The sequence below is a fragment of the Crocodylus siamensis genome, chromosome 1 (genome assembly GCF_052110815.1).
Source record: "Crocodylus siamensis isolate JL-2025a chromosome 1, ASM5211081v1, whole genome shotgun sequence".
Taxonomy (NCBI): Eukaryota; Metazoa; Chordata; order Crocodylia; family Crocodylidae; genus Crocodylus; species Crocodylus siamensis.
In genome coordinates, this window is record NC_143395.1 from 382,921,882 (window position 1) to 382,993,970 (window position 72,089).

The window sequence follows — 72,089 nt, forward strand, 5'->3', positions numbered from 1 at the left end:
TACATGTTTTCCAGAACGGTTAATATTGTACCAAAGAAAACAAAGGGGAAATGTGTATTTTAACACTCAGAAGGAAAACAAAGTCTGCTGTGACACAGACTCCCCAGGCGTGACTTCAAAGTTCTGCATTTCTCTTTTGCTTAGTTGTTTAGTGATGTCATCCGTTAGTGTAGTGGGAGCTGCGTTTTCTTATGCCTCTTTTAAGGGTTGCTGCAGCATCCCTGCCTATGGTAAGAGAAGCACAGAAGCTTGAGATCAGATCTTGGCAGGTGAGTGAAGAAATTATTTATTCAGTGTGTTTTTTAATTTTTTGTTACTACTTTTTTCCCAGAACGTTGGTGCCATGATCTGAAAGGAGGATTATTTGTAACTGGGAAAAGCTTCTCGGCTCATCTTTGAACTTACTCAAGTTACATAGCACTTAGCTGGGGTAGGTTATGTTATTGCCTGAACAGCAATAAGGCTGTTACTGAATAAACAACAAGGAGCTTGCCATGTCAGGCACTGTGTGCCCAGGATATTCTGCACAGCAGTGTGGGGAAACTGTATGCACTCATTCTGTTTACACAATGCTTTATACATTTTTTATCTGAAGCACTTTGCCCTTCCAGTCTGCTCTTTTTTAATTACCCTTTCATTTCCCCCCCTCCCTTTTTTTTACTGCAAGATAAATTTGGGGGTAAAAAAACCCTGTTTTAAAGACAGAGGCATAGGCTCTGTGTTCATTTGGGAGAACTCTAAAAGTTCCCCATTGTTTATTACCACCAGTTCAGCCCCATTTGTGCTAATAATGATGGATCTCTGGTACAGACAGGCTGCTGGCTCTCTCTGAACACTGTATCATGTATCCCAGCTGAGGGCAGATTTACATGACCCTTGTGCTGAGCTGGGAGCAGACTGGGCACAGGTGAAATCAGGTGTTTGTCAGCTGGGACATTTACTGTTCCCCTGCCAAGCATAGGGGTGGCTGGTTCTGTTCACATCTCCTAAACTCTTACCTGATCCCACATGTCCCTGGGCCCACACACAGGCTGCTGACATGCAAATTTATGTTTTGGCATTGAGCCAGAGAACTGGACATAGAAAATAAATTCCACCTAAGCTTTGATCATGCTGCTGTCTTTGGGAGCTGAAAATTATAATGAAAAGAGGTGTAGTGACAAAGGCAATCAATTATAATGTCAATTATAATCAATTATAATGTCATCACTGTCCTACATCATGAAATTTAACTCTCCAGCTACACTCATTAATAAATGCTTAATGCCATTGTCACTTAAAGCCCTTGGAAATCCTCCCATGGCTGATCGCTGCTGATTTTATTTAATGTAAATTGGAGGGAATAGATTGCCTTTTTGCAAAGGCACAAGGAAAATTAATGCAGTAATCCTCTGTGGTTGTTAGGCTGCTGTCCCTGAGAGTGTTCCCTAAAGAACATGTATTAAAGGGCAAATTCTTTTTCCTCTAAGGCAGTAGTGGACCCAGATATCAATGAAAAAAATGAAAGTCCATTCACCAGGTGAAGATGGAAACCTCTGCAGAGATCCACAGCAACTCCCTATGCATTCTGACCTTGTGGAGTCAGTGTGGAAAGTGGTGAGAACAAGTCTGTGACTAGATTTCCCAGCTACTTCTCAATAGAGTGGGTAGAAGTTCTGTCAATGTGGTGTTTCCACAAACCACTTGAGGGATGGACTGATTTTTCTCCAGCCCCTAGCTTTGAACCAAACTTGGCTATTTGGGTCTAACTTTAAGTGTTGGTGCTGAAGAACACAATTTTCAGTGTTGAAATTGTTTACCATCCACAGAGTTACTCACCATTTCCTGATATGAGAGGATCTTTGCAAATGTTTTCAGGCTCTGTTGAAGTTTAAGACTCCATCAGAAATAACTGGCATTTCAAAAACTTGAATAAGATGCATTTTGATCTGAGCTGTGTAGCTGTGAGTTCATTACATCACTTTTTCCAGTACTTTTCAAGACTGCAACATAACTTGATATAAATTTGGGACAGTATTTTTACTGGCTTTTTCCAAGGAACAAAGAGGGAAAACTCAACCCCAAACTGCCCAGTTTAACTGGTCTAATTAGAAGATAAAATCAGACAGCAGTGAAAGTCGTGTTCCTGTTCCTTTGGCCTTTAATGGGAGCAGGATCAGTCCCTATGGAGGTAAAATAATAGAATGCTCAGAGTCATAGGCTGCCAGTGGAGGGGACACAACTCCGTGCCACTGTCATGGTGGGGAAGCACAATTTTGCATGACTGCTGCTGCTGTGTGCTGACTTCAACCAGGCTGCAGCCCTGTGCCTGTGCCCTGCTATTGGCTCAGAAATTGGAGGTGGGAGGCATGCCCATCTGATGTGTCACTAATGCTCAGGACTTACAGAGCTTGACCCAAAGCCAACTGAAGTCCAATGAGAATCTTTCCATTGACTTGAGGCTTTGTGAAGGCCTTTTAAATCTAATATAATGCCACACCAGCCTTGGTTTCTTTCTTAAACAGCAGAACAGGTTCTGGTATGATAAAAAGAAGCCAGTATATTTTACCTAGACAAACAGAAAGGGAGAGGTCTTTGAGAGGCCAGAGGATAAAGTCTAGTCTCAAAAATCAAAGTTGCTGGGAGACTTTTTTGTTGTTGTTAAAAAACTTTAAAAGCATACCTCATTTACTAAGTGTAATTGGCTAATGGTATGGGGTAGGCATCGAAGCATGCAGAAAACTGGAAACAAAAAAGTGATATGGGAGCATAGTAAGAGAAGAGGTAATTGGGTAATAAGAGATCCTACCTAGTCCACTGGTGCTCAATATATCTAGCCCTCTTTGCTTCCTGAGTGACATGGGGCCAGCCTGTGATCCATATCCTGCATATGGCCCTATCCCACATGCCAGATCTGGTTGTGGAGTGACCCCATGTGACAGCCGAGATGAATGTGCTTCAAAGTGCAGTGCCTTTGGGAACTTGTGTTCCTTAGGGTCAATCTGTCAGCGTGATTGGGGCTTGGCTGATGCATCCCAGCCCTGTCCCCAGTGATGTCTGTAGGAAGGAAGGGGGGAGGGAGGACACAGAGAAGGAGCTTCAGGCTGGGGTTTTCCTGGCCTTAGATGGGAGGTGGGGGGTGGATTGGAGCCCTCCCCACCTTGCAGCCTTCCTCAGTCACCTCTCCTTCAGTTCAGGCCAGCAGAGGCAGATTAAGATTTATTGGGGCCTTAGGCAAGCGCACAAAATTCAAAGCCCTCTCCCTACCCCATGGGAGGTATACTCCAGCTGGAGAAGGGGCTCCTTCCCCTCCTGGTACTGCCACTGCCAAGGGCAGGGTGGTCCTCTGTACCCCAGAGGGAGGCTGGGTAGACCCGGATGGATTGGGGGTGGGGTGGTACATGCCTGCCTCTTTTCCCTGCCCCCCCCCCACCACAGCTGGAGCAGAGCTCAGTGGGGCTAGGGCAGATGTGGGCTGCCTCCTGCAGGCTTGTGGTTTTCCCTCCCCACCACCCTACACCCCGTGGAAGAGCTACCTGTAACAACATTCCACTCCCTGCCCCAGCCCTGGGTCCCATAGATTGTTCTGGCTGGGCAGTGCCTCCAGCCCCATCCTCCTTCTCCCCCATTAGACTTATTTGCAGGAACCTGGCTGCCCAGCTGAGTTCCTGGCCATGTTCGGCTGTGCACAGAGGCGATGTTAGGGGGGGCTTGGGCAAGGCTACAGCCACCCCAAAATTTGCCTTGGCCCTCCTGTAACCACCCCTTCCAGTGCTGCCACTGCCCACCTGTCCTGCTCCCACCCACAGCATGTAGAGGTGCAGCACTCCTGGCCTGGTCGAGCCCACCCCTGGCCCATGCCCCTCACTGGGCTGCCACTGCCTCTGCACAAGAGGCTGGGAGAGGCTGGCACTGCCCCTGGCACATGGGCTCTCCCCAAACCTTCTAGTTGAGACCATCTTCCAAGTTGGCCCCTCTGTACCAATGCCTACCTCTCCTTCTCCTGCTTTCTCTTGCAGGACCAAGCAGGCTTCTGCCACAGGCAAGCTCTTCCAAAAGCCAGGTCCAGACCAGCACAGCTCTGTCCCCACTGGGCTCTTCCCCTTGTCTCAGTGAGTTCAGAAACCTGCCCATGCCCCCACACTCCCTGCAGCCATGGCCCTGGCTCTGGTACTAGCAGCTGCCAGCTGAGGCCAAGTACCCAGCTCCCAATGTAAAGACTGGCCTGTGCCCTTGGACTGCAGCCACAGGGACCAAACAGGCCAGGCTGCAACCTCTATGCGAAGACCTGGGGGCGGCATTGTGGGCAGGGGTGGGAGGAGTGAGCAGAGCAGAGCATGGGCCCGGGGAGAGTCAGGGGTGGCATGGGCCCAGGGAGAGCTCATGGGGCTGCTTCCAGCCCTTAGCACTGAGGCAGGGGGAGTGGGGGGCAAGGCCAGGGCCAGCCTTGCTTTGCAGCACTGGGAGTGCTTATCCCTCACTTGGCCTGGTTCCTCCCATGGCAGCTGGGGCCTAGGACCTGGCAGTGGCTCAGTTGGACTCATGAGCTGCCAGCACAGTGAAAGGCTGTGGTGAGCAGAGATGTAGTGGCTTCGCGCTGTCCCTGCTGCCCCACCTTAGCTCAGGCTGGGAGGCTTTGGCCCACCTGCAAGTCATCCAGGGCCCTCTGATAAGCAGGGGCCCCAGGGCCCAGACCTCACTAGCCCATGTGTTAATCCACTTGTGTAGGTTGGGCAAACCCCAGCCCACAGCTCCCCCTTCCCCTCCGCCCTCCCTTCCTGCAGATAGCACCAGAGCAACGGGGGGAGTGGAGCAGGGCTGCATCAGCCCAGCCCCGATCACAGAACAGGCAGGCAGACCTGATTCCACTCCCCTCTCTGACCTGACATGCAAATACCTGTTGGATCAGGGGGGGTTGCTGTAACTCATAGCACTATATGCAAAGTGCCATGAGTAGAATGGGAACCTGCATGTTTTTCAGTGCCCATAATGTTGAATGTCTGGCAGATTGAGCCCTGGAGCTGACAATCAACAGATTGTTAACTCCAGCGCCAGAACTACAGGTACCCAGATTTCAACTTGCTGGTGTAGGGGTATCCCAGTATCATGATGCCTTTGGCACTGGCAAATAGAAAGGCACAATTGGGATATGATCCCCAATGCAAAATCACACCTTCTGCTATGAACTGTGGCATGGCAGGAGTGCTTGTGCTAGGGACTGTGGTATACAGAGACTAGGCAATTTCAGTAAGTGATTATGTCAACATCATTCTTATCACACCTTCACATGGTGTTTTATCTTGTGTGCCTACACCATTTAGATTTTGAAAGTAGGAGAAGAAAGCAAATGGGAACTATCCTGGGTCCCTCCCAGCATTACTCAGTTTGCAATCTAAACAAGATAAAGGCTTCTGTTGCAAATGAAATATAGCTTCAGAGTTGGCTTGAAGGTGAGTGAATGTGTGTCTGGAGGGTGGGGTGTGCTACTTCCTTTCCAGAGCAGCAGACCGGAAAATGTTTCATTAGCTGAAGAATTCTGACCAGCTGTGGCAGCATCAGTTATAGCAGAAGAAATGGACATTTGAAACACATAGACCATTTGAAATGGGCAGATCATGAGGGGCCTGTGCTGCCCTTCCCCATTTTTTTTTTTTGGGTGGAAGCAACAGTTACTTTTCTAATAATTAATTACAAGCGTAACATTTATATGCATTATACTGACAAAGTACATCTTAATTGCTGTAATAAGTATGTATTATTTGTACAAAAATGGCTTTCTTCATCCTTAATCAAAATGAATTTCACTGCAATACTGTACAGATGCATACAAAGAAAAAGATGCCTATAAATATGTTCAGAAGTGGGGTGGGGGTATTTTAATTAGAGTGGTTCCCAGGTAGCCTCTCTAATTAAAATGGCTCACCATCACATGTATTAAGCCCTGCAGCATTTCAAACTGTCTGCAGGACGCTTTACTTAAAGCTCATTTGATGAGGTTTGGATAAATTGCCCCCACGGTCAGTTTGAAACATGTGGGGGCTTAATACATGTGACAATGAGGCAACACTGGAGCATTCTAATTAGAATGCAAATGAGCACATCCCGAGGGATGAGCAAATCGGGGCGACTGCCCCAGGCCCTGTGCTTTGTGGGGCCCCATGGAGCAGGGCAGAGCAGTCGCAGCAACTCTACATTACTGCCAGCTTCACAATTGGCCGCTTGGCACCCCCTGCTCTGCTGCTGAATCCACAGCTGATTTGCCTTGGGCCCCACAACCTGCACCCTGCTCGGGTTGTCTCTGTCTATAGGCATCCAAAAATTTACCACCAAAGAATTTATAATCTGAGGTCATTTCATGCGTCTAGTAAGGAATGCAGTCAGAAGTACCCATGTTTTTCTCTCCCACGCTTATACTACAACGCTGTATATTATGCTTCTAGATAAATTACTCCATGCCAGGAAAAGTGACTAAGCCAAATAAGGCTTGATACCAACCAATTACCTACCTGATTCTTTGAAAGCTGCTCTGTATTCTTTTTTTAGTCAGCATCTTCAATATTTACTTCAGTTGGAGCCAATGGTGTTCAGTGCCATGGTGAATTGGCTGCTGTGTTGCTATTCTCATGCCTCTATTTCATTACAAAGAAAACCTTGGGGAAAATCCAACTGAGTAGTCAAGGTTCACCGTAGCTATCTTTTCCAGGGTCAAACTGAATTCACAGAAGCTGGAGACAAGAAAGATCTTATCCAGAGTGTGTCAGTGGAGGGCTGTTCCTTATCCAGTTTTAAATGATTCTAGAGTCAGGACTTCCCTTGAGAAACTTTTTCACAGGCTAAGGTCATTTTTACATGTGCTCTGGGATGCGTGGGTAGAAGGTGCTTTAATTAGTGAGCCGTGCTAATTAAAAGCACCCAAGAATCACCTGTATCAGCATCCTCTGTACTGAAAAATGGTGCTGGGGTGCTTAGAACTAAAGTTCATCAACTGAGCTTTAGTTCAAAGCACCCCACTGCCATTTTTTAGTGCGGGGACGCTGATACATGTGACACTAGTCTGCTGGAGTGCATTTATTTCCGTGCTCCAGCAGACTCAATTAATCAAGTCTGCTCCAACATGTTGGATTTCCAGCCATATTGGAACCACTCCTTGCACATCTATAGGAGCCCTAATAAACCTCACTTCTAGGACATTTCCCACGACAGTCAATCTAATTTTTCCCTGTGCCTAGTTTTATCATGATCCCTGTAGCTACTGGTGCAAACCATCCTTTCCTCCCTCTGCGGTATGCCAGATTATTAAAAAATGTACAAATAACTTAAGGTTATTCAGTGTTAAATATAAAAAAAAATTCCTGAGCGTGTAGCATGTTATCTTGAACCTACATGCAACACAACCTGCAGATTCTGTGTTTGCATTAAGACCTCATTGAAATCAACAGCAAAGGCCAGGATTGCAACCCACTTGCCTCATGGGTAAGAAGTTTGTTAAATATTTTCTCCTGATAAAATTTCCAACAGACTTGGCATCTATATAATAGGACCTATAAGATTTAAAATTGCAGTACAAATTGTACTTTTGGAAGAGATGGTGTTTTGATACCTGCTGCCCCATACTTTGTAAATGTGCACTGCGAGCCCAGTCAATGTCAGCTGCTTTAGAATACTTGATATTAAAAACTAAAGGAAGCATCAAACATAGATTGCTCTTAATGAAACCTCTGGGATCTGACTGGGTTGCCTCTGCTAGTAAGCCAAATCTACTGGTGAGGAGCATGCTTAGTAAAAGCATGTTCCTTTCACTGTAAGGAATGAAAATAAAAAGGAGGTGGACCTTGGCTATTAAAAGAGAGCTTTCGGTGGTTTATCAGGCACCTAACTGATTTCTTTTTAGAAGCCAGTCTGGAAATCATAGGGAAATAGGTGTTATCCACTACTAATAGTTTTCAGCTCAAGTGTAAATAAAGCACTTTTCTTTTCTTTATTTTGCAGTATTTTGATAGTTCTTTTCTTGTGAAGCCAAGTTGTGTAAAGGCAAGTGAGAATGAAAACAAACAAGTTATAATTTTTTATTTCTAGTCTTGAAAAAGGCTGTGAAATTTTAGATGGATATTTAATCTAAGAGTGTTCTCTTTGCCCTATTAAATGGTTATCTGATTCAGACTGAGGATGGATTCAGTGAAATGTCTGAGAAATTCCTCACCTTGTCCACATGAAGATAATAAGACAACTTGCACACACAAAAGTTGAGCAAGAATGCAGCTCTTTGCAGTACAATAACCCATATTCACAGGTGACTGTTGTGCCTTTCCTGTGAACTGAGGATTTGAAATTGCAGTTATCATAGACATCACTAGAAGTCCCAAGAAGACCTAACAGAATTATGACTGCAGAATATGTCAGGGTACTACACAGTAGCCACTAGTGTTATCTTGAACCAGCAAAAAATGTTCTCTTGAACTGATCATTGTTAAGCCTATCACCCTTTGGACCAGCAGTGATATTCCGAATATGTGGTAGTGCTGGATGTGATACTTCAGTTTGTTTCAGAACCAGGGGAAATAATCTCTCAGTTATTAGTAAAATATCCATTTTTTTTTTAGTGTTTAAATTTCAAAGAAGAGTTGATGAGTCACAGGTTTCTGCAGAATTTAGTTCCCTGTATTATGCAGTCTCAACAATTAGCGTTTACACACCAAAATAATAAACATGTTTTCCATTATGCTTTTGCAAGTTTCTCTCTAACACCAAATGAGATCCATGGACCTTGTTATTTTGGATAAGACTTCTTCGCAGAAATACTACCAACCACAGGTTTAATTTTCTCCAGCAGCACATTAGGAGAACACATGGCTGAAGTTAACTTGAAGCAATAATGAAAAGGAAGGAGGGAGGATATTTAGCATTCATTTGTATGGATACTGTCAACACTGTAGTCAAACTCATTGACCCTTTGTTTCTTTTGCTATGTAGCTGCCAACTAGCTCAATACTATTCAGTTAAATAAAATAGATAATTGTGAGTAATTTGCATTTGTACTTTCCCATAACAAATGTCTTTTTAATTAGATAATTAAAAAGAATTTGTTCCTGTATATTTTAATAAATCTCTAGATTTTTCCCTTCCTTTTTGTTTTAAAAAACAAAGCAAAACTGTAAACTTTAACTTTACAGCTGTGCATCTTTGGAATCTTAAAATCTAAACAGTTGAACAGGCTCAGGTTTATCATCTCTTGCATTTCTCCCAAAATACTGAATTCTAGACAAGTCCCATTAAAAGTAAAATTCTGTCTAGATGCATCTACTTCCTCCCTCTAAAACCAGCTATTACACAACTGGTTTCAATATAACAGTTAACAGAGGACCAGAACAAGAATGATGCTCCCCTTCCAGCTCTGCCATGCCGATGAACACAGTGAATTAATCTGCAGAATCTTTGCATCCACTGGTTCCTCTATTGCCCTAGTCCAGGGGTGTCAAACACAGAACCTGCAGGCTGGATGTAGCCCATGGATCCTGTCTTTCTGGCCCACCAGGCTACCAGAGGACACCAGAAGCTAGGAAATGTGGCCTGCCATAGAATCTGGGGCCCACTGGGCATTGTCATTGGCAATGAGCATGGCTTGCTGCTGCTGACCCTGGACTTGCTTCCCCAGACCTCTTGCTTCTGCTGTCATTGCTGTGTTGGTCACTGTGACAGCGGTCATGCTCTAGGCTGAACACAAGGAGCCCTGTGTTCTGGATCCAGCCCAGGACCTCAGATGAGTTTGACACCTCTGCCCTAGTCTATAAAGAAAATGGGCTGATGCAAAAAGTGCTCCTTATAATTACTTTTCCCTTGTTCTATGAATATACAATTTCCAGTAAATCCTATTGAAAAGAAAATTCTGGCTAGGTGGATCTATATCCTTCTTTACAGCCATTGCTTACCATATCTTAATGTTTACTCAAAGATTGAATTGAATTGGGTCTAAATTGAAGTTTTGAAAGTATTGCGTGAACACAGCTGCTTGCATTCCTCATGGATATGTTCTTCTACCTCCTTGAGGGAGGCTTCTGTGTTCTTTGAGCATTGTCCAATGGTTACTGTGGTTTTTGAACAAGTATGTCCAAGCCAACCTTGAAATGCATAGGTCTTTTTGTAACACCAAAATCAACAAGAAATGCAAAATTTGAGAGCTTTTGTCTGTTCAGTTTTCCAAAACAGACTGCCACCAGAGACGGTGCAAACACTTTCTCTGTACTCCTTTAAGAGACATCTGGATGTTTATCTTGCTGGGATCCTTTGACCCCAGCTGACTTCCTGCCCCTGGGGTAGGGGGCTGGACTCGATCTCCCAAGGTCCCTTCCAGCCCTGATGTCTATGAAAACTGCCTTGCAGACAGAAATTTCCTCATCAGATCTCTCCAGCCTTCAGTTTCACTGTAATAATCTAACAGATTTCTCTTAGTCCATGTTTAGATAAACTCTTAGTACCTACTAACGTAATTCACTTGTGTCATTACAATTCTTTTCCACCAGCTTCTTTTGTACAGTGATCTGGAAAAAACTTGTGTTATGGTACTCATGGTATGGATTGTGGGGATTTTTTGCCTTCCTCTGTAGCAGGGACATGGCCCTCTACCTGGGATCTCTTGAGCATATTTTAATGACCTTTATTAAAAGCAGGACACTAGCTGCTGTGGTTCCCCCTGCTTTACCCGTGGCAGGTTTGGGTGTTATGTCTTGTGTTGGGTCAGGATTGATGGCGGTTTTACAAAGTTTAGATTATGGGTTGAATAGGATGGTTTGGGTGGGAATGATTCTGTCTCAGGCAGAGGGCTGGACTAAATGACCTCTGGAGGTCCCTTCCAAACCTACTTCTCTATGATTTCCATGAAATATTCATTACTGAGAATGTCATCCATTATTTTTAGACTGAGTCTTATGTTCACATAATTCACCAAAGCAAGGTTGAGAAATTGGTCTTGGGGAATCCACAGCTCTTTTCTGACAGGCCTTGTAGAAGTGTCTAAACATGAAATAGTGCTGAGGCTTCAGTTTCTCAAGACATCTCTGTGGCTCAAATATTTTTTTGGTGAAACATTTATGAATCTTCTTAATGCCCCACATCTGTCCCACAATGGAAACTTAAGAGTGACTCAGAAATAAACAGTGGTGTAAAATTTTCCAACATCATCCTCTTAGATGTTTGCTAATCATTGCCAGCAATTTCCTACAACAAATTTCACTATCATCTGCTGTGGCTGTGACTTTTTGCCCAACGTAATAACCCTTATGCCTATGTATCTATGCTTTTGTCAACTCTTCCATTTCATGCCAACATTCTTATAAGAATAATTTGCTAAAAATGTTAAATTACATCTAAGCCAAATCTTTTTTAATTTTGAAAAATGTATTAAAATAACTCAAAGGGTTTGGCGTTTCTGGAGCATTTGGTTCACTGGAATTCTTCATGTCACTAGGTCTCTTTGTAGCTAGTGGGGGATGTCTTGATGAATTTAATACATAGCTAAGGTAGAGGAACAATAACTCTAATTATGTTTTCTTCAAGATGTTTTCAAAACTTTTTCCTAGTTCTTTAGGGTCTAGTTCCTACTCTGTCTTTTTGCAGTCTCCCACAAGCCTGTATGTTTTCCCTTTCAGTGTTTTCAAGTACTCAGCTTGGGTTTTGTTTATCTTGTTCCAGCCCTTTTTAATGTGAAAGATTTTCTCATGTTTGGTGATTGAATGACTCTTGAATTAATTTGAGCTACTTTCATGCTCTATTAAAGTGTTCTCTATATTTAACCATGTACAAACTGTCAACTCCATTTCTGAGACGGTTCTGTAGATGCTGCAATGCCTTGTCTTGCCCATGATACAGTTTCTGGTGGGTAATGATGGGATTCGGGCTCTTGAAGATAGATGCTAAATTGAAGTTTGTGCTCTGTATACCCAGAGATTAACCTCCTTGCATTTTAAACTTTAGGACTAGGGACAGCAATTACATATAAACCATTATAGGTGATCAGAAACTGGTCAGATCGGTAACACAGAAGTTCAGTGCACATAAACTGCTTTCAAAATGGCCAAAACCAGTTCAAGATAAACCTAGATGGATGTAGCATCAGACTTAACTGATTTAGGTTAAATTAGTTTATTGAACTTCTGTCTCAGATCCCCTCCAGATTCAAATTGTCTGCTGTAGCCAACCAGGGAGGCATATTCTAGTACCCCCCAGTGTCTGGCCTGGGCCACTGTAGGGCATGTGGCTGCATGTCTGGAATCAAAAGTGAATGACTGTTCACTTGCTTATTGGTTCAATTGACACAGTTTAGACTAACCTGAGAAAATTGAATTGATTCAGCCTCAGGCTTTTTGTACTTAGCCTAGTGCTCCAGACAGTGGTTGTAGGTATTGACAACAAAGCTACTTCTAAGGCTGATTCCCATGCACTGGAGTCAGTGCACTAGAGCGGATGGTTCCAACATCAGAGCTCCAAAATCCAAAATGAGCTCAAAACCAACAAGATTCCTTAATCATAAGATTTCAACAGAAATTGGCAGCTGTTTTTTGCCCTGGCTGCAGTTCCCAGCTAGTTTTATGGCATTGCCCTCTGCAGAATACACCAGGGTATTCTAATATACTGTGCTTAAAGCTCCCTGAATGTGCATCCAGCATATTTGAAAACAGATTCCTTCCATGTGCCCTGTGGGTTTGCTTGTTAAATTAAATTTGTTAGGAATGCCAAAGCTGATTAGTGCAGATCTGCCCTGCTTAAAGAGACATTGCAACTTGGGCCCCAAAACACATGACCATATTAGTTAAGATCCCTTGATTGTGATTTAACTGAAGATGAAGTTTAGACTCCCTTGAGAAAAAACAACTGTAGCTAAAGCTATAGTTTGACTGCGTGGATCTATATTTCTCAGTGTTGTGCCTCTGGCAAAGTAGAATATTGTGCTTTATTGAATATAAATGTATTTGTAACAATACAATAATAAAGCATACTACAATCAGTTCTGCTCACCCTTCCCTCCATCTGACAACTATTATAGTCTAGTAACTGAGCATAGCCAAACACAGTACCTCTTGATGAAAGATTTGGGATCATCAAAAGTGAAACCCATTTTTTGCTTTGAATTAAACTGTAGTTTTAAACTGACCACTAACATTTTTAAATAGTGCTCCATCCCAGAAACTCACTGTTCAGATGTCTCATCAGGAAAACACTGGGCAACACTTTAGAAGGAAGGAAAGAGTGAAGCTATGTTGTGTAAAAAGAACAATTCTTCCCAGAAACTGTCATTTAAAGAAGTGCATGTAATGGAAGTCCATAAGGAAAATGCTAATCTCCACAGGAAAATATTCTTACAATACCAACCCCGCCAATTGGCAGATGATCCCCTATGTTTTTATAAAAAATAAAAGGCCATTCCATGAATGAAAAGGAAGAGGCATGCAGCATGTGGCTGAATGCTAACAACTTTAGTAAACTTCTAAAATTCCAGTTGCAATTCAGGAAAGCACTTGCTTAGCTGCTTCCCTAATTTAGAGATACAGGCAGCAGTAGCCACAATTCCTAAGCATCTGGCTCATGGTTCTCTAGAAATCTGTGTGAAGTGAGTTGATGGTTTGAAGAGGAGTCTAGTTTAAGAGTTTCAGGATTAAGATAGTGGGGAAATTCATACCATTGCTGTTTAGGCTGTATCTGTGTAGTAGATAACTTTCTTCTGAGTGGTCAGTTATGCATCTTTCACTAACACTCATTTAAAAAAAAAAGGGGGGGAAAAGTATAGTTTAAGTATAAAATAAGGACAATCCAGTGTATTTATAGAGTCTCCCAGGACAAACCGTGTAGGGAAAAAACATAATTTCCTCCTGTTAGAGTATGTACTAACTAATCTGCCATGCTGCCCAGTGTTGTATATGATGAAAGGCTCTATTATAATGCACATCTGCAAGGGGACAGAGCTTAAGGCCACTGAACTTTAACTCTGAATTTTTTCACTTTTATGGGAACACAATTTCAGCCACAATGCATCTTGCACTGAATAGCCATGATTATTTTAATGAATAAATGCATGCAGAGAGACATTTTAGAGAAGATAATGGTGAATGTTACGAATATTACATTTTGCAAGGAAAGTAAAATGAGTCAGGTTTTCTACACATAATGGTCTTTCCATGTGAAAGTTCATGTGTATGTAGTTTTTATGCCATCTGAATTTTTTATTCAATTTTTGCTAGGAACTGTTTTTAATAGGAAGTGTTTTGAAATTACTCTCTAGCTGAAATTGATCAGGGTTTTTCATTTTTTTTCCTTCCACTAGGTATATTTAAAATAACTTGGCCAAAAGGTAAACATCTCTAGAAGAATGTACTGAAAAGAAAAAATTAGGATTAAATGTATTATTTTTGCCATTACTTATCGTAACTCAGTTGTTTTCTCCCACCAAAGATTGATGCAGAAAATATTTTTCTTAAGAAAAATCCAGGAAGAATTGCCTTTCTTAAAATGATTACATCATTCACAATGACATTGAGGCCATAGACCTTCATTTAAGATGGCCACAATTTACCTGTGCTTTAGGAGGAAGTTCAGGTTCCTCTTAACAAACAGAGCCACTGTATCCTATTGTCTCAATAGGAGGAAAGGAAGCCTGCTCTTAAGGGAGATGGTAGCAACTTCTACACTGCTAGGCAGAGAGAAGCACTTTAAGGAGCAGGCAGGGGTGGATCTAGGGGAGTGCATTGGCCCCCTTCTTAATTCCTGCTCCAGCCAAAGCTTAAAACCAGCTGCCTGGGAAGGGCAGCAGCATTCTAGACAGCTGGCAGTGAGGGAGTCTGTTTACTTCTGGCCTCAGTCATTATGTACTATCTCAGGGGTTTTCAATCTTTTTGCATTGTTGTATTCCCCAGTGGCCGGATGTGGAGCAGTGTACACCTGGCCGCTGAGCTGGGGGGTGGAAGGGGCATGCGGGGGGGAGTGGCACATGGCCAGATGCCAAGTGCTGGGGGTGGGTGGGGGTGGCAAGCAGCCGGATGCTGAGCAGCTGGAGCTGCCATGTGCGAGCTTCCCTTGCCTCCCGTGTCCAGCTGGGCGGGCGGTGCCTGTGCAGCAGCATGGGATGCTGCATGGTGGCGCTCCATCCCTGTAACCCCTAGGGCTGTCTCAAGTATCCCGAGGAGTAAGCGTACCCCCAGTTGACAAACCCTATACTACCTGATTGCTGCTAATCTCTCCTCACTCCACAGGTGTTAGTGACCCTCTCTTCTTTTTCGTGGTCTTGATGTTCTGTTACTCAGGCTATCCTGTCTTCTGCAGTTTTGCTGTCTGTTAGCTATTCCTGGTAATATCTTTCTTTCTTTTATTTCACAGTCCTTCAGACTGTTTTCAGTTCTTGCTAAAAGCAAACTCGGTGTGGTAATATTAACTCTGGTGAACATTAACTCAAATGTGGCAGTGACTGACAGTAAAGTATTGGATGAGCTGTCAAGATGCTCAAGAAGGCTACATTTTGTTTTATGAATCTTAATAAGAGGTGTACATTTAACTATAATGACTACAGACTAATAAAGCAGCATCTTTTGACTATTTTTGCCTAGTTTATTGTTTTTTAAACTTAGTATATAATCTAGCAAATCAGCACACATTCTAATAAAGCTGCATCTGTTTGCATTTTGATCTCAAACTGAATCATAGAATCAAAGAAATTGGTAACTTGTTCTAGTACTTCACCATCCTCCTAATGAGTAAGTTTTTTCTAATATCCAACTTAAACCTCCCTTGAATCATATAGCACTGGGCCCTTAGCATATTAGTAAATAATTTAACTTCTCTTTAACTGGAGAAAACTTTGTTATATAACATGTGATGGTGCACCATACCTTCTGCACCCCTCCCCCCTTCAAAGTCCTAGCTCTGCCCTTGGGAGCAGATAAGGGGGCTGGACCTGATGATCTCACAAGGTCTCTACCAGCCCTGAACTTCTGTGAATCTGTGACTGAGTGGAACAGTGAAATCCAAATGGTAGAGAACATAGGTGGTGGTAAACCCAGCATATGGGCTAGAAAAGAGGGGCAGAAGAAGCTGCAGAGATAGTGTGAGAGGGTCAGAAAACTGAGGCAAAGCATGGATGGATGGATAAAGTAATAGGAAAGTAGGACAGTCACAATAGAGGGGTCTAGAATGGCATTCTCCACCTAAAAAATTAGAAGAAGGTCTTTGGGATCCTTCCCCAACCAGCCTGCAAGGAGGCTCTCAGTTGTATTTGCCTATTTTAAGTTAAACCTGAACCTTCAAACTTAGATGCCAGCCAAAAAAGGGGCTTTGTCATTCATTTTTCAATCAATCATTTTTGATTCAGGCTTACATATTTGGTGTGAAGCAGGAGGAATCCCATTCTTATTTCCCTCAACTTTTGACAATGCTGCTTCTGTCACCTTCCTTCATTCTCCTTTAGGTTTCCTGCACATTCTCCAGACTCAGAAGCATACCTGGAAGCATACCTGGTGACAGTCTGGATCTAAAAAACTCCCTATGGTTTCTTCCAGAGGAATGTCATAAACCTTATATGCAAGCACACAGTTGTTTTGCATCAGCATACAGCAGCACACAAAATACAACTGCCTACTTTCTATGATCCTCTCTACCAAGCTATCTCTCCATACATATTAACCTATACTGACTGTTCAGATATGACCAGAGTGCAGAAGGGGCATTGTAGGTAATGGCTGGGTAGAGAGGAGGCTTGAGGGGTAATTTGGCAGGCTTTGGAAAATGATGCTAGAAGTCTGGCATTTCTAGGGGTAAGTACAGACAGTCAAAAAGCCCAAGGGTGAATCAATTCAGTCTTTGCAGATTAATTTAAACTGCATAGACTGAACCAAAAACCCAATGAACAGATATTCACTTTTGATTCTGGAAATGCAGCCATGTGCCTGCAGTGGCCCAGGCTAAAAACCAGGGGGTGCTAGAGCATGCCTCCATGCACAGCTGGAGCAGACAGCTTGGGCCAAGACTAGCCCACCCACTGTGTGAGTGGGGGAGGTTTGTGGGATGCTTGGGGGCTGTGAGTTAACTTGAATCTGGAGAAGCTCTGTGACAAGTTCAATAAACCAATTTAAACTAAATCAGTCAAGTCTGATACTACATCAATCCAGGTTTATCTTAAGCTGGTTTTGACCATTTTGGTTAAGTGCGGACAGTCATAAACCCTGAGGCTGAATTGATTCAGTCTTTGCAAGTTAGTCTAAACTGTACAGATTAAATTGGAACAGCAGTGAACAGACATTTACCTTTGATTCAGGAAATACAACCACTTGCCTGCAGTGGATCAGGCCAGAAGCCAGGGGGCACTAGTCTGGCACACCCAGTATGAGCTGTGTATTTGCTTCCTCTTCCTGTTGCTCCCAAGATCTCTGGGATTTGTAGTCCACAATCACGGCAGCAAGATTCTGCAGGTTTGCTTATCACTTCCTTTTCCTGCTTCTGGATACCTCTGGGATTTATAGTTCACCTTGCAGCCAGCTGTAAGTTTGAGTGGGGGAAAGGGTATTTAACCTCCATCCTTGGCTCCTGGGGTTTGCCTGGGGGCAGCCCCCCTGCAGACTGGGCTGCATCCCCAAGTGGGCTTACCCCCACAATCTCCTTATGAGTTATCCCTTAGTGTTTCTTATCAGCCAGCCCTGCTGTCTGGAGCAGACAGCATAGCCCAGGGCTAGAAAGCATGCTGGGATGTTGGGTGACTCTGTTTTAACTTGAACCAGGAAGGGGTCTGGGACAGAAGTTTTATAAACTGGTTTGACCCCAATCAGTTAAGTCTGATACTACATTCAACCAGGTTCATCTTAAACGAGTTTCAGTGATTTTGAAACTGGTTTATGTGCACTGAGCTTCTGTTCTGTTACAGGTTTAAACCAGTTTCTGATCACTTTGTCCCTAGCCCTGGAAAGTGGATTATGTACAATGAACTTCTGTTGTGGTACAGATTTGAACCAATCTTTTATTACTTATACCAGTTTATGCATATTTTCTGTCCCTAGCCTACATAACAGACATAAAGGTATGGGATTTGGTTTATGTTGCACAGTGGTGTAAATGTGTACTTGGGGGTGAAAGAGCATAGGACAGTCACTATTTTTTCTGGTTTAACTTCTCATTTCCTTGCTTTAATAATTTTGTCAGGAGTGTGTGTGCCTGTATACCTCTTAACAATGTATTTTTTGTGAACAGATAGAATATCAGTAGCTCTTTCCAATCTGTCTGTATTGTAAAACACTCCTTTGAGCTGTTTGAGTAATACTCTGACCCACAGGTCACCTATTTTTGGCATTTCCTAAACAGTAAACAAAGATTTTCCATCACTGACAGAAACTCACTAGGTAGTTGGCACTTTATGCTTCTCTTTTCTCCTTCAGTCACAGACCCTGGAGAAGAGTGAGGAGAAGGCCCCTACCCCTCTGCCTTTGACTGATATAGGCAGAGATACAGTGAAACTGAGGCTGGGTCCAGCATAGAGGCCATCTGCAGGTTTTTGCGCAGCTAGTAGTGCCACCAATCCATTGAGCACAGTATGAGCATGTGAACCTGAGTGACGGAGCGTTCCAGGTACTTTATGGTGAATGAGTAATAATACTGTCCACACAGCAGTGCTGCAAGACAGCTCAATAAGAGAGAAAAAATGAAAGACTTTTTCAAAGTAACAAATGCCGTGGTGGTATTTGGGTTTACAACCCTACTTTTTAGCAGATGCTGTACTTTGTGTAAGTGGCATACTGGACGTGCCAGACTTAGCTGTTAGCAAATGTGTCTGTGTGCCCCTTGGCATTGTTAAGTCAGCAATCAGACCTGCAAACAAGCCAGGCTTTTTAACATTCTGGGCCAAGGCTGCTTTTTAAATGTTCCCCTGTATTTAAAAGGAGAACATGACTCACTGAGTGAAGTTAAGTTATAAACACTAGCTTGAAGGACAGCCTATAATAGCTCTTTCATTGCTTGCTGTCTACTCGCATGGCCTTGGAGGAGTAAATCCTGCCATTCAAATCCCTTGTCCTTTTTGTCTTTTTAAAACAAGGCTTTGATGCTGGCACAAAGACAGCTGCAAACTTAGTGTGGCTAAAAGCCAGTTTTAACTGATCAAATTCTTTGTATAGGTCTTGGAGAGGCCATTGGGTATCAGCTGTCAAATACCCATATGAATAGATCTTTTAGACTTACAGGAAAAACAGTATCCCTAGAACAGTGCTTGGCCATTGTCTGCTTAGAGCATAGTAGAATGCTTGTCAGGGAAGGAAAGAAATAACATGGCCTTTTTCCTCAGTAGCCAAACAACCATAACCTCAGCTATCAAAAATCTACAGGGTCTCATTAAAGCTCTTAAATAATATCCCGGAGGTGACCTGTCTTTGATGCATAGTAATTTTTGCCTGCACAATTGTATGCTGCAATCTGCAGTCCCCTTTTACTTCTATAAGGTGATGTGATATATAAAGGTGTGCCATATGCTCCAGTGTGCCTGAAACCATTGAAACCTGTGAGCTACACTTCCATATTGATGATTAGAGACCCTGAAAATTTGTAAAAGTTAGATACTGCCTTTGGATTTCTTACAAGTTAATATGACCATTGATTGTAAAGGAAATGTGCCATGATCATTGAGTAAAACCCATGTGATAAATGGCTAAAATGTACTCACGTTTTATGGGTTGGCGACCACCCACAGGCACCACCAGTTGTGAGTGCAGCAGCCAGGGGCGATCAGGGACTTCCCACACCCCCTGTGCTTTTTTACAGGGGGTGCACTGCCACATGCAGGGGGTGCACGTTCACCCACATGCACCCCCCTACACATTGCTCCTGGCAGCCAGTATCAAGTAGAGTGCTCCCAGGGTTGGTCCTGGTGCTGGTTTTGTTCAAAGTCTTCATCAGTGACCTGGAAGATGTCATAGAGTGCACCCCCAGCAAGGTTGCAGATGACACCAAGGTGAGGGGAGTAGTAGATACACTGGAGGGTAGGGCTAGGATTCAGAGGGACCTAGAGAAATTGGAGGATTGGACCAAAAGGAATCTCATGAAGTTCAATAAGGACAAGTGCAAAGTCCTGCACTTATGACAGAACAATCCCATGCACCAGTACAGGCCGGGGGCTGACTGGCTGGGCAGCAGTCCTGCAGAAATGGACCTGGGGGTTACAGTGGACAATAAGCTGAATATGAGCCAGCCATGTGCCCTTGTTGCCAAGAAGGGGAGCAGCATACTTGGCTGCATTGGTAGATATGTTGTTAGTAAATCCAGGGAAGTGATCCTTCCACTCTATTCAGCACTGGTGGGGCCACTTCTGGAGTACTGTGTTTAGTTTTGGGTCCCCCACTACAGAAAGGTTGTGAACAAATTGGAGAGAGTCCAGTGGAGGGCAACAAAAATGGCGAGGGGGTTGGGGGGACATGACTTGTGAGGAAAGACTGAGAGAACTAGGCTTATTTAGTGTAGTGACGAGGAGGCTGAAAGGGGACTTAATAGTGGTTTTCAACTACCTGGAAGGGTGTTCAAAGGAGGATGGAGCTAGATTGTTCTCAGTGGTGGCAGATGACTGAACAAGGAGCAGTGGTCTCAAGTTGCAGCAAGGGAAGTTTAGGTTAGATATTAGGAAGAATTTTCTCACTAGGAGGGTAGTCAAACACTGGAACAGGTTACCCAGGGAAGTGGTAGAAGTTCTATCTTTAGAGGTTTTCAAATCCTGGCTAGACAGAGCTTTGGCTGGGATGATCTAGTTGTAGCTGGTCTTGCTTTGACCAAGGGATTAGACTAAATTGCCTCCTGAGGTCCCTTCCAACCCTAATTTTCTATGATTCTATAATTTCATCTATGCAAATTTGTTCTTTCAAACTATCTTTTAAATTTACCTTGCAAGGAACTTCAGTGAGTTCATCTTACTAGGAAACTGGTTCTAAAGCTGACCCTCAGTAATAAAAACTAAGGATTTAGTGGATCGTGATAACCTTGACAACCACAAAAGAGGATCAATAGTACTATGCATTTAAAATGTAGATTGGAAAGGTTTGGAAGTAAAACATGTAACATTTACATTAAATCAATAACTATACCAGATATAGCATTAAGCACTGATTTAAGACAGCTGGCCATATTCAAGGTAAGTTCAATGCAATTACTAAAGTTAAGTTATTTCAGTTAATTGGTCAAAACCAAGTACATGCAACAGATTAAGTAAATACATATGAATAAAAGTAAAAAGCATTTGCAAAATGTAATGAAATAAAATAATCAAGCACATAAAATAACCTGTTATTAATACAATGCTGGACTGAACTGATTTTAAATAGTGTGGACTTAGTCTTTATGAGCAAAATTTCTCCCTATGCTTTTGCACACCTAAAATTCATTATACTTTAAAATGGATGTGTTGTTATTCATGATAATGTAAAAAAATAGCAAGTCTACTTGGGGAAATAAAAGAGAGAATACAGATAGGGGAAAAAGAAAGAGAGGGTGCAGACAAATGTCAAATGGTGGGCCACTCTGCTTTCAGGTTCAGTTAGCACTTTTGGAGAAGGTTCAGGTTTCACTCATTTCTCCTGAAGGTCTGCATAAAAGTGAAATATGTGTCACAACTAGTCCTTTATTTCAGCTTTCTCAATCCATGGGTCGCGACCCGAAAGTGGGTCACGAGATTATTTCAAAGGGTTGCAAACTGTGGCAGGGCAGAGGGGCAGCAGGAAGGCGCCTACCTCTTCCAGCTGGGGAAGAGGGTGGGGGGAGAGCTGTGTGGCTTGGCTGGTGTCACTGGGCCCAGTGCCCGTGCTCACGGGGGTGGGTGGGGCAGCCAGGAGACATTGCCCAGGGGACTGGAGGAGCCTTTACCAAACTGCCTGGCATGGCGCAGCAGCCCCAGGCCAGGGTACAGGGGGTGCCACAGTACTCTCCTCCTCCCTCCAGCCCATGTTGGGGCTGGACTTACTCTGCTGCCACCCACATGAGCTATAGCCACTGCAGACACTGCGCTCTGGCCTGAGCAGGACAGGGGCAGCTGGGGGCCCTTCTGACAAGGGCTGGGGGCAGAGGGCTGTGGGTCATCAGTGACACCAGCATAACCTGGGGGGTGGGGGGGCAGGGACTCAGGGTTGGGCACCAGCAAGGCCAGGGGTTGTGGGTCAGGACAGGCTGTGGATCTTTGCAAATGGATCCTGGTAGGAAAATGTTTGTGAACCACTTCTTTATTTGATGTACTAATTTGTCACTTAGGATGGTGTACTCTTAAGAGAGTGAAAATTGGAAGTTATTTTTTAAAAAAAACAACTTTATGTGAAATTATTAATATAGTAGCAAGAAAGTCTGATCCCTTTTATTGTTTCACTGACGGAAGGTATTACAGAAATGGAGGCCCATCCTGGTTTAGTTTTTGTATTTGTCTATAGAGAAGTTTAAGAGCTCACCTGAAAAACAACTGCCATGTGATCAGTTCAGTTAGTTCAGGGGTGGACAACCTGTGGCATAGGCAGCCTTTGTATGGCATGTGGCAGCTTGGGGAAGGGATAGGGCAGCAGATAGGAGAGGAAGCAGAAAGCAAAGTAGCAAATCAGGAAGGGAGTATAAGGAAGGAAACAGAAATCAGAGCAGCAGATCAAGCAGAGGAAGAATATTGGTATTGGAGAGTGTGGCTAATTTGTTGTGTGCCTGGCAAAAAGGTTAGCTCACACTGAAGTAGTTAATCTAGAACTTCATTTTGATAGAGAGGGACACTACAGCATTCCCCAAATGGGGTCCTCAACATTGGAATCCAAGCTCCCTGCACTCCTTTTGGACCCAAATTGTCCAGTTCTGTTGCTCTTCAGAGCACTCTACAAAGTACATCTGTTCACCAAGGCTGTTGCTGAAAGAGTATTTTGATGGGGGTTGGATCTCTGTTGAGGCAAGGTACTTTGTGGGAGTACTGTAGAGGGCTGAGTTGGGTTCTTGTGAGATTGTATAGCTGAATAGATAATCACATGTACCCAAAGAACCCTGTCTGAATAGATAATTCTGCTAAATACTGTCACAAGGACACGAAAAAGGAAAGGCAGGACCTGACCTCCAGGAGGTCTCAAAAAGGAAGACAATAGCTCTGAAGTTAGATCAGTCAATTCTTTTAGTACCAGCCCTGCTCTCTTGAAAAGATGGAGCTTACCTAAGTAATCTTAAGATGTTCTTTCACTACTTTAAGGCTGTTTGTCTCTATCCCTATTTTTGCTGCCAGCTGCACTTGCTATCTGATAGTTGCCCTCTTTTTAAAAGACTGATGTAGAAAAGGCGTTAAATACTTCAGCTTTCTCTGCATCATCCATAACTAGATTGCCTAGATAATTAATTTCACTTTGAAGTGACTGTCTTTGAGATACAACACCTTAATAGATACAGTAAACTCTGTATATCCTAAGAGGGTCTTTACTACACAGAGGATGTAGATAAAGATGAAAAAAGTAGATGTGTTAAAAATATCTAACTTCAGCCACTTTCCTGAAGGTAATCGATAATGTCCCTTACATTCTCCAGCTCAGTTGTCCCAAAACTGAGAGCAAGGAAAAGATGATTGAACTGGAAGTTAGACCAGCTAAACCATGAATTTTCATATTTATGATTTGGTTTTCTGTACTATATTATTCATTTTGCCCTTTGCAAATTAGTTACAGTTGAATATTTTGCTTTCTCCCAACAGGACAGTTTAAAAATTTATAAAACTTTTTTCCTAAATATCATGAGAAATTTTTATCTATGACTACTGGTTCTGTCACTAATAAATAGGAAGAGAATCTTACTTGGCAAATAATTTTAAATTTATACAGAAAATGAGTCCTGGGTTTTACTCCAAGGCATTCATTGGGAAAACAGACCTCTTTGATAGCATTAATAATTTCAAATATTCCACTCTGATCTGAAAACATTTAATTGTCAGCTAAAAACATGAACCTAAAAGGCCTAAAAGACACTGACTGTGCAGTAGCCCATGACTACTGAATAGTAGCTTTACGTGGCAGGAAGAGTGACACAAAGCTGCTGCACAGTAATCTAGGGCTACTGCAGTCACCATCGTGAAAAAGCCATTCAGTGTTAACCACTGCACAATAACTCTGGTTACTGTGCAGTTATTTAGTACTTGTTTATACAAGTACTAAATGACTGTGCAGTAATGACTGCCCAGTCAGTGTCTCTTGTAGATACAGCCAGTAAACATGAAATGAATGAGTTCAACATAGAAAGGAAGGAAGGACTTTTGACTTTTTAACTACTTTATTCAGGGGCTTGGGGTACAAAAAGTTGGCCTCTCTGGGGTCCATGTCCAATATACAAAGCAAAGACAAACAAATTCCCATCAAACCAGAGAAATTGCATGTTACCTGGTATCTGTGAAGGGGAATATGGTAGAAATCTGTAAAATCATGAATGTTGTGGAGAAAGTAAATAGACATTTACTCTTTCTCACAATACTAGCACTAGGAGACACACCATGAAATGATTAGATATCAGGTTTAAAGCAAACAAAAGGAAGTATTTTTTTTTTCACCCAGTATATAATTAACCTATGGAACTCATTGCCATAACACGCGGTAAAAGCTGATAATTTAACCTAGTTCAAAATGGGATTGGGCAAATTCAGGTAGGATAAATCCATCACTGGATATTAAATATAATAGGAATAAAAGTTCTAAATTAGGCTTTCCAAGGACTCTGAAAGCTATAGAGAAAGAAGGATGGTCTGAATAGGCCCTGCTTTTTCCCCACTCTGTGTCACTCTGAGCTGCTGGATGAATCTGTGGCACTTCTTGTGTCCTGTACACTAAACAGAGCAGATGTAGAATGTGCTTCTGGAAGGCAAAAGTCTCAGGGGAAATCATTTCTCAGAAGAAATAACTTGCTGGCCTTCAATAAGGTCCTTAAGTTTCCTCTTTTTTATATTTCAGGTTCCCCTCTGCCTAGATGGTTGATTTGGTGGGTTAGTTGGTTTATTTTGGTATGCTGAACAAAGGCAAAGATCTCTTCTTCAGGAGCTATAGGAAACAAACAAACAAAAAAGCGAACACTAGTCCTTCAGGTCTCCTCAGGGGCACGTGCCATTTAGTCATCAGTGTGCCAAACCAGTCAGGGGAGAAACTGAGGGCACTGGCAGAAGTCAAACGTGTCACACGGTTGCCCTGAAAGTGTTGCATATCTGTGCTGTGACAGAAGTGCACAGTTGCAGGATGCTTTAAAAGTGGCTGATTGCATGGCAAATTAATCCTCCTTTAATGAGGGATCAGATGGAGGTGCTTCAGGTGCTCCAGGTCCCTGGTGCTGCCTGCAGGAAGGGATGGGGGAGAAGGGGGTGGAGGGAGCTATGGGCTGGGATTCACCAGGCCTGAGCTGGATGTGGGTGGATGGATTGGAGCCCCCCTGCCTCATGCTCCACCCCTCTGCTCCCCCATTCCCTTCCCCTCCAGCTCAGGCTGGGCAAACCCTATGCTGCAGCTCCCTCCCCCTCCCATCCTGCAAAGAGCACCAGAGCCTGGAGGCGGTGATGTAGGGCTAGGGGAGATTGATTGCAGGCAGGCTCCTTTGCTGGATCAGCTCCAAAGAGGAGCTCGATTTTACGCCCCCAACCCAACAGGTGGCTATCTGTTGGTTGGAGGAGAGGGGCTGCTCTAACTCATGGTGGTTTCTGTGAAGTGCCAAGAGTTAGAGCAGGGATCTACACATCTGTCAGCTCCTTGAAGCTGTAGGCATATCTTTATGCTATCCCAGATGAGTCACTGTTAACAGTGGTTTCAAAGCTAATGGTAGTTTAGACAAAACCAAATTCTTTGTGGAGTTAACAATACCTTGTGATCAGACTAGATGACCTTGAGGTACCTGCCAGCCTTATGATTCCATGGAAGAAGATGCATCAGAGGTTTGGGAAGCATGTGTTAGTGAACTTTGTACCATACACTCCTACATACAAGTTTTCTGCTCCCATGTTGCTTCATTAAAAGAGGAATCCGTCTTATGTTATGAAGTGTTCAAGGAGAGAGACAATGTTTTACTACATCTTGCTGTCATTATAAGAATAAAAGCATCTACCTCAGTTAAGTAACCGGCAAGTTATTAGTAAAGTGTTGGCATCTGAACATACAAGTTCTACTGTTTCCAGCTCTATTTCTTAAAGTGGCTGAGGCTTTGGTTTGCATCCCAAATCAGTCTTAGCTTTGACGATCTCAGATATAATGGTGAAATAAGATAATGACTTCTGAGCACTGTTGTACAAGCCAGTACTGCTACTTTAGATTTTCTAGCACTCTTTTAGAAAGCTCTTCACTGTTGACAATAAAGGTGAATCTCTCTGAGGAACCACAGTATGCCTCTCCTGCTCATTGCTCACCCCGTTATTTGTACAATGACCCATGATTGAGAATCTTCTGCCCCAGGCTTGAGTCTTGTGTTCAGATCAGAGCAGACCAAGTTCTGCTGCAGGATAAAATTCTTATAACTTAATAGAAGGCAGTGCTTGATTGAATAGTTAGTCTGGTTTATTGGTATGGGTTCCTGAAAAGTCAATAGGTTGAAACCCTGTCTATGGTAGAAAAACAAAATTGTCTTACCTGTTGAACCATTTTTAAATTCTATTTGTATTGTAGCTACTGCTGATAACTTCTCTTTGTTCCACATGTTACAGACTTCTTCCATTTCTTAAAGAGACTATTTTTGTTTATGTAATGGAATTAAGCAAAAGTAATTGCTTTAGCTGGTATTTAGCTTAGGCTGTCTCTACTTCTTTCCCAGAGGTGAGGAAGGACAATTTGTTTGAAAGCTTATCTAACATCTCTCCCATTTATTCAGCTGGTCCAATAAAGGATATATCCCTAAAGCCCCTTACTTCTTGAACATTTCCTGGACCATCCCTTTCATAATAACACTCCTACATCTTAAAATTTATATTTAGCCTAATATTGTTTTAAAACATTTTGGTTGCTGGGCATGGACCAACAGCATTCTGTTACAAAACTAGACATGACTTAGGAATTTAACAGTCTCTTTCTGGTCAATTTTATGTATCTAAAAGGGGCCTTTAAAGCTCCTGAATCCAGTCCCTTAACAGGCAACCATTTATCCAAAGCATTCTAAGCATTATCCTCTCCAGACCTCCTCGTGCATGACAGCATTTTATGAAAGCAAAGCAAAAATATCGTGTAGCATGCCACATATAAAAAACAAGGGAGATGAGTGCTGCCCTTGCAGTATGTCAAACCAGCGTAGGCTGGCTTTGTTTTTCACAGTGAGTTTTTTTTAACACAGACATTTTGTGTTGTATATAGGACCTGCAAGATTATAAGAATTTACCATCTGGGACAGTAATTGTCTCAAGCTGATGTGAGAGAAATCCTGTGGGGATAATAACATGAGGACAGCATAATGATGTCCTTCTAAGTTCAGTACTCCCATGTAAGTTGCCATTAGTTTTGGAAGTGTGTGACATTCATTTTCACCTCGAGTCTTCTCCAGCTGTTGTTCAGACTGATAAGTTAAGGGTCATTCTGATGTATTAGCATTTCAAAGTAAGTGCAATTATGGCACTAATTGCTTTACTTACTCTTCTGATAAATTGACTCAAATATGAGACCTCTAACCAAACTTTTAAATAAACACATCAAAGCCATGGTGTTTCCCTCTTTGTACAGTGTCTGTTTTATTTTCTGATAGCACTGCTCAGTCTACATTATAGGTGAGATTTTACTGTCTCTGGTTGGTGAGATGCTGGAAAGAAAGAACCTGTCACCTGAATACAAGGATAACAGGTTACTGTAAACTCTGAAAAAAGTGTATTTTGTCCCACAAATAAATGAATAGCTCTTCTGAAAAAAATGTTGGCTACATGGTAATACAAGTACAAGCTTTACAGCTGAGAATGCAATACTGGGGGTAACTGGGAAGTAAAGCCCAAGGAGTCCGTGGAAGAACTCTCCTGGAGTGGAAGAACACCCCTGAAGAATTTAACTGACTTTGTCAGACTCTTTGTGTATAATAATGTGTTGACATCTTGTCTGAATGAGATCAGCATTATCTTTCTATAATTTAGGATATGTGTGCTCTTACACAAGTATACCTTCCGTGAGGATAAGAGGAGAGCTTGTGCGGAATAAATGAATGGTGAGTTCAAAGGCTGTTCTTTTTTTTTTTTTAAAGCTTTACTTGCATTAACTCCATTAACCCTGTTGAAAACATCTGAACCAGATAAAACTTCAGGAACAACAGGGTATGAAAACCTGAACAAACAGACTGACTCACCCAGCCCATCTGCTATGTTGGGGGGTGTCTCCTGTGCACCAAATGGAGTCTCAAAATTGAACATGTGATACGTATCTCCCTTCTACCTCTCCTGGTGGATTTGTTCCTCCCAAATGACACACAGACACCCACATGTCAGAAACTGTTTTCTAGCATGTCAGTCCTACCCATGTGTGGATTCTCTACCTACTACCCCATTTTCTCTTTCCTTCTTACCCTGACCACTTCCTTTCTAGTCATTTTGCTGTTCTGTATGTTTAGTTATCACAGGTCTCAAGTTATCCCAGCCCAGAAGCACATCCTTAATTTTTGCTATAACCTTTATAATATGTACAGAGGGCTACACTGGTGTTTTGGGTTAGGTGTGGATTTGGCCAGCAGTCCTTCTTGTTGAGATCCAAGTCATGGGGATGGTTCATCCAGAGAAAATACCAGTAACCACAGAACTAGCTCCTGGTGCCACCCCTGAAAACATTTCAGTGTTCCTGTGTGGTCTTATGTTAAGTAAGATATTTTTAACAGGACACCCGTGTAACTTAAAAGCTCAGTTATAAGCAATCTGTGGTGTTTGGTGCAGTCTAAGCACATATTGGGCAAAAGAAACAACAACACCCACATGGGGACATAAACAAAATATAAATGGGGAACTGGAAGTCCTAAGGCATTAATGATAAACTATGAAAACCAAGAAAGTAAACACTGGAGAGCAAACTTAGAGAAGGAATTAATTATGAGTAGCTGAGAATGATGTGGGTGGCCAATATATTATCTTTACTGATCATCCTGACTCACTAGCATGCTTATTCTTTCTAAAATGCTTCAGATACATTCAGTGTTTATTGCCCAGAATGAGCCTTTCCCAAAGTGTTCTCATACAGTGTGAGAAACCAGTGACCTGACTAAGACAAAACACTGCTCTTCCAAGGAAGTTTGAGAAGAGCTGTAGAAATCCATCCTAAGCTGGGACTATTTATGTTGTCTTGTACAAGAGGAGGCAGCCAGCAGGACCTGGAACAGAGAGAGAAGAATTAATTCAAGAAAACAAGTTAGAGTTTCACTTCACCTGCTGAGGAAGATAGTTAATGTTTTATTGTAATGGACTGGTGTGGTGATTGCTACACTTGGGTGAAAGTCCATCCCCTTCAGTCATTCGCCTACAGAGCAAAATGACAGGTGTCAGGAAAATCCACTGTAGCATTAATCAGAATGGGTTATAGTGGAGCTGCTTCTGAGCTGCCCTGCTCAAATAGCTGACAGACACCAGAGAATTACCAATTCACAAAAGACTGCATCTTCATCAAAGTGCTTTGAAATATTGTAGTCAGCCAAATATTTATTATAGTGAGTGACATGTTAGGTTAAGAGCATGCAGTCATTTAACTGCTTGTGCCAAATCTCCTTCTTTGTATCATCATTGGTTAAGTAATCATCTGGTGAATTCAGGTGCTTTTGTAGGAGGAGTTCAGAGGTCCAGTTAAAGTCCCAACTAGCTTTATCATTTTAAGTGTTCTGTAATGATGTACAAAGCCCGTTCATTCCATTATGACCAAACCTGCAGTATAGAGGTGACATCTGTATAATATTATCTGAAAAGAGAATGTTTTTTCTAAGGAACGAAAAACAGATTGTGACTAGACTTGTGATATTTCACAACAGACAGATTTCCCCTTGCCCCAAGATTCTGTTTTAAATATTTTATGTTAACTTGTTACTTAGCAACACATTTGAGAAGAGAGAGCCTTCCATATAAAATCAGAAATCTGGAGTAAGTGTGAAACTTAGAGGAGGCACTTGAGTTAGCCTGTCAAAATGCTACATGCAAATGCTGTGTGAAAAATATGCAAAGACACAAATGCATGGCATTAGACGCATAATATTATTTTCAACTGCAGGGTGAATGAAATGATATCCATACAGACAGCTTGCCTCCATTAAAATACATTAAGATATACATAGGCAATAGTCCCACACATGCACACATTATAGCTATCAAAGGAATATATAGTATAGGCACCCAAAACCACAATTGGTTCAGGGACATGTTGGATCTGTCTTTACAGCCTCTGTACCAAGCCCAAGGCTGCTACCAAGAAGCATGTCCCACTCTGGTTAAGTGCATGCCAGGTTCAGCAGTGCTTAGGACTCTAAGCTGGTGACCCTATCTGACACTGGGCATGTCTACATGTACATTTATGCTGGTTTAAATTTACTGAGCAGTAATTAACTGCACAGTAAACAGGAATAGGTCAGTGTCTACACATGTAGGCATTAAAGCACATTAATGCTGTGGATAGCATGACTTGGGACTAAACACACAGTGTTACTGGGCAGTAAGGTGTCTACACGTACATTACTGCACAGTAACTAATCGGGCGTAAATCTGATACCTACATAATACAGGTATCAAATGTATGCTCAAGTTAGCGTAAATCGCCATATTTACCCTGCAGTACAGGTATGCATATGTAGATGCACGCCCATACTGTGCAATAATTTTGGTTACTGCACAGTAAATGCACATGTGCAGACATGCCCACTGAGTAGAAGCCCATACTGACTAGAAGCAAGTGGGTGGAACTTGCTTTTCAGTGGCAGTCCTGAGCTCAGCATAGAGATAATATAGAAATCACTGCTGTAGTAGGTGCGGTATAAACCTACAGTAAGACAGTTTCTTGCCCGAGGATACTTAAAATGTTTATTTGGAAAGTAGTTTTCTTTCCACTAAGGTTCAGAGTAGTTTACTTTAGCTTATGGGTCCTCCTGCCTTCATTCTCCCATTAGGATAGCTGCAGTTGCCAATAACTGAAATTTTCTCTTTAAAAAAAGTTAAATATTAAGTAGTTTGGGCTTGGCTGGATTATGCACATGGGTAAAGTTATTTAAGTTCTTGCAGAATCAGGATGTTATTTTTTTATGTTGCAATTAAAAGAGATGTGATAACATGAGGTAGCATTTAACTCAAAATTTATTATTTCCAAATAAATGCATTTATGTCAGCCCAGACATTTTGTTTTTCACCAGTCTGACCCTGTTTGTTTCTGCTTCCTAAGTCTAGAGCAGAGGTATCAAACTCATCCAGCCCCATGGACTGGATGAGGAGCATCAGACCCAAAGACCAGCCCTGCATCCTGATTAGGGATGCAGGGTTGGTCTGGCATGGGAACCACATGCAGCACTTGTCTTGGACCTGCCCTGCTGCCACGTTCAGTACACACTCTGGCCCAGTCCCGCACAGCGCATAAATCACAGACCCCAGATTGGCTCCACATGTCACATGCAATGTTCAGGGCCAAGGTGGATATATGGTATGCAAGGCTGATCCGATATCCACCAGCACCACTACAGGCTGGATGACAGGGCTTCATAGGCCAAATCTGGTGCATGGGCCCTGTCTTTGATGCCCCTGGTGTAAAACAAGAGGTATGCAGAAAAACTGCGATACAGTTCTGTATAGTTTGGAAGGCATGTGCTAGGCATAGCAGATATTTATAAATTGGGCCTTCATAAATTTGCTTGGATTCATACTGTCTATGCCAGCTGTGCTTTGAATGAAGAAGGAATGAATGAACCATGTGGGAGGTAAGGAGAACGAGGCTTATACAGCACGACATATAGTGATTAAAGAGCCGTCTCCCTTTGAACCTGGCTTCAACTTCCATCCTTTGTAGAAGCCTTGGAAACAAATTCAAGCTCTGATTTTAGGAGTTTCAAACTTAGTGCATCTCTACTGCTGATAATTGCATGTTGGGGACAGCCTCCAAATAGTCACAACAGAATCCTGGAAGCCTTTTGTTTACACTAGAACATTTTAATACATCACAGGTTAGCTTTTGGCACACACCTGCCACCCGAATTTACACTGACTAATACCTTACTCCACAAGTAGACACTGGGAGCCAAGTGGATACAAGAATTTGACCCTTAGTTTTGACCCCAACCAAATTAAATGTAGGGTTAGATTATGGTTTGCCATCACATGAGTTAGTAACACAGCTGAAAATACAACGTGGGTTTCATAATTTCCAAGTTCTGTTTCCAAGCTACTGGACCATCCTGTATCTCTAGATATACAAATGCCTCCATTGTGTCAAACAGGATTAGAGTAAGGATAAATGATGCAGAACCTATGTGGAGCTGTTCCTTTGGTGCAATACATTTTATAGGTTCATTAATCTGGGATCCCTTTGGAATAAAGTGTGTAAATAAAGGAATGCATATTTTACATACCTTAAGCTAAGTGCTTAAAAGCCATTTTTGTTGAATAAGTGCCCCCTGTAGCTACATCTTTTCAAGCTTCAGTCTTACTGTGCAGTATTGTATCTTACAGAACAGCTACAATTCAAATCTATATTCATGTTATTAGCAATTGCTTGAAAAACAAAGCCCTGAATCTGAAGCAGGACTGCCCCAGTGTTGACCACAAGGTAATACTATATGATGATAAACCAAGCACAATAAGTTGATGCTACAGCCAAGTTAATAGTAGACAGGTGAGTTACTTCAGTTCCCTAGCACTTCCACTGAGCTTTAAAAAGTATCTTAAAAAAAAAATACAAATTCTTACAAAGGCTTTAGTGAGGTTGGACTGCAGTTCAGTGTATTGTTTCACTGTATGATTCTCCACACAGGACAAACAAAATGAACACTAGTCTTCACACCAGTATAGTTCTTATCTCATATGCGTCAGGACCACATATGATTAGTGAAGCCTAAATGAACACTGATCAGCCTCCGGTCATCTTAAAAGTGGTAGCTTGTTAACTTGACCTTGTGCATATATCTTTTTCTCAGCATTTGAATACAGAATGACAGGACCATGGCAGTATCCTGTTCTGCCATCACTCCTTTGACCATAGATATACCTGAGGTACCTTTAAATTATATAACTTGTGTACTGCTACCAGTGTATCTGCAGTATCATGAAGCTCATCATGTCTGGTCCCTTGCCACAGGCAGGAAGTTATTGGGCTCAGATGAGCTCAACAAGGTGCTTGTGCCATCTCATCTTGAACACCTCCAAGGATGGTAACTGCACCACCTTTGCTGGGAGTGTGTTCCAGATTCTGATGACCCTTTCAGATAAAAAGTTTTTTTCTTATGTCCAATATGAGTTTACGTTCTATTAGCTTATGCCCATTGGTCCTTGTCCTCCCTTGAGGTGCCTTCCTGAAGAATTGCTCCCCTAGATCTTGATGCTCATCCCTGAAGTACTTGTAGGCAGCTATCAAATCACCTCTCAGCCTTCTCTTACTTGGACTGAACAGGCCCAGTTTCCAGACTCTTTCCTCAAAGGGCCTATCCTCCATGCATCTAATCATACAGGTGGCCCTTCTTTGTGCCCTCTCAAGCTTATCCACATCCTTCTTGAAGTGTGGTGCCCCGAACTGGACGCAGTACTCCAGCTGTGGCATCACCAATGCCAAATACAGGGGGAGAAGCACCTCCCTGGATCTATTGGCCACACATCAGCTGATGCACGCCAGAGTTGTATTTGCCCCTATGGCAACCTCATTGCACCATTGGCTTATATTTATCTTCCAGCCTATCGTGACCCCCAGGTCCCATTCAAATGCTGTGCCAGCCAGTGGACCATCACCCACTGTGTAGATATGGTGAAGGTTCTTCTTACCCAGATGAAGAACCCTGCACTTCTTGTTAAACCTCATCTGATTCTGTTTAGCCCATAAATCCAGTTGGTCAAGGTTGTCTTGGACCTTTGTCCTATCCTCTGATGTGCCTGTGTTTCCCCACAGCTTGGTATCATCCATGAACTTGATGACTGAGCTTTCTACCCCCTCATTCAAGTCATGCATAACCAAAGAGGCTCTGCCTAACTTTATGTGAAAGAAATGAAGCATTTTACTTGTAACTGTAAATTTATAGAAAAAGAGGGCCTTTCTGGGGCTTCATTTTGTCCCAATGTCTCCCACATGGTTTTCGTTGTAGAGGGTACGTGATGACCCACCCTCACACAAATAGGGAGGACTCATGCTCCCCTGCAATAGGCTTACTTATCCCCACATGTCTCTTGCCTGATTGGCTATCTTATCCTTCATTCCCATTGATTCACACTACATAGGATCTAGGAAGTCTCTGGGCCATTTAGGGCACTAGTGAGTGGCAGCAGTTTGCACACCACCACCTATCCTTGGGCTAGTGACTGTGACGTCTGATCTGTGGTCTAATATTTGGTCTAAGCATTATGAGCTAGTGACTACGGCTCTGGACCTGTCTCTTATTTGATACTTAGCCTTGACAGGATGGTGATTAAAAAGGACAGGAGTGTAAAAAAAAGGTGCTATTGCCAGGTTGAAGAAAGGATGGATGCTCAAATGGTGCAGCACTTTCCAGCCTCACAGGAGTGCTGTGAGGATTTTTGTTATAAAAAGCCTGGCAAATATTGGGCAAATGTGCCTGGATCCTACCTTTGCAGGGAGAAGGGAATTGTGGGAAATTCCTCAGTGAGGGATCTAACTGTGCTGTTGCACATTCAAGAGATTCATAACTGTGGCCTTTATGAACTTAGGTGGCCAACCTGTGGCATGCATACCACAAGTGTCATGGACAGCTGCAAGGTGCAGCATGCAAGACCCAGACACTCAAGAAAGGAAGGTGCTGGAATGGAGGCAGAGAGCAGAACACTCTGAGTGTGAGATGGAGTGGAGGTGGAATGGGGGCCAGGACAGCTGCTGATAGGCGATGTCAGGTGTCACTACCAAAACCCAGGTTAACCCTTCCTTGGCCCTGCAGTTACCACCAAATTCAGGGTGTTGGTTCCTCAACCATCATATAAAACTGCAGCAATTCTAGACTCAGGGAAAGATTAACCTGCCTCTTAGCAGTGACACCTCTTATGGTAACCATGTCTTGCTCCTGCTCCAGTCCATTTGCTGCAACAAGATGCTTCAGCCCCCTTACCTCCAATCTAGTGCCTCAGAGAGCACCTCCTATTAGGTATGCTCCTGGGGGCTCAGAGTGGCACTCAGGAAGTGGCATGTCTGCCCCAAATGGTTGTCCTACACTGCCTTAGAGCAGGAGGTAGCAACCTTTTACTTTTTTAGGCCACGACCAGCAACCCAGCTGGTGCTGCAGGCCACCATTCCCATCCAGTCACTCTAGTGACTGTGAGCAGAGGCTGCAATGGGGAAGGTAGCCCTCTGTGGGCTGTAGTATCCAGCTGGAGCAGCTGAAGGCAATCAGAGCACCATTAGAAAATGCAGACCAGATCAAACAGCTGAGGATTAGTGTGCTCTTAGCAAAATGTAGACCAGATCATACCTTCATGGGCCAAATCCATTCCTTTTTTGGGTTGTAGGTTGCCAACCGCTGCCTTAGAGCAATAACAATATTGTACGTATTATGCATTACATGCAGTGATCCTAAAAGCACAAGGGAAGTCCATTCTGGCCCATAGGAAAGGTAGCAAAAGGACTGGGAGACCTGCTTGGCTCAGTAGGGAACTCATGGACCTCCTGAACCTGAAAAGAGAAGCTTATAAGGAATGGAAGTTGGGAACTACCATTGAGGAGGATTATGCAGCACTGACACACACCTGTAGGGATGGACCAGAAAAGCCAAGGCTGAAACCAAATCCAAACTGGCAACAGGAATCAAGGACAATAAAAAGTCCTTCTTCAAATACATGGGAAGTCACTTAAAAAACAAGGGCAACATCAGATCCTTGCTGAACAAGATGGGGCAGCTGACAACCATCACCCAGGAAAAAAAGCTAATCTCCTCAATGATTACTTTGCATCAGTTTTCCACCAACCCAAGGGGACCACTGTGCCTGGCAGGATGCAGGATTACTAGGGTAAAGGCAGTCATACGCTTCATAATTGATGAATATCTTGTGAGGGAACAGGTGGCCCAGATGGAATGCATCCAAGAGTGCTAAAAGAGTTGGCTGTCATCATAGCACAACTAATGGCGAGGATATATGAGAACTCATAGCACTGAAGAGAGGATCCTGAAGATTAGAAGAGGGCCAATGTGGTGCCTATCTTCAAGAAAAGAAGGAAGGAAGATCCAGGGAACTACAGGCCAATAAGTTTGACCTCAATCCTTGAAAAGATCTTGGAAAAAAAAAAAAAAAAAGAATCAAAGAAACCATCAACAACAAGCTAATGGAAGGCAACATTCTGAGAGATAGCCAACACGGCGTTGTTGTGGGTAGGTCTTGCCTTACCAACCTCATTTCCTTCTATGACCAGGTGACACATCACCTGCACAAAGAAGAGGGGGTTGATGTCTTATATTTAGATTTAAAAAAGGCCTTTGACTTGGGCTCCAATGATGTTCTCATGGTAAAATTGGGGACCTGCATCTTCAACAACCTTATGTCTAATATAAGGTTCCGATGGCTGGGGAACTGGCTCTGTGGTCAGACCTAGAGAGTGATAGTTGATGGAACCAAGTCAACATAGTGCGTGGTGACCAGTGGCATCCCCCAGAGTTCATTACTCAGACAGGTACTCTTTAATATATTCATAAATGATCTGGATTCAGGTGTCAGAAGCAGACTGGCTAAGTTCGCAGATGACACCAAATTATGGGGAAGTGCGGTCATGCTAGAGGATAGTGGTGTGGTGTGGTGTCAACACCTACACAGTCAAATGGATCACTAACTGGCTGGAGATCTACACACAGAGAGTGGTAATGGATGGGTCATTCTCAACCTGGAGGGATGTAGGCAGTGGGGCTCCGCAGGGCTTGGTCCTTGGCCCCGCACTGTTCAACATCTTCATCAGTGACTTGGACGAGGGGATAAAAAGCACCCTGTTCAAATTTGCTGATGACATTAAGATGTGGGGGGATGTGGGCACACTAGAAGGAAGGAATAAGCTACAATCAGACCTAGAGAGGTTACAGGGGTGGGCGGATGAGAATAGGATGGAATTCAACACTGACAAATGCAAGGTGATGCACCTGGGGAGGAAGAACCAGCACCATACCTACAGGCAAGGGAACTCCCTTCTTATCAGTGCAGAGACAGAAAAGGATCTTGGAGTCATCACTGATGCCAAAATGAACATGGGCCGGCAGTGCGGGGACAGTGTCAGAAAGGCCAACCGCACCTTGTCATGCATCCACAGATGCATCTCAAGCAGGTCCAAGGAGGTGATACTCCCCCTCTATGTGACACTGGTCAGGCTGCAGCTGGAGTACTGCATCCAGTTCTGGGCGCCGCACTTTAGGAGGGATGTGGACAACATGGAGAGGGTCCAGAGGAGGGCCACTCGCATGATCGGGGGCAGTAGGGCAGGCCCTACCAGAAGAGGCTACAGGACCTAAACCTGTTCAGCCTCCACAAGAGAAGGCTGAGGGGGATCTAGTGGCCTGTTACAAACTAGTCAGAGGGGACCAGCAGGCACTGGGGGAGTCCCTGTTCCCCCGAGCACTACCAGGAGTGACTAGAAATAACAGTCACAAGCTGGCAGAGGGTAGATTCAGACTAGACATCAGGAGGTGCTACTTCACTGTCAGGGCAGCGAGGATCTGACTTCCTAGCCGCCCTGACCAACTTCCAAGCGAAGTAGTGCTGGGTCCTACCCTGGGGGACTTTAAGAGGAGGCTAGACAATCACCTTGCTGGGGTCATTTGACCCCAGTACTCTTTCCTGCCATGGCAGGGGGTCGGGCTTAATGATCTGCTCAGGTCCCTTCCGATCCTACTACTATGAAACTATAGCTTGGCAACTTAGGCCAACCTGGACAGCTTGCAAGGTGGGCAGATCAAAACCTGATGACATTAAACATGGAGAAATGCAAGGTGCTCCACCTCAGGAGAAAAAACCCCACATCATACTTATAGCCTCGGCAGTGCTGCATTCACTATCACCATGACCGAAAGAGACTTGGAGGTAATTATTGACCACAAGATGAACATGAGCCACCATTGTGATGCTACAGCTGGCAAAGCAAATAAAACTCTGGCTGGCATCTACCCATGTATCTTGAGCCAGACCCAAGAAGTCATCTTCCCACTTTACTCGGCCTTGGTGAGGCTGCACCCGCAGCTGCAGTATTGCACCCAATTCTGGGCTCCACACATTAGAAAGGACGTGGAGAAGCTTGAGAGAGTCCAGAGGAGAGCCATGCACAAGATTAGAAGTCAAGAGAACAGGCCTAATGAGGAGAGGCTGAGAAGCATGGGACTCTTCAGCCTAGAGAAGCAAAGGCTCAGGGGTGGCAACCTATTCTAATATTATAAAAGCTTAAATCTGTCTGTCCATCTGTTTGTCTGTCCGTTATGCTTTATTTGCGCTTTGATTGGCCGACAAACAGTGAATCGGAGTGTGATGAAGCATTCTGACAGAAGGCAGCCTTCTGCCATGATGATGGAGACACGGGACGGGGCAGGGGGGGCAATGCCTGCTCCCTGGAGGTGGTGGGAACAGAGCGGACTGGCCTTGCCCCCCCCGCTCTGCTCCCTGGAGGCAGTGGCAACAGAGCAGACTAGCCTTGCTCCCCCTGCCCTGCTGCTCCCTGGAGGCAGTGGCAACAGAGCGGATTGGCTTCAACTGCCCCCGCCCTGCTCACTGCAGCTAATGCGGGGCGGGGGGGAAAGGAGTGGGCCTGGGCTCAACATGGGAGGGAGGTGGCAGGTCCAGGCCCAATGTGGGGTGGGGAGTGGGTCCAGATCCAATGTGGGTGGGGAAGCAGGCCTGAGCAGGGGAAGAGCTGGCTCGCTGTGGTTGGGGTGGGGGGGGGGGGAAGGAGCGGGAACAGCGGGTCTGGATTGACATGGCAACAGTTAGGGGAGGGAGGGAGTGGGCCTCCTCCCCACCTTGGGCCTGGGCCCACTCCTCCCGTCCCTGAGCAGGCCCGACACAGGGGGTAGGGTGGGGGGAGTGGGCACGCCATGGTTTGGCAAGATGGTGTGGCCTGGGGAGGCCTGGGCCTGACATGGGGATGGGGGAACGAGCCTGAGCCAGGGGAAAAGCCCTGTGGCTGTTGCAGGGGGAACAGTGGGCCCAGCCTGGCTTAGCCCAACATGGCAGCTGTGGGAGAGGAGTGAGCCTCCTCCCCCTGTTGGGTCTGAGCTTATTCCTCCCCCATCCCTGCTCCCCCATGTTGGCTGCAAGCCCACTCCTCTCATCCCCTAGCACTGCCTGGTTGTCCTGGGCCTGCTGCTCTCACTCCACCCAATGCAGCTTCTCTCCACCCTTGGGCCCAGTCCTCCCATGCATTGGGCCCAGGCCCACTCCTGCCTTCCCTCCACCGCTGCAGCAGGGAGGTGGGGAAGGGGGAGCAGGCCCAGATGGGGGGTGGGCGGGGATACATCCCTACCTGCCCCCCCACATCATTCTTGACAGAAAATTGGCTAGTAAGTATTTAAGGGGTGTGTACCAGGAACTGGGAGAACATCTGTTCACCAGGGCATCCCATGGGAAGACAAGGTATAATGGTTACAGACTGCTGGAAGATAATTTTAGACTGGACATAAGGAAAACCTTCTTTACCATACGAGTCTCCAGAGTCTGGAATGGACTCCCTCCAGAAGTGGTGCAACCACCTACTCTGGATACTTTAATAAACACTTGGATGCTTATGTTGCTGGGGTGATCTGACCCCAGCTGACTTCCTGCCTTTTGGACAGGGGGCTGGGGACCCAATGATCTTGCAAGGTCCCTTCCAGCCTTAATGTCTATGAAATATATTATTTGCCCACTGGAAGCTCACAAAATAAGTTTTCTGAATCATGTCAGTCTACTTTTGTGAAATTGTCCTAAACTGCAGGAGCTTATTATGGCTTTGTCCTGCAATGGTATCCCACAAAATGTCTAAAGAAGGTGAAAACTTAATTGGTCTGATTCAGACTGAAAGGATGCAGTGAGAAGCCAACCTGTGTGTTCTTATCTGTACTTAAAAACAACTGTTGAATAAGAAACACTGTTAAGTAAGCTATTTCAGTAAATGAGTGACCAGTTTGCTTCTGTAACATTTAATAAATAAACCATTAGAATAACAACTAAATGAAAAAAATACCTCAAAGACATGTTTAGAAATGTGACCCGTTTCTCTAGGAAACCATTCAGCTCTCACCTGATACTGATTTGTTACTGGAGACAGAGGAACACATATCTTTTTTATATGAAAAGAGGGACATTTGTCTTTCCCTGATAGCCCAGGTCTCTTCACTGTATAAATCCTGCTGGTTGCAGCTATCTGATAAGCCAAAGAGAACGGTTTTTATTCACCACTTTGGGAAACAAATGTAATATTTAGCAAAAGATCCTATGTGATTCTGGCTGTGTGGTTTAGAGAATATGATTTAGGAGTTAAGTGAAATATGCATGTGCCAAAATACAGTCGTCAGAGATCACATGTATAATCAGGGCCAGTAATGGTCAGGCTTTGGTTTAAGAAACAGACAAGTCAATGTCCTGGGGCTCATGGGTCAATGGGGGTTGGGCTGGACTAGCCAGGGAACAGCCATTTTATATCATAAACTTTCAAGGTTTAGACATTTTGTTTTCATTCTGATGCAGAAAGAAAACAAAGGCCAAGGGTCCTTCTGAGCCCAGCAGGCCATAAGGCTAGTACAATTAAAACACTACTTTCTGTAGCCTACCCCACACATGGGAATGATGAAGTGGTGAGTATCACAGCTGACTGCCTTTAATTGCCCAGCCCAAATGGTTAGGCATCTACTTACAGCTACGTCAACAAAAGGTGGCCTCTGGCATGAGTCCAGAGCAAGGCTCAAAATTAGACCCTCAGAGCCAAAGCAAGATGCTTTAGGTGCTGTGCCAGGGAAAACAGCCCTTTTACAAATTTTGAGAACGGACATTCACCCCCAATTAGGACTTGATGGTCTCCTGCTCTCTTCCCATAGTGCACTGAAAGTTTTTGTTTTTTTTTTTGTTCTAAAACTCCTAAGTCCATTATGGGCTGCTTTGTGGCTGTCATGTGCAGGAGGAACTGGAGTAGAAGTGCTTAAAGACCTTTTTGGACAAACACTTACTACCTGTGTCACCCTCCAGGGTCTTACCCAAAAAGGGGCACATACTCCCTCTTTATGCTCCTGCCACAACTTGAATATCTAATTAAGTATTGAAAAAAGAAAGGAGGCTCCAAAAATATATGGTTTCCCACCCTTTTCAAAAGAGGGTTCCCTCTTGGTGTGTTTCTTGGGGCTCCACCTCCCCTACAACCAGTGGTGGCTTCCCATTGTGAGATCACACTAGTCAGTTTTTTGTGATGTATGTAATTTCCTTAAGTTGTTACTTTAAGGCCAATAGGTCTAGAGTGATTACCGGATAGATAAAAATCCACCAGGCCTGTATCACTCATGACTTAGATTTCATAGACATTAGGGCTAGAAGGGACCTCGGGAGATCATCGAGTCCAGCCCCCTGCCCAAAGGGCAGGAAGTCAGCTGGGGTCATAGGATCCCAGCAAGATAAGCATCCAATTTACTCTTGAAGGTGTTCAATGTAGGTGCTTGAACCACTTCCGCTGGCAGACTGTTCCAGACCTTGGGGGCTCGGACAGTAAAGAAATTCTTCCTTATGTCCAGCCTGAAACGGTCTTGCAGGAGTTTGTGACCGTTCGACCTCGTCATCCCTTGGGGTGCTCTGGTGAACAGACGTTCCCCAAGATTCTGGTGGTCACCCCTGATAAACTTATAGGTGCCCATCAGATCACCCCTGAGCCTATGCTTTTCCAGGCTAAAGACTCCCATGTCTCTCAGCCTATCATCATAAGATCTGTTTTCCTGACCTCTGATCATGCGCGTGGCTCTCCTCTGGACTCTCTCAAGCTTCTCCACATCCTTTTTGAATTGTGGAGCCCAAAACTGGACATAGTACTCCAGCTGCGGCCTCACCAAGGCCGAGTACAAGGGGAGAATGATGTCCCAGGATTTGCTCGAGAAGCATCTATGGATGCAAGCCAGCGTTTTGGTTGCTTTACTAGCCGCAGCATCGCATTGCATTAGGATAATGTCCAAATAATAAATAACATATGCTGAAACAATCCTGACTTGTCTGCTTCCTAATTATGGAAATAAACATATAAAATAAGAAGGAAAGAAAATATATTCACTGCCTTGCAGCACACTATGTCTAGTGCTATACAGGGATCAGACTCACATGACCAACTCACTGACTGCTTCTCGTCTGGTCATTCATCCGTTGGTGCACAGCTCTCCTAGCTTGCTCCTCTGAGACTGAAGATTCCTCCGAGTCTTCTTACGGGGTCTCCTGCAAGTGAACTCCAGAGCCTCTAATTCTTCAGCTTACTAGAGCTCGGGGTTCTCTCCGCACTTTCATCCCAGCTCAGCTGCTCAGGCTGAGATCTGGGTCAGAGCATGGGAGCTCTCCCGGCTGCCTCCATCCCACTCTGGTTCTTGGCAGCTGTTTGCTGCCTCTGGCACCCAGCTTTTCTCCGTCTCTGGGCACTTCCTGGTGACATCCCTTCCTGCACATCCTCCAATGTGCAGGGAGCATGTAGTTTTAAAACAACATGGGGTGCATGCTACTCTTCTGTCTCCACTCTAGACCCTGCAGGTAGGTTTAACTAATTTATAGCCCTTCCTGGGCTATTCTTTTTCAAGGGTTGTGGCTAGCTTAGATGAAACACATCCCACCAATAGTTGCCCTAACAAGCAACAACCTGGTTAATTGGACTGAATGACTTGTGGGTCATTTCCTTTCTGTATGCCTATTAGTCAGTAGCCCAGTAGTTAGATCAGCCACCTGGAAAGCAGGAGACCAGAACTCAAATTGTCCCTTGATTCAGGCAAAGAAAGATTTTGAACTTGGATGCCAAAGTCTTCCTAGTTCTGGAATGAGTGTCATTCCCTCTTTGATCTAAAGTGCAATCCCAGATGGAATGTTCTTTCAAGCATTTCTGATTAAAAGATATATTTCAAGGGAAAGATTTTTGGCAATATTTTTCTAGTTCTTGTGTTTTGCTATGGACTTCAGTGAGGCGTGGATTTCACCTGAATAACACTGCAGAAAGAAGCATTAGTTATTCAGGAAGCAGCAGCACTCTCTCTCTAGAGTTGATATCAAGTCAATTAATTCCCCAGCAGTGTGTAAGAGAGTGTTGTGCTACGGTAGATTTCATATTTGGGATCAAGATATAATTTTACCCCATATCACAATGGTACAGACTATGGGAGTTTGTAATAGCTGTGGGGAGAGGTATGACCTTTTCCTTAGATCTTTCAAGTAGGTTTTAATAATCTTTACAGTGACAGGACATTGACAGCCCTCATCCCTTTTTACCTATGCTAAGTTAGGGTGCTTTTGGGGTCTTTGGGCAAAATGTCTTGTATTTGTGTGACAGAGTGTTGTTTTAGGAATCAATAGATAAGGACTCATGTGGGATGATCCTGACTCAAACAGGGGGTTGGATTAGATGACCTCTGAGTTCCCTTCTAACCCTACTTCTCTGTGATTCTGTGTTTATGGGAAGACTTGCACAGTGACCACAAGTTATTGTCCTTTCAGTGTGATTTCATGTACTTACCTTTGCAGCAGTATTAGCTTGAAGTACAGCTCCAGTTTTGCCTCTCACCCAACTCTGTTATGTCCAATGGCGCTACAGGTCTTTTTACTAGGTTTGGAGACTAAGTCACAGTTGTTCTTAACTGTCGGGTTTATCACCAATGCCCGCAGACCATGCAGGCGCCTCCTGCTGGTTGCTGAGTGTATCCTCACCTTTGATTGGGTGCGTTGCACGCGCCTGCTTCGCCTGCCATGACTTTGATGTTAATGGAGTTGGTTCAGCTGTCCGACGCATGCAGTCCAATTGTGAGTCTCACCGGCGTCCTGTGGGTCCCGAGTTTCTGAGGGCTCTGCCACCCCTACACCCTCGCCTGTTCCACCGGGTGGTAGCCAACTGTCTGGTCTGGCCACGTATCCGCATGTCACTCAGATAGTCCATGAAAGAAAAATGAAAATCAAAACAAGCACTACGACCAAGAGGATTCCCTTGTTTGGAGCGGCTGCTCCAGCCATCTGCAGTCGTCCTCCAATACAAGCTTGCTTTCTGTAGGGTCGAACCCCCTTTTTGGCTCTTGAAGAGTCCCTTTGGAGGGCTTGATCGACTTCCCCTTTTACAGTTGAAGCTCACTATTGAGCTGCGCCGGTATTACAGGGGCTACGGTACCCAGAATGAAATCGTGCCCTTCTATTAGGGTCTTTACGGTACCCAGCTCCAGCCGGGCTCCATCCGCTCCCGGCCGGTAAGCAAACAGTCCTATGCCCGGCAGGGGCCCGCAGACTGGCCTCAAAACCCCCGCTGGGGCTTAGCCCTTCCCAGAGGCTCCTACCGGCACTCGGCGCTGCTCGCAGCCTTTGCAGCGTACGCCGGCGTACTCCATCACCTCCACGTCCTCCTTCCGGTCCTGCGTTGCCTCCGCTTGTCAGCCCGGCCTCTCTTTTATGCCGGCGAAGGAAGTACCGGCCCTCCCTTCTCCACACACCTGGGTAAGGGGGATTTCTGCCTGTCTCCTTGGGGCTGCGGGCCTGGGGCCACTGGCCCTTCGCTCAGGCTGGGAGCCAAGGAGCCTGCTGGCTCTTTCTCTCCTTCACATTAACTATAAGCAAGTTTATTAAATCCTAACAGTTACAGTTATAGTTACAGTTCCAAGTCAAACAAAAACAACCTTAGCAGTTACAATTCTGTTACTGTACTTAGTTAAGAGCAATACAACATGCTCACCACCCGCAGATCTAATGAATGCCATGTGACTTGGTGGTTAAGCCAGCAGTCATGTCTGGGGCTCCTAGTTCCTGTATCTGGGTTCAGCACAGGGTAGGGAATGGATGACCAGATCTCTTCTAATCTTCAGGATTATTCCAATGGGCTGGTGCTTTTCTATCTCTTTTCTTGGAGTCTCAGAACAGCAGAGACTCCCCATGCCTGAAGAAGGGTGACTGCACCCGAAAGCTTGCCAAGAAATTTTTTCTAACTACTCAGTTGGTCTAATAAAAGATATCACATCTACTCAAAGAACTTGCCTGCCTTTCTGCCTCTTATGTACTCTTTAGGTCAACAGTTTATCTTAACACACATACACTATTTCTAAATTTAGCTAAATATCTGGCAAACTATTTTACCATATTTGTATCTTACTAATCTACTTATAACTCTGTGCAGAAGTACTTGATATCCTTTATCTGTGGAGCTGTTCTGCCTTAGAGGTACCCTATCTAAGGACCCATTTTGTTTTTCCTGTGTTGACAAACAATTTCCTGATACGTTCCTACTCAGCAAGAGCGAAATACTTCCGCAACAGTTCTGCTGCTGACCAGAATACTTTTATTAAGGCTGATACACAAGCTGTTTGGGTCAAGTCTTATTATAAGGCCTGTACTGAGGCCTACAACTCATACCCATACACAAAAATCTAACTAATTTAAGTGTTGCTTTAAAAAACCAGCGGGATGGCCCATCAGCAGTACAGGTTTAAGCTCAGATGTTGCTGCTGGACAAACACTGGCAATGCAGCAGCTGGAGTTGTAGTGTAGCAACTCCTAATCCAGTCAATTTAGGCAGCACAAGAGTTTCCCAATATGATTTCTCACACCAAATATAGGGTAACTCCAATGGATTATTTTAACCACACTAATTCAAGCCAACTCTTGCAGTGAAAACAAGCACTGAGCACTGTCCTCAAGAGTAAGGGTATAACCTCAGGAGTGTGGGAGTGTATACATGTAACAGAGAACCCTATCCTGCCACAAGAGAGTCAATGTAGGAATAAGAAAATGGGGGCTGTGCTTCGAGGACTGCATGGAGGCCAGAAGGGGTGGATCATGGGGAGATATAAGCCCATCTCCAAGGCGGAGTAGGCAGTCAGGCTTAGCTTTGCAACAAGCTTTCTGTTGCAAAGCTGAGGCTGCAGTGTTGAGATGGGGAACTGTGAGTAGGCCTAGGAGGGCCTGAATCGGGAAAAGGCTCAGCAGAGCTGAAGAAGAGCCTGGGGAAAGGACTGGAGGCAAAGGCACTGCAAAGAAATTAAGTTGACTGTGGAGTTTGCTTTGATTTTAGGCAAAGGAAACCTTGGGCTGCAGAAGTTTAAGCCATGAAGTCACTAAGGGCACTTTGAGGAAGAATGAAAAGAGCGTTTTGGTTTATGGTTCATTTTGGACTAGGAAGCCTGGTAAAACTACAGATGGGGCTGAAGGCCATGGGGAACTGAGTATGGGACACCAAGACTAATGGAACCTTGGCCTGGGGGCAGAACACCTGCTGGACACTGATTGGGGCCCAGAGAGTCTGTTGTGCATAGGATAATAATCCTATGATGTAAATAAAGCAAAGCCTAGCGGGGCCCTCTAGGTGAAAGCGGTGCATGGGCCAGGAGAGGCCTGATGATGTGAAAACGGAGAGAAGCACCTAAGGTTGCCCCTCCTCTACAGAACTGAGAGCCTACTCCCTAATTTTTAGTAGCAAGTAGTGGTAAGTGAGAGGTGATGCAGTTTGGGATGTGGGAAGGATTAGCAGGATAGGACTGATGCCAGGAGCGCAGCAAGCCATCTTGGGGCACCCCAGGCCTGCTACAGGACATGCATGCATGCACACAGGTATTGACTGACCTATTTATGCTGAAAAATAATAGCTGTTTCACATCATCCTGTGCTACTACAAAACAGTTTATCACTGATGGAGAAAAAAAGTCAGCGTACCTGTACAGGACTGCTGAGAGGAATTTAGACAAAATATAAACCACCAAAATTGAAATCTAGCCTGGGCCCTCAAGATAACAGCACAGCAACAAAGAATATATATTAAAGGTCTTACAGTTCTCTGGCACTGTTGGCCAATATTCTTGTCCTGAAGAACAACATTAAGGATCATAAAAATACAATTGAAAAAGGATCTTAGTTTCCCAGTAACCAAAATGTTTCTGGTTTAAAAAGTGGTTTAAAATGGAGAAATTAATTTTACTGATTTCTATTTACAAAAACAAAGTGTAGAAAATAGCAGAATTTGTGCATGAATTGAACTTATTATTAATACAAGACTCTGTTTTTTTGTAGAATGTTTATTATCACTTGCTGCTACCAAACATCCTGAATCCATGGTCTCAAGCATTCGCTGCTTAAGGATTAAAGTTATTCAGAGGGTTATGCTCAGGAAAAGGGACAAAGGTTCTCAATACATTGATCTTACTTTTAATGTTGACAATCAGAAAACAGTCCCATAAACTCTAGTCAGGGAATGCATCTAAACATGTGCATTTACTGTGCAGTAACTGAAATTATTGTGCAGTACGGGCATGCATCTACATGTGTACCCCCATACTGTGCAGTAAATATGACAATTTCTGCCAACTTGAGCAGGTATCAAATTTATGCCCAATTAGTTACTACACAGTAGTGCACATATAGATGCCTTACTGCACAGTAACACTGTCTGTGGACTGATTTGGGACTAACTATGGTCCCAAGTCAGTCCACTCACAGCGTTAGTGTGCTTTAATGCCTGTACGTGTAGATGTCAACCTATTCCCACTTATTGCATAGTAAGTTACTGCGCAATAAATTTAAGCTGGTGGAAATGCACCCAGGGTGGACTGACTTTAAATCAACAAGATTTAAATCATGATTGAAATCACTGGGTAGAAAACCTTGATTTAAATAATTAATTTTAATCAGCTGTCCAATTTTATTTCAGTGTTTTTCTAGAAAAAATGTTTTTCTGGAGTATTCTCACTGGTTGATGTAACCAAACATTAAAACTATTAAAACACTTAAATTAAAAAGAACTTTTACATTGGTTTTGGTGCTCTTTTTTTTTTTTTACCTAGAAGGATATGCGATAACTAGATGCATGTAATTAAGCAATTATATGGCATATTTTCAGTTTATTGGCTCATGACTTTTGTCTAGTAAACTCTATTAGGGTGGCAAATGGAATTTAATGTTTTGTGTGTTTTAATCTTGCATGTTTTAGAAACATTAATGTGCATATAACTTGAGATCCAGGCCAATCAGAGCTCCAGTAAAGAGAAGCTAACTCATGAGTATGAGATCACTCAAGTGACCACAGTGGATGATCTTGATGAGAGAAATTACGGTCTCTCTTAGAGTTAGAAGCTAGGTCACTGTTCATGGTGACTTTGCTAGTTTCTTCTACCAAGTAACATAACCCCTGAATCCGTCACTGGATCAGTGCATCCTACAGTACATTCAAAAGTTAGATGTTTTTCTCTATTCTTTCTATACATAGAAAAGCAAGCAGCCTGGATCTCAAGAGTTTTTGATAGAGGATCATGGATTCAGGATGTTTGGTTTTTATTAAATGTTTTAAAGAAATTCTAATAAAAGATTTAGTCTTACTACATTCTTTATCAAAGTCAGATTTCATTTAAACTGTTCTTTTAAAGGAAAATGTTATAAATTGAATGACAGACTAAAAAAAATCCAATTTACATTAAAAACATTCTTATTTATTTGAAAATATAGACTTTCATCAACCCTGTACCTAGTGTAAAGAAATCTAGGCATGGATTCATGGATTCATGTTGTCCCTATCTAGTTATGAATTGTCCATAAGAAGAGGTGGATGTGGAGGGAGTGTGGTGGCACAGTCACATCCCCTTTGCCTTTGTTGCACGTGAGCTCTTAGCGCAGGGTGATCACTGCTTGTCCCCTACTTTCCCCTATTGCTGAATTCAGTAGAGAGGGAAGGGAAGGGCAAACAGAAGCTGCACTCAACCCCTGGGCTCCAGAACTGCATAAATGCAGCCAAATCAAATCAGGGACAGCAGTCCGAATCGGCAAATTGAATCATTGTCCCTGATTTGGGCCGAATCCGAATCATATAGGGCCCACTTTGTGCACCCCTATCAGCCAACAGAGGGCACCCCATCTTGCTCTGTCCCTGGATGTGCTGCTGTCCATGAGCTTACTACAGTTTTTTAAATATGTTCTTAACTCAGACTTATTTGCTTGATTACTTTTCACTACAAGTATGTAACCATTGAAAAGTAGGAAGTTTTGACCAGACATGCACAAGGTATGTTTCTTTTTCATGAGTTCTGGAGGATGACTCCTCAAATTGGATTTTCAGTATGATCCCAAATTTGAAATTACTTCCTGTAAATGTTCCCTAATATTCACTTCAATTTCAGTATTCTGATAAATTTTCTGCAGAGAATTTATTGCTTTGTGGTGAAGGCATATGATTGAAAAACAGTCCAATTCTCTTCTTTTCTACATATTTTCTGTGTTACTTGAAAGAAATCACTAATCTGTCTTGTGCTTTGGTTCCCTATCTGTCAAATGGGGCGAGTGCTTCCTTTGACTGCCATGTCTTTGGCCTGTAAACTTATATGGACAGTCTACATGCATGTTCAGTGCCATATGCTGCTGAGCTCAGTCTCGGGTGAAGCCTCTCAGTGCTATCATAATACGAATTTAATAAGGACAAGTGAGCCAACTGGGTAGAATTGGTTCACTTGTCCTTATTAAATAGAAAGAAAGCACAGAAGGAAGTGGTAAGTTAACTTGTTTCTGTGTCAATGAATATTGGCAGGAAAATGTTTTGTAGTGTTTGTGCAACTTGAGCACCAAGTATTAAGTTTCAACCCCAAACTGTGGAGTGGGTCAAATTTATATTTGGTGAGGGCACTGATAGTGTACTAATAAATTGCATTGCTAGATGATGATTTATTGCCCTCATGGATTTTATATAGTGTGAATTGTTGTCTGGCATTTTAATATGAACTTAAATCTCTGCATAGTGAGCCTTCCAGATGGTACTCTTCTCTTCTTACATGTGTATTTAGATTTCCTTTATCTCTTTCTTTTTATTAGTTTCCCCCCCATTTATTTTTTCAGCAATGATGTCCTTCACATTGCTTCTGATTTTGTTCCCACATTTATAGGGCAAATAAAATTTGAACTTGAAAATCTAAACAGGTTACATAAGGGTGAACAGAGAAAGCAAAGGGCATAAACTCTGTCATATGGTGTAAGGCAGTGAAAACCCAACTTGGTGTAGACTAGGTCTCATGGGGAATTTGCCAGGAATCACTGGGCCACACGTAGGCCTGGCTCCTATAAACATGCAGACGTGTAGTATTTAATGACAGGCATAATTCTAATCATGGGAGTAGTTATTTTCTTTAGTGGTACTATAGTAGTACTGTAATCCTCTTTGCATCACTTCACTTCTATTAATATTTCCATTAAAGAAAACTGAGCTACTTGTATGAGTACCATTGTACACATAAATGAGCTTTTACAGCATCAGGGCTTTAATTTAGAAATTGTTGCCCTTCTGATTTGGTGATGTAGCCCGCAGAAGCTGTTAGGGTGAGCCCTGTCATTGGAGGTCGGGGGGAGGATATCAAACTGGATAAAAATGTTGCGATGCTTTTTCTAGCTCTGCTTACATTAAGTGGCTAAAATGAAGCCCTTTTCAGTAGTATAGGAAGGATGTGAATGGCAGAGGAGCACACCAGCACTTTCTGCCTAGCTAATTAACCTGACCTCTGCTCCTGCACCTACTACCCAGGGTACAGACCCTGGCTGTTATGCCTCTTGCTCTGCTTACAGTTAACTGTACAGATGTTCAAAATGGCTAGGGACAGATATTATTCATAAACTGGTTTAAGTGATTAGAAGCTGGTTTAAACCTGTAAGAAAACAGACATTTAGTGCACATAAACCAGTTTGAAAATGGCCATAACCAGTTTGAGATAAACCTGGTTGAATGTAGTATCAGACTTAACTGATTTGGCTCAAACTGTTTTATGCAATGTCTGCCCCAGACCCCTTGCTGGTTTAAATTAAATGCGACTCCCCAGCATCCCAGCATGCTTTCTGAGCTGGGTGAAGCTCTGCTTTCTGCTCCAGTTAGCTGGGCTGTCTCCTTCCATCTGCTCTCTAGCTGGAGCAGTAGCAGGGTGTGGCCAGACACTAGCCTGGCATGGCTTCTGAGGCAAATTCCTCCCTCCATCCCCTCTCTGCTCTCCCCCCCACTGGCAAACTCTGGGGACCACAGCTGGGGTTTGCCAGTCCCAGCCACACCTCCATGGCTTGCCTGCAGCCAGGTAGTGATGGAGTTAATTCCTTCCTCTGTCCCCTCTCTCCCCTGGAACCCCCAAGGGTTTGACTGCAGTCTCTGCAGCTTGCCTGCAGCCAGGCAGGGAGGGGATTAATTCCACAATGCGGGGGGAAGCAAACTAGTCCCCTGTGTGCAGATCCAAGCCCTGGACCTGTGAGCCTAGAGCTAAGACCTCCAAGACCAGACTGAGACCTCCAAGACCAGACTGAGAGTTGGGAAACATTGGCAAAGACCTGACAATCATCACACATGCTGGAGATGTAGTTAAGGGAAGTTGCAGACAGCTTCACCAAAGAATGCAGACAGTTACGTTTACATTATAAAGCAAAATGTATAAAAGGTGGGAATACCTAAACAAAGGTTTTCTGAATGCCTGGCTGTAAGGAAACACTCTGCTCTCAGAATTAGTAAGATGAATTCTGTCTTCCAGGTTTACATTTTAAGTTAGACTAAGTTGTGGATGCTGTGTTTTACTGGGCTATATCTTAGCTTAGGCAAAGTTTTTTGGTAGTTTCCTGTTGTATGCTTTACAGATTGTTGTGTTCAGTACCTGCTTGCTTCAGAGAAAGGTATCCAGGTTGTAGACATATTGGTTTAGGGGAAAAAGCAATCAGGGCTCATGGACAGAGGTGATATCTTTTAGTAGATCAGCAAGATTTTTGCACAAAAAATTTCTTTAATTAAGTTTAAATTTAAATAAGTTTTCCTATGAAATGTGAACTTTCATTTCTACCCAGGAGAACTTTTACAATCGTTTCTCTGATGCCTGATGAAGGGTTTGTGCCCCAAAGCTTGCAATTAAAGAATTTTTTTTTTTGCAAAAATCTTGTTGGTCTAATAAAAGATATCACCTCTATCAGAGAAAGGACTTTTTCTCCATTCCCACTCCTCGGTCTGGCAGCAGCTGCCTCCTCCCCCCCCCACCTCCCCAAGCTGGTGGCTGGCATCCCGTCTGTTGTGCTAGCCCTGGCTGGTGCCTGGCCATACCCCCTCCCCTCCTGCAGGGAGGGGTGAGAGCCTTGGAGGGCATCTCTCTTCCCTCTCCTTTGGCAGTGGCTGGCAGGCATGCTCTAGCACCCCCAGCTTCTGGTTTGAGCCACTGCAGACATGTGGCTACATTTCCTGATTTAAAAGAGGATGCCTGTCCAGTTATTAATCAGTTTAAACTAAGCAACTTACACTAACCTGCAAAGAGTGAATCAATTCAGGCTCGTGCTTTTTGAATGTCTGTGCCTAGGCAATATGATTATATATAGTGTCTGAGATCCTCTGCTCTCTCTGAGGTTTGCTGTCCATATAAGTGGCTTAGATATGCCCATAGAGTCTGCCTTGTTATACCTCTTTCCGTTGATCTTGCTAAGAAAAATAAGTAGCAGCAAGACAACTCAGTACAGCATAAGATTTCATTAAACATTTTGTAGCATAGTATAATAAAGGTGGGCAGAGCAATGGACTAGGGATAGCAATACATTTAACAACCTTCTGTTCATGAGAATAACAGATCAATTAACTCTTTGCAAAAACTTTTGTGCAGTTCAACAGTTGTGTATATGACCTAATCTTTACTTCCTGTGGTTCTAAATAGTATAGTAGTTACAGATTATGTACTTTACTTTGTAAATCTACATTATTTCTAGTACATTTTTGGTAGTATTTATAAAGAGCTTCATCCATTTCAAATTATTTGAAAAAAAAATCAAGCTTGCTATTAAAGAAATCAATGGGTGCATCTACATGAGATGCTATGGCAATGTAGCTTCTTGCTACAGCAATGTAGCATCGGTGGGCACTAACCATGATGCTGCTGCAACTGTGTAGTAGCTTGTTGCTACTATGCAGTAGGGATGGAAACAACCTGTGCACCAACAGGACTGCACAGTACCAACATTAAGACAATTTCCAGAGCACCTTGATAAAAGACAGCAGCTATCACTGCAGATAATAAGGAAGATTCAGAGTGGGACTGAGTTACCTTACTAAACAGAAAACCAGAAGCCTATTCTTATTCCTTTTTTCGCTTGTGAATGGTGCTTGTTGCAGTGTTCAGAAGTTAAACAGAAATAAGTATTATGAAGTGGCCTCTGTATAGGCAGTCCTTGGACTTACAACACAATTGGTTCCTGAAAACTGCATTTTAAGTTGAAACATTGTAACTTGGAACTGATTATCCCACAGGAAACAATGTTACAAATGGGGGATTGGTTCCTGAACCAAGGCCTGATATCCTATTTTCACAAAAAATAACCCAAAATTCTGTATTCAATCAATTATAGCTGTGTAATATAGCTACATTAATGTATGTATATTGTAAATAACAATGAGATTGATTTGGAAGGACTTCTTTGAGGTGGTTTTGTTGAACTTTTTGAAGGGCTTTTGGTTGGAGTCATCTCAGGAGACTTGGCTGCAGGTTTTTCTGGAGTCTTGTCTGCTTTCTTAAAGAAAGTATCCAAGTAAGTTTGGGCAGATGTTCTCCAGGGAGATGAGTGATGCAGTGAACATGTTCACTGGCGTGGTGTGGCATTGGATCAAGCATTGTAAAGTCGAAATTGATGTCACAAAGTTGAAACTGTGTCAATTTATAAACGTTGTAAGTGCAAAATGTTGTAACTTGAAACACTGTAAGTCAAGGGATGCCTGTATTCCCTTACAACTTGCAGTGTGATTACTTGGGAAACAATCCCTGAGTTAAAAAAAAGTGTTTTGTGTTGCTGAGAAGAGTACTTCACTTACAATCTATGAATGTTGAGTCCTCAGGACCCTGACAGTTTGTATAGAAGTTGCTGGCATTGGGCTTTTCCAAAATCAGTAATTCATAGAATTCATTACCTATTTTTTTCCTCTTTTCCACATGAAGCAATATCAGATTCTGTGAATAAAATAGGATGTCATGTTTGATGCTACAAAAAGCCCACTTCTATTATAAGGTTTTGATAATGCTCATCTCCTCAGCCTTAAAGTAAGGCACCTAAACCTAGACTGCATGTGGCAAACATTTGTATGTACCCCTAATTAATTTTATAGAGGTTTTAACAAATGGTAATATCTGACCATTTTAAAATAGTGAATTAAGTAATGTGATTACCATCTCTTACATATAGTTTGCACTTTCCCTCCTAGTAATGAGTTAGTGAAATGATTTATTGAAGGCAGTAATAGAAATACTGTCCCTGGATGTGTTTAATCTCCATTTTTACCAAAGAGTTATTTCCTAAGTAAGTCAATTAGCATATTTCCAGTTCAGATAAAGATGAATTTAGGAAGTGACATACATTTTACATGGTAAACCTTCACATTATAGTACTGAAAAGGCTACTACAATCAAACACACAAGAGTCATACTAAAAAAGTATCAATCTCCACTGATATTTCTTTAGGGGTACAAAAAGCTCTCCTTTACCACACTAATGAACTAAAAAAAATATGTTCCTACATAGGACAAATGTGTGTTATTCCAAAAGAGACCCAATTCCAATTTGTTAAATTTTGATAAGTGTCATCTCAGGGCTGGTTCAGGTTTACTCCTATGAAACTTGAAGTCTCAAGTAGTCCTGAACTGGGAGAAGCAGTTTATAAGTACCAGCCTAGAGATTTTTGTGTATATTCCAGACCAGGCTATTATATAAATTGGTAGCAAGTGGAAGCTGATTCTAGTGAACAGGCCCAACCTTATTCATGCACAGTAAAAGTGTCCTTTTCTTTTTCCTGTTTTGGTACTAATAATGTAGATTTAAGCCTTAACCCAAGAATATTGCCTATTCATGATTCATGCTTATTCATCTACTTTTAAACGCTCTTTCTTAAAAAAAATCTAACATATCAGGTCAGATTTACCTGCTGGCACATAGGAGCACAGGCAGCATAACAAGTAGTTTTTGTACTCTAGGCATTGCCAGCTGGAATTGGATCCCATATTTTACAGAGTGGGGCATGGGAGCAACAGCCAACACTATAGGGGTGGGTGTACCCCTTGCTTCTAGCTTTCTCCCCTCCCTGCTGATGAGGTAGGCAGGAACAAGAATCAGGGACTTGTTAAGTCCCCAGAGCATATAGGAATTCTCCCCCCTTCCACTCCCTGTTCACAGGGATTTCCCCTCTCTTCCCATCCCCAACTCCCATACCTGCTGCTGCTGTAGACTTGCTGTCCTAAGGGCAAGGGGAGCTTCTGTCCCATTCCAGATGAGCTCTGCAGGGCCTGGGGACAGCAGTGGTTGGTGGGCAGTTTCTCCCTCCCCATACCTGCTTCTAAGCTGGCAGAAAACAGCTGGAGGGATGAAGCAGAGAAGGGAAACCCTCCCACCTGCCCCTGCTGCTGTTCCAGGCTGAGCCCACCCCTGCGTAGTCAGCTGGAGTGCAACAGGAGCTTCCCTCACTCTCAGGACAGTGAGGACACAGCAGCAGGTATGGGGGTGGAGACTGGATGGGGAAAGGATGTGCCTCTGAGTACTGAGGGGAAGGGGGACAGGGAGGTGGGGATTTCTTTTACAAATTTAAGAAAGTCCCCAAGTTCTGTTTCAGCCATGTGGTCAGAAAGAGTGGTGCTGCTGTGCCACTTCCCACCTCTGGATCTGCCCCTAGTGACCACTGCCAGTCTTGTAGCCCTTCTAAGATAGTACCTGTGGCTCATGCCCCAATCATCCACCCATAGTTATGCTACTGGTGACCACAATTCCATTGATTGCAGGTCAGGTCATGCATTTGAGTTGTATGCATTAAAGATCAGAAACATCAGTCATCTGACAACAGACACAGAACTACAAAAGGAAGAACACTGCTTGTTTTAAACTTTACTGGCTTTCAGAAAAAAATACCCCTCAGTTGATCAAGCTGGAATTTGCATTAAAACTTTTACACACACCCACACACACTTCTCCCCCAAGGTAATTGCTAAGGGATCTCAGTTAATTGCTCAGTTATTTGCTTTGAAATAATGCTTGACTCTCTGAAATACTAATAACAAGGACAGAATAGCTAGGAGAAGAGTCCCACTATTTGAAAATATATTTATTTTTCTTAGCTGCAGTTGATATACTGCAAATTAGCAAATAAAGACAAGGTATCTTTTAACAGGAAAATTAATTGTGTGCTGTTACTTTGAGTAGTGCAGGTATTGGAACTGTCAGAGCTGCTTAACTTTGAGGGGATTCTTTCAGAGAGATTTTTGTGAGTTTCACTGCTCTGCACACTCACAAGGGCTAAGAACAGACGGTCAAAAAACCAAGGTTGAATTGATTCAATCTTCTCAGATTAGTCTAAGCAGCATAGATGGAACCAATAAGCAAGTGAACAGACATTCACTTTTGATCCTGGAAATGCAGCCACATTCTTGCAGTGGCTCAAGCTAGAAGCTCGTGGGGGAGATGCAAAGCATTCTGGGATGCTGAGGGACTGTAAGTTAACTTGAATCTGGAGTGGATCTCAAACAGAAGTTCAATAAACTGATTTAACCTAAATCAGTTAGGTCTGATACTACATCCATCTAGGTTTATCTTAAACCTGTTTTGGCCATTTTGAAAGCGGTTTATATGCAGTGAACATCTGTAGTGGTACAGATTTCAATCAGTTTCTGATCGTTTTTACCGGTTTGTGTGAAATTTCTGTCTCTAGCCAAGAGCACAGTAGGCAGGCAATGTGAAGGGACAACACAAAGGTAAATGTACTTATACTTTTATAGCATATTTATATACACATGCATTCCCATCTCTTGCACATGCACGTCTACAAAGTGAAACCAAGGCTGAAAAGAGAAGACATTGTTATTGCTCCTTTTTTAAATGCTTAGGAGATACTCAGGTAATGTAATCATGGTTGTTCCTGGACAGTAACTATTAAAAAAAAATCACCAACAGTTGTCACAGATCCCTCTCCATGTTACAGAAGTAGGTGTTTAGGGCTTCTCAGGCAAATTCAGTAGCAATCACAGTAAGTCTAATGGTCAAAGGTTAAAAATGGTTATTTTAAAGGCAGAGACATTGGCTGGAGCTGATGTTTTCACTAGAGGCAGGGGAAAGAAAAAAGGGACATCCATGCTGTAACCAGTAAATCATCTGTTAGGTGCTACTAATATGGCACTTTAAAATTGCAAGGTACTAAAACTCATGCCCCCAGCATTCACCGGGAACACATTTTGAATACATCCTACATCAAACTTTCATGAGATAAAGAACCCCAACCTTCTCATCCCAATGTAGTGCACCAGGTACTAGGGTTGAAGCATCAGAGGAACAATCTTGTTGCAGTTTAAGATTATCACAGCAGGCTTGCTAGGTGTGAACTGAGATCTGGAAACATACCAGCCTTTTGGTTACATTTCAGGTGCCTGCTGGGGGAAGGAGCAGTGTCAAGGAAGATGTGGGATCTTATTGCCAGCTATGTGGCAACCTGGTCCAGGGGCAGATAGCTCAGTGGAGGTGAATCCCCAGCAGCATTCAAAGCAGGGCTCTGCTGAAATTAATGGAGAAATGGAAGCTTAATACTTCCAGTTCAGTTTTTGCTTGGTGCCAAAGGAAAGAGCTCAACCACACCCAGGTACATGGTGTAAAAGAGGGTCCTGGTAGAAGCCAAAACTGGGCCTCTTTGGTACCCATATAATCCTGGGAATAGGGGAGTACTAGTTTGGGAAGCCTTCTGGGAGTTATAAATGACTTTTAATCTTCACTTACTCACCTTGTCAATGTCTTCATGAACCACAGTTTCAGTAGGGTGATTGAGGAGTTTGTCTGGTACCTCCCAGGGATGTAGATATCTATGAATGGTGGCTGCTGGTTTTATCTAAATTTTAATTGGTAGATGAGGGGACTACCTCAGTCAGGCACCTCTGCTGAAAGAAGTATGTTAGGCTTCAAGTGAAATCTTTACCACCTTTCCCTGGGCTCCTCCAAACTGATAACATACATGTCATTTTGGCCTTGCCCCAAATCAGCCAAGAACTGTGGTTCATTGGCAAAAATGAGCCACATCAGAGATCACTGCCAGCTTGCTATTGCAAGCACATGTCCCGCTTGGCATCCCACACTTCCTTGAAGTGGCACTTCATATTGTTCAGCATCACCACATGCTTCTGACCCTGGGCAGCCATCTGGATCACACTGATGCTGTATACTTCTTAATTTCAGTGATTTCTGTGAAGTGCCTCTATCACTGCTCCCTCAGCAGAGAGAGCAAGAAAAGGTCTCCGTTCTGATTTCAAGTGGTAGACCAGTACGTGGGAGCAGATGTGTAGCTGGCTGGGTATACTTGTGGGTGAGTGAGCTGATGGTATAATGGCTAGGGGTAAGAAAAAAATGACCTGATTGATAACTATGTAGGCCACATCTGGATACCAGGGGAGTCAAGGCCAGAGGCTTCATAATAGGCCACAAAGCAGTGCTGGATTTTGTTTTGCTGATGAATTACTTAAATTGAGGAGGGAATGCAGACAGACATTCTCTATGCCAATGTACTCCATACCAGTATAGATTTAGACCTAATTAATCACAGGTAATTAAATTTAGACCTAATTAAATTCTCAGTTGATTGAGAAGAGTGGTGGGCTGTGTTTTGTCCATCAATGTTTTTTCCCCCCCAGTTGTTTTAAGGCTATTTAAAAAGATGTCCACACACCACAAAGCAAAAAGGAAAGGATAAGCATTGCTTGTGAGTTATACAAGGAATAGGAGTTTCTAAGGGAATACTGTGAAATGCTGCAAACAAAATAGGCTTTGTGCTGGGGGGGTTTTCTGTGTGCTTGAGAAGGGAGAATGTACTCCTACATTTCCATCCATTTTGGTAGGGGCAAGTAGGAGTGAGCACCACGTTCAATCAGCAGTAGCCTTAGGAGCACTGGAGACACAATTATAGGAAGATCTAGGATTTTGTAACAGTGGGTGCAGGAGTAGCAACTGCCACTGCAGTGGTGGTTGCACCCCTATTCCCAGCCACTGAGGCAACCACATCACACCTTGGGAGCAGCAGCCAGGGACTTTTCGCTAAGTCCTGGGAGCAGGTTTGAATCCCTGCACCTCACCCACCTCTCTCAGCATCTCTTCCCTTCCTCTTCAGCTCAAGGGCATGTCCCCTACTCTCCCATTCCTCCCCCATCCCCTCTCTACTTATGCCTCTGGACTCATCAGCTGCCCCGGCTCCTCCTGTCTAACTCCACCCTGGCTCAGCAGGGGAGTGGGGAGTGGGTACTCTCTCCTCATACCTGCTCTTAGCCCCATTGTCCCAGATGAACCTGGCTCCCCACAAAACCTGGCTGGACCAGGGTAAGAGCAGGTCAGGTCTGTAGCTCCCTCTGTCTCTGGGGCAGCAGTGGTAGCAACAGCAACAGCAGTGGGGAGGGGAGGGAAGGAGAGAAGATGTGCCACTGAGCACAGAAGGGAAGGGAGAGGGGCAGAATTCTTACCTGCTTTGGGACTTGAAAAAAGGCCCCAGCTGCTGCTCTCCTGGTGTGGTCTGAAAAGGGGTGTAATGATGCCACTGCACCCCCTCTGGATCCTTCCTTGGATGCAGACAAACCTGACATTATTTATGTTGTTCAAAGATGATGCATGTCAGGTTAAATGTGGTATTCACAAAGGCTGCTAGAAGCCAGGTGAATTGTCTGTTTTAGCCTTCCCACCACTGTTGGGCTTGGTGGAGGTGTACTGGTGCAACACCTGCATGAAGGACTACTGAAAATTTCTCTGCAATCTGTCCAAGGAGGACATGAGAATGTTATTGTGCTGCTTGTCATGATTACTTTTGGAACATTCTCACCAGTAGGGCAGTAAAACACTGGAACCGGTTACCCAGAGGGGTGGTGGAATCTCCATCTTTGGTTTCTAAGACCTGGCTAGACAAAGCTTTGGCTGGGATGATCTAGTTGGGGCTGGTCCTGCTTTGAGCAGGGGGTTGGACTAGATGACCTCCTGAGGTCCTTTCCAACCCTAATTTTCTATGATTCTATGATTTCAGGAATATGGAAGAAAGAACCCAAATATTCGGCTTCCATAACCACCAGGTCATAACATCTGAGAGTCATCAAGGAGAACTGCCTATATGACCCAGTTATGAGGTCCTGATTCCTTCAGCAGGGAGCCATGGTGTCATTATCAACAAGACTATTACAGCATATTTAACTTCCCTAGTTTACCTGTCCTTGCCTGTACAGCTAGTAATCAATCAACAAGAAAGAACATTAGAAACAGAAATGATGTTTCCAACCAAATTTTATGACCTAAAAATCAAGGCTAAGTTTTAAATAAACTTCAGTGCTTGCCCAGATCTTGGCAGGTTTGCCTGTTGTTAGTAGCAATCCATGTATTTTCTCTGCACTCAGCAGCTCAAACGTTCTTTTTTTCACTGCTTTTATTTCATTAGTGTTCTTGCCCTTGGCAGCCCTTGAGTGAACTTAATCCAAGACACCAGCTTTCTGACAGCCTTTTTAACGATATTCCAACACATTTTTTCATACTACATCATGCACTGCAGCTGTAATTATCTTCCCTTGGAAGAGAAATGATACAGTTCACCTGCAGTATTTCTTTGTTTAAGGTTTTGATTTGTAGATTGGCAGTGAATTTCTAACGATGTGAATACTTACATGACTTATTTGGTTTCTTAGGAGTTTTGCAGGGTGCATACTACTCCCACTTTCAGACCTTAAGGGTTGCCTTGGTGGGGAAAAAAGCACCCTATGGCCGTGATTTAAAATAGCACAGAGTCAATATATTCGGTTTATGAAACAATTAAGCATCATGGTATGTAAGTTTATTAAACCGATAGTGGCATAACCAAGTGAGCTAGCACCCTGGGCAAACTCTGAGGAAGAGTGAGAGGGAGGACACATGCGGTTCTGAAAGTAGGCGGGGGACACACGGGTTCTGAGAGCAAGGAGAGGCATAGTGGGCAGGGGCATGGGCCAGAGACCTGGGGCGGGAGGGGCACAGGTTGGAGAGCAGGGGTAGGGGCCAGTAGCCTTACTCAGCCAGGAACTTTTAAGCAGTCCCAGCTGATCTGATGCCAGTGCGTGTGTTCTGCCTACTCTGGCTCTGTTGCTCTTAAAGCAATAGTAGGTGGGGTTGATTTGAAACTATTCTGGGGGTACAGACTCTGCAGTGGTAGGGAGCAAATCCAATGCCTCTCCTAACTTGGTGCCCAGGGCAAGTGCCTCTCTTGCCCACCTCTAGTTGCCCACTACTGCAAACTGGTATCAGGTTGTCTGGGATTTGCTGGGTATCTCCAGGTTTAAGTGTTGTTATGATGCATAGAACAATACGCAAACTTTAGTAGGAATGTACCATGCTGCTGTATAGCAGTTTAAATATCTGTGTAGTGTGTCCTTAAAGAGTCTGGTCTTGCTTGCCTTATTCACCTCCTCCATAGTTCTGCTGGGTTCAGACAGTCTGCTGGGTTCATGACACTGAGACAGAATAATGAGGAAAGATCCTCAGTCCAATTAACAGGCAGGATTTTTTCATGAACAAGACTAAAAAGAAATTCAGTAGAAATGAAAGAATTCCCTATATTGTTGGTAATGTTAAAAGCAATTTAGTCAGGTCTTTTAGTTCAGAGGCACATGTGCCCTAAAAGTATGTGCCTATATCTGCTTTCTGGCACTCCCAAAGGCTCACTCTCAAGCATTCCCAACCTACCCATTCCTTACATATGCCAAAGTGGGAAATGAAGGCAGTGAAGCTGCCCTGAAAAGTCCCAAAGGTTGAGGCTTGCAAGCTTTCTGGAGACAGAGGACTTGAATGTGCCCGTGGGAGGTATCCTCAGAGTAGTTTCACAGTTCTTTGATTTCTAGGCTTGATGCATGCAAGGAGGAGATGGGTGAGTGTGTGTAACAAGCTCAGCCCTAGGGCAGCCAAGTTGCCCTGAAGCAACCACCTGGGTCCTGCCTTGCTTGCACCGTCTGGGTTCTCAGGGTCCCACCCTGTTGTCTCACCTGCTGTGCCTTGTTAAAATTGGACAAGGAGGCTGGCCCTAGAGGGCAGGCAGTTTTGCTTCAGGCCTTAGGCTCTTGTCTGGGCTAAGGCCCCCTGGCCTTAATTCACTTGTAGTTTGGCTGGGCATTTCCACCCAAGGTCCACTGTCCCAGGACCCTAGGTTCCCAGGCCCCAGCTCCAGCCTCGCCCTAATGAGCTCAGCCCCTTGGTCTCACTCCTCACAGACTCTGTGCCCTGTCCTGTCCTGTCTGCACTCCTGTGCTCCCAACCAGTCCTCAGTCTTCTGGGTCCCTGACCCCAGGCCAGGCTGTCTTCACTATATCAGCCCTCTCACTGTATCAGCCTCAGCTCTTTGGGTCCCTGACCCCAGGCTAGGCTGCCTATCACAGAATGCCCCACCAGGCATCCCTCTGTGGTCTCCACAGTGTGCTGTATTCAAGACTGGCCATTTCTGGGTATTAAGGGTGAGGTGTAGACATACCCAAAGAGTTGCTCTAAGTGGCAACTCCTCCATTGTTCCAGACACTCCTAACAGCCATGTGTCCTCTGTCTCCTCTGGGGATGTACTAGAGAAGCAATAAGGAGCCCCCTGCACACTGTGCCATGAGCACATTTGTCAATGGTGACCCTAATTCACCCCCTCCATGTGTAATAAAAATGCCAATCACTTTCTTAGCCTAAAAAATGTTATATAACTGACTTGGTTTCTTTCTCAGCATAATTAAGTCTGTGTTCATAGATTTCATAGACATTAGGGCTGGAAGGGACCTCGTGAGATCATCAGGTCCAGCCTTCTGCCCAAAAAAGCAGGAAGTCAGCTGGGGTCAGATCACCCCAGCAAGATAAGCATCCAAGCGTTTCTTAAAGGTATCCAGAGCAGGCACTTGCACCACTTCTGGGGGAAGTCTATTCCAGAATCTATAGACTCGGACAATAAAGAAGTTTTTTCTCATGTCCAGTCTAAAATGGTCTTCCAGCAGTTTGTGATCATAAGGCCATGTCTTCCCTTGGGGTGCCTTGGTGAAAGATGTTCTCTCAGTTCCTGATGCACACCCCCTATATACTTAAAGGCTGCCACAAAGTCACCCCTGAGCCTTCGCTTCTCCAAGCTGAAGAGTCCCATGCTTCTCAGCCTCTCCTCATAAGACTTGTTCTCTTGACCGCTAATCATGCATGTGGCTCACTTCCGGACTCTCTCAAGCTTCTCCACATCCTTTCTAAAGTGTGGAGCCCAGAATTGGGTGCAATACTCCAGCTGCAGCCTCACCAAGGCTGAGTAAAGTGGGAGAATGACTTCTTGGGTCTTGCTTGAGATGCATTGGTAGATGCAAGCTAGAGTTGTATTTGCTTTATCAGCTGCAGCATCACATTGGTAGCTTATGTTCATCTTATGGTCAATCATGACCCCCAGATCTCTTTTGGTCACAGTGCTAATGAGTGTAGCATTGCTGTGTCTATAAGTATGATGTGGGTTTTTTATGCCGAGGTGAAGCACCTTGCATTTCACTGTGTTGAATGTCATCAGGTTTTGATCTGCCCGTCTTGCAAGCCTGTCCATGTTGGCCTGAGTTGCCAGCCTGTCCTCTAGTGTGACCGCATTTCTCCAGAATTTGGTGTTGCCTGAAGAATTTAGCCAGTCTACTTCTGACACCTGAATCCAAATAATTTGGAAGAAGGACTTTTTATTGTCCTTGATTTCCATAGCCAGTTTGAGTTCGGTTTCAGCCTTGGCTTTTCTTGTCCACTCCCTACAGGTGCAAGCCAGTGTGCATAATGCTCTTTAGTGGTAGTTCCAGATTTCCATCCCTTATAAGCTTCTCTTTTCAGATGTAGGAGGTCCATGAGTTCCCTGTTGAGCCAAAGGAGTCTCCCAGCCCTTTTCCTACCTTTCCTGTGGGTCAGAATGGACTTCCCTTGTGCTTTTAGGACCATGTCCACTTAAGGAACAACTACTTATCATGGACTCCCCTCTCTGTCAGATTATGGTCTCTTAGAGCCTCAACAACCAACCTCTTGAGCTTGTGAAAGTCAGCTTTCCTGAAGTCAAGGATTTCTGCACTGCCGATGTATTTGCGAGCTTTGCAATGGATAGAGAAAGTGATCAACTCATGAACACTGTCACCAAGCTTCCCTTTGATCCTCAGGTCACTGACTAGATTATCCCCTTTGGCCAGTACCAGATCCAGCAGCACCTTACCTCTTGTTGGCCCGTAAACTTTTTGGATCAAATGGATCTCATCACTGCAGGTGAGAAAGCTTTGTGACCGATCAGGTTTGACTGAATGGTTTTCCCATGAAATGTCAGGTTGAAGTCGCTCATGATGACCATGCACTGAGAGCATGCAGCCTCTGCCAGTTCCCTAGTGAATTAGTTGTCAAGCTCTTCCTCCTGGTTAGGAGGTCTGTAATAGACTCCTGCAGTTATATCCCTTCACCACATTCTCTCCGTATTCTAACCCAGAGGGTCTCAAGCCGGTCTCCGTGGGTGCCAATCTCTGCTTGTAAGGAAGTGTACTGCTCCTTCATATAGAAAGCTACACCCCCACCCTTCTTTGCAACATGATTCTTCCTATACAAGGTATAGCCATCTGTGGTCCAGTCATAGGTGGAGTCCCACCAGGCCTTTGTTATCCCTATGAGATCTTATTCATTTTTGCTTAGCAGAAGGGCCAGTTCCTTCTGTTTTTTCCCCATGCTCCTGGCATTTGTGTACAGGCAGATAAGCCTGCCTTTGGATGCGCTGGGCTTCTCTGTCCTCTTAGAAGAGTCCCATCCTTGGGCTGGAGTAGGAGTGAGTTCCCTTGTGTTACCTGACCTGCTGATTCTGTGCTTGTCACTTCCAGGGTTTGCATCCTGGATTGTCTGTCCATGCCCTGGTGATCTTAGTTTAAAGCCCTGTCAAGCAGGTCAGCTATTCTGGCTGAGAAGAGCTTCTTACCCACTGGAGTGAGGTGGAGGCCATCCCTTCTGAACGAATTGCTGCCTTTCTCTCTGAAGTACGGACTGATAGAAGAAGCCGAAGCCTTTGCCATGGCACCAACACCAGTCTTCTGTTGACTTCTTCAATACATCTCTCCCTCCTATGCCTGTTACCTGTAAGAGTGTATGAGTGTATATAGAGTAGCATTAAAAAAGTTTCTTCACCTTTTTTTCCTGGGTGCTAAGCTATTCCTGGATTTAGTAGTATTCTCCGCTGTAAGTGTAGTATCTGCTAACTTAAATCATTAATGTCTTCCTTTCCAGTGAAAAAGGAAAATGCTTAATTTGTGCCTACTGTATTGCCTTCTCTGTCATAGTGAAGTTGCAGGTTCTTCTGAGCCAGGGTGCCAAAAGAATAAGGTTATTTTGGATTTCTTATTCCATAGACCTGTATAAATTTGATCCCTTATATTTCTTTGCTTGCTTTGTGTTCATCTCATCCATACCCCCACCCCGCCATTATATATGCCCTCTTAGAAATACACTTGCCCATCCATCCCTCAAAGTAAAATGGTTCCTGACCAAAGGGTTTCCCCTTTGTGACAAGGGCAAAACTGGTAGACACAGATGGTCCATAGGCCTCTTCTGAGATTTGTCCATCTGAACTCCCTGTCCAGCCATGCCATGAGTGCTATTGGAGAAGGACATTCTGGGGAATGTTAATCAAAATGTAATTGTTATATATGGATATATCGTATATGAAGCTTAAGGACAAGTACCGTTCTGTTGCTTCAGAGTCTGCACCAGGGTTCCTGTGGAATATGTTAGTTTGCTGCTGCTGTAGATTTCAAGACTATTATTTTACTCCCTTGTACTAAGTAATAAAAATAATCAACCTCTGTTTAATGAATGACAACTCAATATCCTGACATTTATGAGCTCACAGTAGGAATTTCATTAATTAGGGATGATTTTGCAGTTTTTGTAATGATGACTGACTGTTTTTTTATTTAAATTGCCATAAATAGCCATGTATGTGGGAACATATTAGAAAATGCCAGAGAAATATACTCCCCTCCCACTCTGCAAAGATTCACTCTTAGGAGTTTGATTTGTTGTTTTTATAATTTGCCCTTGCAACAATAATCCCTGATGTGGGCATATTTACAGAAGACCTTTTGTACACACAACCTTTAAGTATCTTTAGTTTAAATACTTAGAATTTAAAGTATAAGGGCCTTGTTACATGTTACACTTAGGCTCTTCAAAGTAGTAATCAATGTAAATGTTAGTTCAAATTTAGAGCAGTCACACGTTCAGGCTAAAAACCTTCTCTGACTGTCCTGGACCTGTACAACTGTAACTTACCCCTGGCAAGCAGGGGTCTGGGGGACTGAAAAGTAAACTGGCCACACATTAGTGTGACACGAGCTGGGTAACACAGATCACAGATAAATCTACCCTGGAGTAGCGTAACTTAGATGCCTAGAGGGTGCTTAAAACTAGCTTCACGTCTTAATGTGTGGGCAGTCCAAGGGCTAAGAACTCCCTAAGATGCCTAAAATGAATGTGTAACAAAACCCTAAGATGAACCAAGCAAGATTAAAAGGAAACTGTCAATATACTTAGGCCCAAAGATTTCTTTTTGTTGCTATTCCCAGGTAACATCTATTGGAGGATGCTTTTTGCATTTAAAACACTGATTGGATTTTTAAATATGTACAAACTAGAGGTGCACCAACAGAGATTTTGAGGGCCACAACCAATAGCCAGTTTTTAAAGGAGGCATATGAGGTCATACTGACCTGATTTCTGATTCAGCTGCATGCAGCTGGTAAGTCTGTTGTGGTGGAAGGGAAGGGGAGAGGGGAGGGAAGGGATGTGGTCAGGGCAGATCAAGGCCCCTGTGGTAAGCGAAGGAGCGGGGCTGGGGCTGGGGCTGGGGCTGGGGCAGGTGCTGCCCAGCTGGGTTGGGGTGGGGTTCAGGATGGAGCTGCGGCTTGTTCGGGGGGAGGGGAGGAGGACATGGGGGGTGCCCCTGGATCTGCACAGGGCAGGGCAGGCTGCAGCTGAAGGCTGGGGCTGGGGCAAAGGCTGGGATGGGCAGCAGCAGTGCTGGGAGGGAGTCTATGGGAGGGCTGGAGCTACCCAAAATGTCACCATAGCCCCTCCATAGCCCCTGCCAACACCGCTGCCACCCACTCTGAGCATAGCCCAGGCCCAACCCCCCTCCACATGCCAGGAAGAGCCCAGCACAGCCCTCATCCTAGCCTGCAGCTGCAGCCCCCCACTCCACGCAGATCTAGGGGCACATGCCTCCCCTCCCATGCCCTTCCAGGGTATGCACAGCAGTGGAAGCTGGCCCCTGCCCTGCGCCCCCTAGACAAGCCGCACCTCCATCCTGTGTCTCGTCCCACCCTGGCTGGGCAGCGCCTGCCCCAGCCCCTGCCCCACTCCCTCCCTCACTGCGGGGAGCATTGATCTGCTCCCCCTGCCCCTTCCTTTTCCCATCCCCTTCCACCACAACAGACTTATCAGCTGCACGCAGCTCTCCAAGCTGCCAGGCTGTGCTCCTCACTGCCTGCGTACTGTGCTGCAGCTGCCTGCACGCACAAGCATTTATCAGCCACATCAGACTGATTTCCAATACAATCAATTTTCTTTATATCAGTGCCAATCCAATATCAGATCAAAGTATCAGTGCACTTCTAGTACAAACATTCCTAAATAGAAAATTCATCTTATAAGGGAAGCAAAAAATAAAAGGGCATATACCCGCAAAACCAGCTCTGAGTGTGGTCCAAACTATAATCCCACATAATGGGGGTAGGGTGGGGGGGAGAGAAATAAAGATAGTAGCACTGGAAGGTCAGTCCATCCATTCCTCCTTGTTTCTAAATCTGGGCGAAGGAACTTTTTGACTTTGTTACCTAAGAAAGACAAAGGGTATTGCAGGCTTCCCTCCTCAGGTTTTATTGGCCTTCTCTTTATATCTCTGTTTTAATGAGCCTCCTTAACTCTTTGTCTTCCTGATTTGTGTGATATATATTGGCTCTTTTATTGGTTGAGCAAAGTAAGGTGGAATACTCAACTCAATGGCATGTTGTGGCTTTGCAGTTCTAGGAACACTCTCCTCCCCTGGCACTGCTCCTCTACTTTTTCCCCCCATTTGCCCCTTTGTCACTTGGTCTGGCTAAAGCATTTCTTCCCCAAAGGCATCCAGCCTTGGTCTGAAGACCTCAAGAGATGAAGAACCCATCTCTTCCCCTGTTAGTGTGCACTTGTTGTTAATTATCTTGTCTTACAAATTTGTGCTTCATTTCTGCTTTGAATTTGTCTGGTTTTAGATTACAGCATTTAGTTCTTGTTATACATTGCCACCAAATTAAAGAGCTCACTAAAACTTAAACAAATTCTCTCTCTGTCTTTTTTATTTTGGATAAACTAAACAGATTGGGCTCCTCATGTATGAAAGGTCTGTTTCCCAACTTTAGTATCAATCTTGTCACTCTTTTCTGCACCCTTTCCACATTTTCAACAACTGTTTTGAAGGAAACAGTTTGATGTTTCTCTCGTCCGAACATTACTCAAGATTAATGCAAAATATTTTTACATTCACTAAGATCTCACCTAAAGTCTGATGCATCCCTGTGGCAACTTGTTCCTTGTTTTATGACTGACACAGCACTTGTATAAATCCACTGCATTTCCTAACTAAAATGCCCAAAGTTCCTGTCCCCTGCTACCCCACCACATCTGACTAACTAGAATATAGAAATAGCAACCCAGATTGCTGCTTCACAAGAAGCTTTGTCAGGCCCCCCCAGAGGAAGAAACAATAGTGATTCATATGCAGAGTGCATTTTCAGGCACTGGCTGGAAGCTGCTTTGAAATTTATTTTTGGGAGAGGCATTGTTTTGCACTACAGCAAATCCGCATATTTAGACAAAATGAGATGCACACTCAACAGGATTAATTGCATTGTGCAAATTAGTATTTTTACCCTACATTGCATATTATTGATGAAACCAAATTATTCTTGATCAAAGCTTATACCAAGAAATACATTTTAATAATAAAAATGCTGCTTCAGAGCATTTTAAAGTTCTCTCTACAAACATGTTAAGAGGACATGGAATACAAATAATAAAGGCAATAACTGGATTTATATTTAAGCAAGTGATTTACACATCTACATTTACAATTATTTTTTTAGGGCACAAAGCTAGAACTCTATTACATAAAGTGAAAGAGCACAGATCGGGTCCTAGTTTAATTATGCCCTGATACTGCCATTCCACTCCAGGAACAGAGCCACAAAATAAAATGTCTGCTTCCTTTCCTTAAGCATCCAGATGAAGGAGCTCCACACATCCCTTCTCCCACTTACCTTCTGTTATATTGTACTTATGACGCTGGTTATAAGCTGTGATCAAGTCACCTCATAATCTTCTTTTTGATTAGCTAAACAAACTAAGCTCTTGAAGAAGTGATCTGAGTATTTCATGTTGCCAAAGACATCTGCAGCTGTGTTCTGTACGATTAGAAGATTAATAAGGTCTGATAGTATTATACCCAGGTATGTTGCATTATGGTAGTCCAGGAGGATGATAAGAATGTATGTATAACTGAGGCCATCTACTAGGTTGGAACGGATTCTTCAACCTAACTGGACATGGTAGAAGGATTGTTTGTAGATGTGCCTGTGCGAGTTTAGCATCAGCAAGAAATGTAGGAAAACTCATAATCTACAGACTGATTGTGTGTGCCTTGAATTAAAGAGGACTGCACTCTGGCTGAAAACACTTCCGACTAGTTTTCTCTACCCACCAGCATAACTTCTGCTTACTCAGGTTCCATTTCAATCAGCTGCTCTACAAGTATGACCTGACCTACTTTAAACGTGATTGTTAGGGGTACAATCTCCAAATTAAGACTTCCTAGGCCTCAGAATGCAGTAAGGGAAGAGGGTAGGGGACAGATCAGTCTGGATAGTCCCTGCATAAATTCTCTTTCCCTTAGCATCAACTGTCTGCCAATATAAGATGCTGGGCTCAATGGACATGGTCTGACCAAGCATGGCACTTCTTATGATGCCATCCAGGTATTATGGTCTTCATGGTGAAGGATAGACAAAGCTGTGTGTCATCTATATGTGTTAATGCTTGGGTCCTTGTCATTATCATTATTATAAAGCTTCATTATCATAGAAGTAAGATTGGAAGGGACCTCAAGAGATCTTCTAGTCCAACCGGGGATCACATCTGTGACCTTGGTGTTTATTAGTTCCAAGAGCCGCTCTAATTAAAACATACCCCCTTCCCAACCATAGAGCACATATAGTCTCCCTAATGCCTCTGAGAACTGCTCTAATTAAAGAGTCTGCAGCGTCATGTGTATTCAGCATCCCATGCTTCAAAATGGCAGTGGGAGCACTTTAACTAAAGCTTTAGACGAACTTTAGTTAAAGCGCCCCGCCACCATTTTGAAATACAGGGATGATGATGCCTCTGGAAATATCTTGTAATGATACATTTGATTTATGCCAAACATCTATCAAGATAGAAAGGGGCCTACTCTCATTTTCCCTACGTGCACACAGTGTTCTTAGAATCATAGAATCATAGAATCAGTGAGTCAGAAGGGACCTAGACAGATCATCGAGTCCGACCCCCTGGCATGGGCAGGAATGAGCACTGGGAGAGGGAGGGGTCATAAGACCCCAGCCAGGTGCCTATCCAGTCTCCTCTTGAAGATTTCCAGGGAAGGTGAGAGCACCACCTCTCTGGGAAGCCTATTCCAGGCTCTGGCCACCCTTACAGTGAAGTAGTTCTTCCTAATATCTAACCTAAACCTATCCTCCCTCAGCTTGTGGCTATTGTTCCTAGTGACTCCAAGGGGGGCCCTGGTGAACAGACTTTCCCTGAGTCCCTGCTGCTGGCCCCTGATAAGGTTGTAGGCAGCCACAAGATCTCCCCTCAGTCTCCTCTTGCAGAGACTGAAGAGATTCAGGTCCCTCAGCCACTTCTTATAGGGCTGGCCTCCTCTGGACCCTCTCCAGGTTCTCATGTCCCTTTTGAAGTGCAGTGCCCAGAACTGGACACAGTATTCCAGCTGTGGCCTGACCAGCGCTGCATAGAGGGGGAGCAAGACCTCTCTGAACCTGTTAATGATGCCCCTGTTGATGCATGACAGGGTGCGGTTGGCTCTGCTTATTGCTTCATTACATTGGTGACTCGTATTCATCCTGGAGTCAGTCATGACTCCAAGATTTCTCTCTGCCTCTGTGCTGCTGAGAGGGTCAGCCCCTAACCTATAACCATAATGTTGGTTCCCTCTCTCCAAGAGCAGCACTCTGCACTTGTCCTTGTTGAACTTCATCCCGTTCAGGTCCGCCCAATTCTCTAACCTATCCAGGTCTGCCTGGATGAGGTCCCTGCCTGCTGGTGTATTCATTTTACCCCACAGCTTCGTGTCATGAGTGAACTTGAACAGGGTGCTCTCCACACCCTCGTCCAGGTCGCTAATGAAGCTGTTGAACAGCACCAGCCCTAGGACTGAGCCCTGGGGAACTCTGCTGCCCACACCTCCCCAGGTCGACATCAACCCGTCCACCACCAGCCACCCTCTGGATGCGCCCCTGGAGCCAGTTTGCCACCCATGTGACTGTGCATTCATCAATGCCGCAGTCCCTCAGCTTGCCCACCAGAGTTGGGTGGGACACTGTGTCAAAGGCCTTCTGGAAGTCCAAGAAGATGACATTGACTTCCTCTTTCACATCTAAGCTCTTTGTTACCTGGTCATAGAAAGAGACCAGGTTAGTCAGGCAGGATCAGCCTGGCACAACCACATGTTTGTTACCCCTCAACATCATTTCCCCTGCAGGGTTCTCCAATGTGGCCCTTGATAATTTTTTCAAAGACCTTACCCAGGTTAGATTTCATAGATTTCATAGACATTAGG

General features: G+C 43.9%; 1 long non-coding RNA gene across 1 annotated transcript; it reads right to left on the reverse strand.

Moving 5' to 3' along the window:
• Positions 1 to 24,254: 24,254 nt before the first annotated feature.
• Positions 24,255 to 45,221, reverse strand: LOC149875161 (uncharacterized). The gene is made up of 3 exons (XR_016439291.1): positions 43,737 to 45,221; positions 42,350 to 42,460; positions 24,255 to 29,259 (listed from the first exon to the last, which is right to left on the reverse strand). It is a non-coding gene; the product is annotated as an uncharacterized LOC149875161 (long non-coding RNA).
• Between the last annotated feature and the right edge of the window lie 26,868 nt (positions 45,222 to 72,089).